The 72,089-nt window shown below is 33.5% G+C and overlaps 3 protein-coding genes and 1 non-coding gene across 4 annotated transcripts; 2 read left to right on the top strand and 2 right to left on the bottom strand.

The window, feature by feature from the left end:
- Positions 1–16,009: 16,009 nt before the first annotated feature.
- On the bottom strand, positions 16,010–17,538 carry LOC121212328 (uncharacterized). The gene is made up of 3 exons (XM_041084793.1): positions 17,452–17,538; positions 16,803–17,163; positions 16,010–16,620 (listed from the first exon to the last, which is right to left on the bottom strand). The coding sequence occupies exons 1-3, from the start codon at positions 17,536–17,538 to the stop codon at positions 16,010–16,012; spliced, it is 1,059 nt and encodes a 352-aa protein (XP_040940727.1).
- Positions 17,539–22,412: 4,874 nt separating this feature from the next.
- LOC121212861 (small nucleolar RNA R71) lies at positions 22,413–22,518 on the top strand. The gene has a single exon (XR_005908233.1). It is a non-coding gene; the product is annotated as a small nucleolar RNA R71 (small nucleolar RNA).
- A 16,119-nt stretch (positions 22,519–38,637) lies between these two features.
- LOC107893541 (metacaspase-4) lies at positions 38,638–40,625 on the top strand. The gene is made up of 2 exons (XM_041085202.1): positions 38,638–39,124; positions 39,583–40,625. Exons 1-2 carry the CDS (start codon positions 38,653–38,655, stop codon positions 40,494–40,496), a joined length of 1,386 nt encoding a protein of 461 aa, XP_040941136.1. The 5' UTR covers positions 38,638–38,652; the 3' UTR covers positions 40,497–40,625.
- A 14-nt stretch (positions 40,626–40,639) lies between these two features.
- On the bottom strand, positions 40,640–64,250 carry LOC107893540 (protein FORGETTER 1). The gene is made up of 32 exons (XM_016818573.2): positions 63,546–64,250; positions 62,020–62,085; positions 61,723–61,896; positions 61,512–61,642; positions 61,297–61,373; positions 60,021–60,202; positions 59,785–59,862; positions 56,914–57,046; positions 54,068–54,128; positions 53,906–53,987; positions 52,135–52,263; positions 51,857–52,000; positions 51,654–51,753; positions 51,438–51,569; positions 50,966–51,036; positions 50,719–50,891; positions 50,477–50,570; positions 48,741–48,838; positions 48,520–48,655; positions 48,263–48,369; positions 47,389–47,484; positions 45,896–45,983; positions 45,695–45,815; positions 45,441–45,552; positions 45,238–45,361; positions 45,091–45,168; positions 44,878–44,996; positions 44,624–44,677; positions 44,431–44,533; positions 42,820–42,948; positions 41,981–42,092; positions 40,640–41,021 (listed from the first exon to the last, which is right to left on the bottom strand). The coding sequence occupies exons 1-32, from the start codon at positions 63,978–63,980 to the stop codon at positions 40,990–40,992; spliced, it is 3,771 nt and encodes a 1,256-aa protein (XP_016674062.2). The 5' UTR covers positions 63,981–64,250; the 3' UTR covers positions 40,640–40,989.
- Positions 64,251–72,089: the final 7,839 nt, after the last annotated feature.

The raw sequence follows: 72,089 nt of genomic DNA, 5'->3' as shown, positions 1-72,089 counted from the left end.
GCTCCATTGATGACTCTACCGGCCTCATATCGATTTGATGCTCTACTAGCCTCTCAGCTGGACCACTACAAGAGAAGCACTTTATTGGCTTCTTCTCGCTCTCATTAGCCATCTTGGCATTGTCTCTACTCATGATCACACCAAGCTTCATGGGCACTTCCACCGGCTTATCATTCTCCTTGATAGTCGAAAACACTAATTTCTTCGAGCACTTTCGCGCCATGTGTGGTCCTCGATGAAGGAAGTATTTTATCCTTCTCCCATTGTCCTTTGGGTTGTTGGGTCTCTGTTTCCCAATTTGTGGTTCCCCATTGCCACTGTCGCTACTACTATTGTTGCCACCATTGATATGTCCTTTATCTTCCTTATGGTCTCCCTCATATTGCCCTTATCATTGGGCTTAGAAGACTTGAACTTGTCTTTCCTTGGACCGAGCTCAACAAAGGAATTTGCCTTGGCCATGGCTATAGTAAGTTTGATGATACCTTACTGACGCAATTCATGTTTTGCCCAATGCTTCAACCCATCTTCAAACCAATAGAATGCTTATTTCTCATTCAAGTAAGAGATTTAGAACATTAGCTCACTGAACACGCGAACATACTCCCGAGTAGTGCCTTGTTGCGTAAGTCAAGGCAACTTAGCCCGAGCTTCCTTCTCGACATACTGTGGGTAAAACTACTTCTTCAACTCTCTTTGGAACTCTTCTCAAGTCCCAATCGCATTCGCACCATATTTCTCATCTATGGACCTATGACGTCACCACAAGAGAGCAACATCAGTAAAATAAACTAAAGCAGTATTTACCCCAATAACATCATCCTTGATGCTCATCGCTTGAAAGTATTGCCCCATTTCTCACAAAAAGTTGTCCAATTCCCTTGCGGACCTTGCACCCTTGAACTTCATTGGTTTAGGAAAATCCATTGCTTGTTGCTTCAGTCTCAAATTCAACATCCCATTACTCAAAGCAGCCTTGTAAATTGTGAGCTCCCTCTTAAGCTCCGCGATCTACTTCAAGGTCGATACTATAGCCTCAAGAGCATCCTCCCTCTTTGTTAGCTTAATCGCAGTGGGATTGAGTATCCCTTTCATTTTTTCCACATTGGTAGTGTTTTGAATTGGGTATTAAAAGAAAACTCACTTTCTTTTCCTTAACTTTTCCCTCGAATTGGGTAAATAAAAAGGTTAATATAACTTATAAATTTTTTTTGTTCACTTTAGTATTTGAACTTGACAACTAGGTCTATTTTAATATTTAAACTTGGAATTTATCGACATTTGATTATGTGACACTCTAAGAATATTTTTAATTTTTAGGTGAAGACGTGGTACAATCTTAGAGTATCATGTCATCAAACTTTTATATTTGCCAAGTTCAAAGACTGAAATAGACCTAATTATCAAATTTAAGTACCAAAGTGGACAAAAAAATATAGGTACCGAAATGCATCTAATTGTCAAGCTCAATAACTAAAAGTTGAATTAACCTTAAATAAAAATTAAGTAATTCAGGGGAAGGTAAGGATATTCAATTTTCTTTTCTTTACATTGTTTAAATAAAAGAAGTTATCCCAATAAAAGAAGAGATGTTAATTTCTTTTCTTTTCCTTGTTTTAATGTTAGCCTAAACAAGTTAATGGTTAAGCCTTCTTTTAATATGTTAATTTTTAGGCTTAATATAATATTTGGTGTCTCAACTTTATTATTATTATTTAATTTGATACCTAAATTTGACATATTTTTCTTAATTTGGTATCTAAGTTTTCTTTGGCCAAATTTAATACTGAAACTTGTCAACGTTATTCAAATTACTCCAATATACTAATAGTTACTTTTTATGGGGAAACAAAAATAATCTATGTATGACCGACATGTGACAAATGACATGGTTTTTTTTTTGCATGTTAAGTGTTCAATTACTTTTAGTTTAATTTAACATAATGAATTTCTTTTATTTGAGGCTTTAAAACTTTTGTATTCTTCTTCAATATTTATTCATTAAGTATAAATTCAAAGAACACTTTTTTAACATGGATTTCTTATGATATTGATGATATTTTTGTGGAATTGAGGGCTTTATGAAGCCAAGCCATGCTTTAAGCATACAGTCACTCTTGAAACATTTCTTCCATTAACAGTAAAAAAATCCTAATGAAAAATAAAAATTTAAACATATTGTTTAGTGAAATAGAAGAAACTCCAAATAAATGTAATCATTTCTATCATTAAATTCTATATCATTTGCCACATGTCAACATACATTAGCTATTTATGTCCCTCATAAAAAAACTAAAACTAATAATTTATTGGGGTAATTTATGTAACATTTGACAAGTTTAGGTATCAATTGGGCAAAAAAATTTAGACACCAAATTACAAAAAAAGTGTTAAGTTCGGAAATCGAATTGGACAAACAAAGGCTTAATACTAAATTAGAAAAAAATGAGAGTCAAATTCAAGTACAAAATATTATGTTAAACCTAAATTTTGTCGATTCTTCATAAAAAATTAATTTTTTTTATAATTTTAGGATTTTACTATGCAAATCAAAACTTAAATATATGCAATTTTTATTTTGGTATTATAATCTAAGCTTCGCATCTGAGTACTTTTTTTTTTCTAAAACAAAAAAGAAAAGTTCCTTAAATGTATATTGAATTATCCAAGACAAAATGCTGGTATTTATAAAAAAATTTGGTAATAGAAAAATGGTATTTATAATCAAGCATATTTAAGTGTTTAAATCATAATATCAAATTGGTATTTATTTTTCCTTTTTGGTTCGTGTAATTTCGCATACCAACAAAAATGTTTGCTTTTATTGCTGTAGTTTGGTCTAACATTTTTTGTGGGGAGTAAATATCAACATTTCATTAAAAGTTGACAACATCAGCTAAAAATGACTTGGTGGATAAGAGATGATAATCTTCAATCCAATAAAAATCATTAGTAACATTAAGACTAAATTTAACAAGATTGTGGGAACTCTTTTTGCCTTCTCGTCGAGTGTGTCTTATACTATGAAATATGGATACGGACACATAATACAAGTACGACACGATACAGATATGGCAACAGGGTAATTTTTAAAAAATGAGGATACAAATACTGTAGGATACGGCAATAAAAAAATATTTTTATTATTTATATATATTTTATGTTAAAATACTCAATGTAAATGAAAATATTGATATTTTTCATTAATATATAATCAATTCTTTTGCATTAAGCTCTCTTATTATTATATAAAATATGACAAAATATAGTAATACATTTTTCAAGTTCAGTACACAAAACATGTCATATCAAATCTAAATTTGAAGTTCAACCTATATCCTTAAGAAGGCTTGTACAAAACGAAGCAAAAAGAGAACAATTTTTTAGTTCAATTCCTAGCATTAGTATTTTCCATATCTTCTTCTTCATAGGCAAAAATTACCATCTCCATTTCCGGTTCATCAAGAGATAAGCTAGCAACTCCAAGAATTCCAACTCCAAGAATTCTAACTCCTTCAAATGAGTCAAATACATCACCTCCAATATCCCACATCTTGTTCTCTCATTCTTTATAATGAAGAGTTTTTCTTGAAAGTAACTGAAGATTAGTACGCACAAATACTAAATCTTCGGCACATGGAGGATTAATCTTATTTCTCCTTATGGAATGGATAAACAAATATGTACTCCAATTCCTTTCACAACAAGATGATGAAGAAGGTTGTCCAATAAGTTTCAAAGCTAAGTTTTGGAGCAAAGGTATTAAAGCCTCATGAACTAAACACCAAGACTTGGGATCCAAAAGCCATCTATCTTGTAGTGAATCAAATGAATCAAAAATATTTAGTGCTCCCAAAAATCTCGCAAACTCTTGGAAAACCATTTTCCTTTCTTCAGTAGAAGGAAAATATCTTTTTAAGCACTTATTCCTTTCCTCTAAGATTTCTACATCTTTATGTGGAGGAAGGCAATTTGGAACCTCATTAAGCCAATCACTACAATAATACCTATGTAAACAAATAAATTTAATTTTTTTAATTGATAATAAATAAAACAAGTATAAAAGCATAAAAACAAGCATAAATGGAATATATGTTATCTAAGTTTACCTTAGATTTAAAGAATGAGCCATACAATGAAGTGGTTTACTACTCTTAGTCCATCGATCAATAAGAGTATCATATACGACTTCATAAAAGATTGATTTCTCATCTCCTTTCTTCCTTTCATGCCTATAAATGCTTGTCTTCATTTTTTTGATCATTTCATCCCACATCTCATAAACCAAGTGAATAGTAGGTTTATTTGTATCTATAATTCAAAGCATATCATATATAGGTTCCGTAAAAGTAAGGATATAATCAACCTTATCCCACCAAAGGTCATCCAAAATTTTTTCCTTCACCAAATAGGCTTTGGAAATGTTATCTTCTCTTTAAGTAGACCATTCATCACTAATAACCATATTTTGGAGACCTCGTTTAATGAGCTTGAATCTTTTTAACATCACAATCATTAAGCTCTATAGTTGCAAGTTTGATCCTCTTAGCACCACAATTCACATTTCTATAGCAAATATATTTTTGAGATCCATTAAAAGCCAATGTGATTTTTTGATCGTCAACAATTTAGACTCCAAACATTTTTTAGATCTCTTTATTCTCTTTTTTTTTGTGTGTGTGTGTGTGTGTTTGGACTAAAGAAAAGAGTTGATTTTTGGTATCTGACTTTTGTCATATTGTTCCTCATACTTTTTGAGCATGTTTATAAGCCTTTCCTCATAATTCCTATTAGCATTTGTGGAGTTCAGAAACTTTTATCCCCTTATGATAGCCCTTATCACTACACGAGGACTTCAGTATCGCAACATCTCCAATAGACGGCGACGTCATGACAATGCGAAAAATTCTAATTTAAAGCAACTATGTAATTAGACTTTCACTAGAGTTACTTTTCTCAGTTAAACTCTGATTATACCAAAGATATTTTAGTATAACTAGAAATCTAATCTTAGCCTATAAATGGGGCCTTAGTAACTCTAGAATAAACTTCTTCATAACATTAGATTTTGAGAGAAGAATAGGAGAGAGTCTTGAAAGGGCTTTAAGGGAATTTTGTGTTTTTGCAAGGGAGCTTCATTTTCAAGGTTAGGTTTTGCTTTTGAATTTCTCTGTCTTGTATTCTTCATTTGTTTGCTTTTGATTTTCAATTATAACAAATGTAATAATGAAATAAGTGATATCAAGTTCAAGAATATAAACTGACGTAATGCAAGTCTAATGGAAGGTATAAAAGCCAATTGATCACTAGGGAAGGAAGATGTAGTATGAATAAGACTATAAAGTTAATTTTCAAAGAAAGTGAGTCACATGAGGCTTGAATTTTTTTTTTGTAAAGTAAGTAACTCAAGAATACTACTGATACAAAGCAAAATTTTAAGAGATAAGATTAATATATATTGTTAATCTAGTAAAAGAAAATCAAAAATTTGGACGAGATTGATAGTAAATTATAAGTCAAATGATAAGCGAGAGTTATTTGAAGTAGGCATTGTGAAAAAGTTAGAAATTTATAAAGATTAACCAGTTTTGAGATTTTGATAAAAAGAAGTATTGGTAAACCATAATAAGAAAGTGTACTATAAGGGAAATAAGAAGGAATAAGATGATAAAAATGTTTAGAGATAGAAAAGGTTTAAAGAAATTAATTTTTTTAAAAATAATGGTGATTAAATCAGGGAAATTAAATAAGCATAAAATTTTTCAAAGTACTCCGGAAACTAGTAATGAAATAGTGAACAACCAAATGATTTGGGGAAAGATTTTAAGATTGAATGGTAAATGAGTATAAGGAAGTAAGTTACAAAGTGGGAAAAGACAAAATGTGTATTCTGTAATTGGGATGGTATGATAAGATAAATCGAATGACAAATGAGTGTTGATAGTTGAGATGAAAGGATGAATAAACATTGTATGTTTAAGAATAGATTAAGTAAAAGAGAATAACAAGTGAATTGGAAGTAAATAATGAAAATTATATTTCAGTAATGCTCATGATAAAGGAGGAAATAAATAAATTTTAAGTAAAACTAGAATGGTGAAGTTGAAATTTTCATAAGTTAGTGATATTAATATAATTACTTAAAAGAAAGTGTATAAAAACGATATTGAATTGATGATTCCATTATTTAATTTGAACATGAAGAGAGAAATAGAGAATGTGAAACCAAGAAATATAATAATTGTAAAAAGATTGAAATGAGGTGAAAGAAAAAGGAGAATGGATCTAGAATTGACTTTGAGTTTTTAAGGTAGTTAATGTGAACTCGACAATGATAAGTTAAAATAGAACATACATTGAGAGATTCATTGTAGCTTAATTGACATGCGTTTGGGAAACAATATAATTTATCAAGAACTAAAGCCCTACATAAAGTAGAGAATAAAATGACATAGTAAAATATGTTCCCAAGTGTTATATGTGTCAATAAGTGAAAAAAAAATGAAACACTAGGTTTCTTCAGAATCGTTATGATGGAGTAGGATTGACATGAGAAATAGGAGAGAGAGAGAGAGAGAGAGAGAGAGAGAGAGAGAGAGAGAGAGAGAGAGAGAGAGAGAGAGAGAGAAGAGGTGAAAATTAATTAGAGATTGATTCACTTTTAGATAGACAAAAATATTTTATGTAGGTTTTAAGAGAAAAGATATTACATATAGTATGAGAGAAAAAGTATTTTTGAAAGTACTTTCTTGGAAAAAGATTTTTACTTGGAAGTAAAAGAATTAAGAACTAAGCAAGTTCATTTAGTGAAAGTGATATGGAGACATCATACTCTGGAAGAAACAACATATGAAGGTGAGAAAATAATGAAGCGAGAATATTTACAACTATTCGGTGCCAGGTAAATTTTGAGGACGAAATTTTATTTAACGGGGGAGAATGTAACATCCCTGACATCCCTTAAGAAATGAATAGTGTCAGTTCAGGTTGACACATATTTGAAATTTTCAAAGAAGACAGAAATAGAAATATTAATATTAGTGGAGAAGATAATTAGATATTATAGGAAATTAAAAAGGCATTAGAATTTAGAGAAATTAAATTAAAGAATAGACTAAATTGTAGAAGTGTGAGAAGTGTTGGGCTATAGTGTAAAAACTAGAAATAGGAGATGATTAGATTAAATGGATGAGAAAAAGAGCAAGGTCTTGGAGTGTAATTTATCCATGAAAGTACAAAAAAGAATGGATGATATTGAAAGTGGATGGGCACCATTTGATGGTTATGATGATGATTATATTTTTTTTCTAATTAAATATTATTAAAAAAATGAAGAAAAGATGGGTAGATATTTGTTTATGGACATCTTTCCAACATCATTTCTACCATCTTCCATTCACGTCACCTTCACCACCATTTTAGCCAAAATTTTCCTTTATTTCATTTTAACCCTTTTCCTCCATTTAAAACCATCTCCAAGCTTTAAACTCTAAATTCCTCCATAATTTTTTTAGTGTAATTAAGATATCAACCCCATAGTGAAATTATCATATTGCAAAGTTAGCTAATAGTCATTGTGGAGGAGAAAGAAAAGTGAAGAAAAGTTAAGGACTTTGAGTAAATAAGGTAAGAATGATGAGTTCTCTTAAGGGATTTCATATTTATCTATTTGAAAGGCATGGAAATGATGTATGATTATTTTTATTGATGAGTAAATATTGTGTATGTGTATTATGTAATGAAGAGGAAGAAAGGAGAAGTGAACAACAATTGGGGATAAAGGTAAATTTGTATGGCAAAGGAGTTAAGAAATAAGGAAAAAGATTCATACAAGCATTTTGAGTAAGTACATTAAGAATTTTACTTTGCTTCAATTGAATTTCTAATTGAAAACTTGATTAATGGGTTTGGTAATATTTATATGATTTTTTTTGTATAAAAAATGATATTTTGAACTATGGAAATCATTTGAAAGTAAAAATATTCTCTTATAGTGAATTAAAAAATATGTGTAGAAATTTGAAGTATAAAGACTTAATTGAAAAGAGTACAAAATGTAAATAAGTGGCATAGATGTTAATATAAGGTATTCGGGTGAAATCTAAAATTTTGATAAGGTGAATGTCAAGTGAAATTTGATGAGTGTTGATTCTATTTAAATAAGGACTAAATTGTAAAATTAGTAAAATTTGAATTATTTCATTGTTGAGAAATAATTATATGAAGTATGTAAGTGAGATATATGATGATGATGAAATAGCATATTGAGTGAAAATAAGTGATAGTTGATCATTTATAAATAAAAGGACTAGATCGTAAAAGGAATAAAGTTAGAATTATTTAAAAATTATTGAGTGAATATAGTGAAATTGTGTGTGCTAAATGCCCATGTAGACAATATGAGAACTAGTAGGATATAAACGGCATGCCATTAGGAAAGTGAATAAGCGCGTAAGTGTTCGTGGCACTTCGATGCAAGTGAAAGTGACACTATAGTGCCAGTGATAGTGACACTTTGGTGCAAGTGAAAAATGCACTACGATACAGGTGTTAGTGGCACTTCGGTGCAAAGTGACATCCACATGTCTGTGCAAAGAATAGCGGCACTTCAGTGCCTCTTAACGATATTTCTGTATATCCTATTGTGTTTTATTAATTCTACAATCAAGCAATAATAATATGAGGTACATGAATTTAATGTGGCATAGGTAAGTACATTGAAACTTGTATATAGTGATTAAATGAAATGATAGTAGTATATATTTATATATATTTGTTTATATATATGATTGTGTAAGAAGTTAATCTTAATTGCATGGTATAATTTTTTATACGCTTACCAAGCTCTTGTATGATTTTTGATAAGCTTACTAAACTCTCGTGAGCTTGACGCATTTTGTTTAAACACATAGATTGAAACTAGACTTGAAGAGTTGGGTCAGAGGTCGGTGTCGGCTCATCTCATCACATCCTCAGTTTCAAAAGGAAGTATGCTTTTAGCATATTTTTATTTATTATGGCATGTACTTAGACATGTTAGATGTGAAGGTAAATGTTTGATGGACCTAAATGTTGAGTTTTTATACTTTCGCAATCTTGTGTACTTAATCAAATTTAGGTAAAGTTGTAATATAGTTTAGTAAAATGAAATACTTTGGAACTATTCCAAGGATCGTACCTAATGGAGGATGGAATAAACTATGAAAACATTTTTATAATAATAAGTCTAAGTAGTAGTAATCAATTCCTATGTCACAATAAATCATAAAATTGGTTGATGAGATAAAAATAAATAAATAAGAAAAGTAAACAAATAAATTAAAACAATAAACCTATCGATTAACTTTAGGGTTTGTAACTAACTTCAAATTAGGGTTTTAGGGTGGATTAGCTATCGATTAACCAATTATAACCTCCCAGCCTCTAATTAACTAATCGATTGTTTGAGACTTACTTATCTCTCGAGCCCACTTTCTCAACAAAGATAAATTATGATTTACCCGGTTTGACTTATCTCCCAACCTCGTCTAGCCTATGATAAATTCCTAGGGTTGTCAAACCTTGTGGTTTAAGTACAAGTAATTCATACATACTAACCCCTGTTGGGAAAACCTAAACCATCCATTAATCACATCCCCATCCACTCGTTAATATCTCCTAAGGCATTTAGCCACTCATGTTATTCATAATCTCAATCTTAATTGAATGAATCATGTGAAGAACACGACCGATTTGAATGAGCAATGAGATTTAAATAAATCGTGGATTAAATATCGAATGAGAAACGGAGTAGCAAATCAATTGATTGGAATAAAGCATTAAATCGAATGCGAAACAAATTATAAACTGGAATATTTAAATTAAATAAATAAACTCTTGAATCAAAACTGATTTCAAGAGGAAAATAAAAGAGCATTAAAAAGCCGAAAAGAAAATAATCTAAATCTACTTCTAAACCACTAGGGTTTTTGAAAGGTTCTAAGACGACTTAGTTACATCAAACCCCTAATATCTTATTATAGAAGTGTTGGCAACCCAAATTAGGTCTTTGGTATGTCCTAGGCCTTCATATAAGTTTGATTGTGCAGATGAAAATAGCCCCGAATAACTTGGGCAGGACATCGACCTATCTCGCGTCACACCCCTTGCATATCGCGACACGACACCCAACTTCTACCTTGCGTAGTTTGTTTTGTGGTTTGACGTCCTTGAAAGCTTGTGCATCACTCGTCCTTTACTTCCACATCAATTGATCCTTTATATCTTCATCCTGCACAGTCAATTAAACATATCAGCACAAACTAAGGCCCGTGTCGGCCTATTAGGTCACAACACTTACAAAATGTGTTAAAGAACACTAATTTTATTAATATTTAATCCTACGACCTAATACTGAAAACGAAATATAAAATCCTAAGTTTCCTAGAAAACAAGCTTCTTAAGTGCGAAATTGACTCGAATTAACTACTACATTTGACGGCAAATCAAATACCCCCACACTTAAGTCTTTGTTTTTCCTCAAGCAAACTAACCAAAACAAAATAAAAAACCCAAAAATAAAATAAAACAATAAAAAAGAAATAAACATACAAAGAAAAGAAAATGTACTTGAGCTAGCTTAATACACGAGATTGGATTGGAGCATCGATACTAGGAAGATTTGCCTAAATATGAAACTCTAGCTAGAAATTTAAATAATTCAAAGTTATTTACACCTAAACATATTAATTCAATAAATTACAATGTAAATAAGTCAAAGAAAATAAAATATAGAGCTCCATCAGAATTTATATACAAATATAATACTTATTTTTGCAGAGTATAGTTAGTTCGAATATTTTTTTCCTTCTCGGTTGAATTTTTTATCCTTTGAACTCTAATGCAGTAATATTTCCCCAATAACCCCTTATGATTTTTTTAATTGTGCCAATACGTTTGAGATTTTTCTCAGGCACTTTTTATATGGGTTATACTAGTTATACTGCACCATTTCAATAACCATGGATTTTACCGAGTATTTGCTTTTTAATTTGAACATCCTATACTTCTACAAATATATTACATATTCGTATTTACTTTTATCACTTGATATATTTAATATTCTTTTTCCTATTTACAGTCTAATAAACTGAACTAATTAGTCTAAATATAAACAACCTAAATTATTTAATTTCAGGTTAAATTTACAATTTAAAGACACAACCTAGGGATATGCTCCTAACCAATCACTCGTAATTCTACAAGCTCAAGCATAAACATGCAAAGAAAAATTTAAAATTTAAAACTACTAAAACAAAGAAAACAAAATAATTAAAAAGAAAAATTTTAAAACTTTCCTAAGTCACCCCACACTTTATTCAGTACGTTGTCCTTAATGTGCAATAATAATGTAAAGGAAAGAGGCTACCCAATTGGCATGATATGTGCAACTCAATTGATGAGATACTCCTCATTTTGATTTTGGCTCGTAATGGTGGTGCCTTCAAAAATTTTGGAAGTAGTTGGCATCAGGATTACTTGGTGCCTAATTGGATTGTTGTTGTTTTTGTAGTGTTGTTTCCAAATGAAAGCAAAATAACGAGCAACCCAAATGTTAAAAGTGATAAATATCAAGTTTAGAACACGATACCTCAGATAGTTTTCGATGAACCTCGACTCTCGATCGATGTGGAATGTAACAAAATAAAAGATGAAAACTGAAATTAAAAGAAAGGAAGAACACTTACAAATGTGGATCGGAGGTTGGGAATGCGAAAAATCGATGCTTGAATACAGGGAGGACGTGCGACAGCTCCAAGAGAGTGTTTTCTCTTCTTTTTTTGTTTTAGATATGTGTTTCTATGCCTAGAATCGATGGATTTTGTAACACCCTAAACCCGACCTAGACGTTATGGCTGAATCTGGCGATACCACATGAGAGTGTTTTTGAAAACACATTGACCTTTAATCCATTCCAATTACTATCTTTTACTTAGTTCGGGAAACTAGGATTAATTGATTTGCTTTAAAGCATTTCTTTTACGCGGAAGCTTTTGATAAAATTCGTCTTTGGAAAACCATTCGTATTTAAGGCTGCCATCATTTAATTAAAACTGGATTTAGACTAAAATCCCATAAACAGTTTAAAAATCCAAATAAAGTCCAACAGTCCATAAAGTCCCCATATTACATCAAAACAACCTAGAAAAAAATAATTAGGAAATAAATACCGAAACGAAGTTTAAAACAGTCTAATTATGTGTAGCCACCATTGAGTTCTCCACTGCACCGTCCCGTCAAGTCTGGGGATTACCTACACAGATAAACAGAAAAGGGTGAGTTTTTGCAAACTCAGTGTGTAATCCTCACAGAAAATATACACAATAGGTGTCAAGAGTAAACAGTCTGGGCCGAAGCCCTTTTTAGAATCAGTTAGGGCCTAGCCCATCAGATACAGAATCAAATACCACTTAGGGCCTTAGTCCATGTTAGATATAGTATGTAGACAGAATATCAGAATCCTACCCACCAGCCTTTACACACCATCTCCGTCTAGCCCTACACACCATATGGGGATATAATCAACCCACCCATCCCTACACATTGTACTGTACCGAATTGCGGCACATGATCAGAATAATGCAGCTGAGCTGCCAGATAACAGGCTTAAAGCCTTTCAGACACTTCTTCCAAAATATCATCAACCCAACCCCGATGCAATGCAACATACAATACATGACATGCAATTCTACCATTAGTAGATCATACATACAAATTGGTCTACATGCCAAGAGCATATATATATCATATAGCCAGATCACGTAATTGGGGGTCAAGTATCTCTTATCAATCCTACAGTAGGTCCCAGTTGACTTGGGTGACCCGAGTAACCTTTTAGAGTATTTCAGAAATAATGGGCTCACATGCCCATGTGGCCTGCCTGTGTGGGCCCACACGACCCAAATTGGCCTTGGCTATATGATCACACGGCCTGACCCAGAATTCCACACACCCGTGTGGTTCATCCGTGTGGGCCCGCACGCCCGTGCGGCCCACACGGCTTAATTAGTAGAGCCCGTGTCTTACACACGGCCTCGTCAGCCTTCACATGGTCGTGTCATGTGCCCATGTCACGTGCGCATAGCCTAGTTCATCGATCACACGCACGTGTGCTGCCACACGGCTTACCACACGGGCGGCCACACACCCGTGTGGCATCGATAGATTCATTTTTTGGCTTTCTCCGATTCTCAATGTAATTGAGTACACACTTGGTTTCGAATTGGTGTAGAACATTTTCGATCCTCTAGAGACCTAAAATCAGTATACTTCATGCTTTAGGAAACCCAAAAACGAGTCTAAAATGATTACTTGCAAAAACGAAAAGTCGACTTACCGCTACAGAACAAACACTACTCTGAATCAAATCGATGAAATGTTAATACTGACCTCACGAGTGACTCCTAAACAGTAACCAAAAATCCCATTAAACACTTAACCAAAGTAACACACGAGTTACTGAACCGAAAACTTACCACACGCGCCTTAATAGTGAAAAAGAAAGATGTTTGCAAGCAATGAAGATTGTAAAGTCAAACAAAGAGGGAAAATAAAGGAATTTTGGCAGCACAAGGAGTAAAAGAGAGGGGAAGCGACAACAAAAAGATAGGATGTAGCCGAAATTACCAAAAAAAGAAGCAGTAAAACTGAAAACTGATAATCTCCTAGTGATTTTCTCCTTAATTCTCTCCACTACTGGATTTCTGATCCAACTCAAACTCTTCCCCGTAACCACCTAAAAATAAAGCCGACGCAGGGAATCAAACACAGAATCTCCAGCACACTTGACACTCTACTTAGCCACCAGACCAGCAGGCCCATTCTGATATGAAATTACACATAACTTAATATAAACCTTTTGTGCTAGCAGTTAAGACTTAATTCAGGAAAAAAACCAAAATTTGCTAATAACAAGGCTTAAACTTGGGACCTCGCACACACACCCAGAACATTTAACCACTGAAGCAGATACACACTTGTGTCTAATATTTACAGAAACAAAAATATAAAATTTGGGGCGTTACAACTCTACCCCTTAAATGAAACAAAAATATAAAATTTAACCACTGCAGTCTAACCTTGAACCCAAAACTTCATGAAACTTCTTCTAGAATCGAGATGTAAAACGTAGATCTCTATTAGAGATGATCGACACTGGTACCCTATGTAGTCTTACTATTTCTGATATGGAGAGCTTAGCCAATTTCTGCAAAGAGAAGTCTGTCCTGACCGGAATGAAGTGAGCAGACTTCGTCAATTGATCCACGATGACCCATATAGAATCCTTCTTAGTGGGTGTTAGAGGCAACCCACTAACGAAGTCCATCGTTACTCGCTCCCATTTCCACATCGGTATCTTAACTGGCTGTAGCAAACCTGAAGGTAACTGATGCTCAGCCTTAACCTTTTGACAAGTTAAACAGCGAGCCACGAAGTCGGTAACCTCTCGCTTTAACCCTGGCCACCAATATACGTCTTGCAGATCTCGGTATATTTTATTTTCGCCTGGATACATAGCATAGGGGCTATTATGCGCCTCCTTCAGAATCAACTGTCTCAAATCCTCATCCTTCGGTACACAAATCCGATAGCGGAAACACAATACCCCATCCTTATTAATTCCAAAATCTGAAGTAATACCACTCTCAACTTGACGAAACCTCAACTCAAGAGACTTATCCAGAATCTGTTTATTTCTAATCTGATCAATCCATGTCAATTTCACTTGAAGTTCTGCCAACAGACTCCTATTGTCGAAAAGACTCAGTCGAGTGAACATTGCTCTCAGATCGGTCATGGCCCTACGGCTTAACGTATCAGCCACCACATTGGCCTTACCGGGATGATAGTCGATGGTGCAGTCATAGTCCTTAAGCAACTCAACCCATCTACGCTGCCTAAGATTTAACTTCTTTTGGGTGAAGAGATATCTGAGGCTCTTATGATCAGTGTAAATAGTACACTTCTCACCATACAGATAGTGCCTCCAAATCTTTAGAGTGAAGACTATCGCTGCTAACTCCAGATCATGCATCGGATAGATAGCCTCATGAGTCTTGAGCTGTCGAGACGCATAAGCAACTACCTTTCCATCTTGCAGCAGAACACAACCCAGACCCACATGCGACGCATCACTGTAAACCACGAAGTCTTTACTGGGCTTAGGCAGTATCAGAACAGGAGCCTGATTTAAAACAGTCTTGAGCTTATCAAAGCTCTCTTGCTGTGCATCAGTCCAAACGAAAGGAACTCCCTTACGCAGTAACTTAGTCATCAGAGCTGCGATCAAATAGAATCCTTCTACGTAACGTCGATAATATCCTGCCAGCCCCAGAAAAGCTGCGGATCTTAGACACGTTCTTCGGCTGTTTCCAACCCAATACAGCCTCAATCTTACGAGGATCAACTCCTATCCCCTAGCAGAAACTACATGTCCCAGAAATGTTACTTCCTAAAGCCAGAACTCACACTTGCTGAACTTCGCGTACAACTGTTTCTCACGAAGAATCTGTAGAACCACTCTGAGATACTTATTGTATTAATCTTCTGTCTTAGAATACACCAAATGGTCATCGATAAACACTACTACAAACTGATCCAGGTAGGGCTAAAATACTCGATTCATCAAATCCATGAATGCCGCGGGTGCATTAGTTAAACCAAAGGGCATAATTAGGAAGTCAAAATGTCCATATTGAGTCTTAAATGTTGTTTTATGCACGTTAGCCTTCTTTACTCTCAGTTGATGATACCCCGAACGCAAGTCAATCTTGGAGAACATAGAATCCCCTCTAAACTGGTTGAATAAATCATCAATACTCGGGAGATGGTACTTATTCTTAATTGTTAGCTTGTTCAGCTGCTGATAGTCGATACACATCTGCATTGTCCCATCTTTCTTCTTTACAAATAGAACATGTGCTCCCTACAGAGACACGCTGGGACAAATGAACCCATGGTCTAACAGCTCCTAAATCTGAGCCTTAAGTTCCGTCAGCTCTTTCAGTGCTATTTGGTAAGGGGTGATAGACACCGGAACTGTGTCAAGAAACAACTCAGTCCCAAACTCCACCTCACGGCTTGGAGGTAACCTAGGTAACTCCTCCGGAAACACATCTGAAAAATTTCTCACTGTTCTGATGTCCTTAACCGAAGAGTCCCTAGAATTAGAAATACTGACGTAGGCCAAGAATGCCTCACACCCTTTCTGAACCAACTTTTCCGCTACCAAAGCTGAGGTCACATTAGTCAAGTAGTCACAACATTCCCCAATCACAACTACTTTAATATCCTCCTCGGTTCTGAACACAACCTTTTTTGTCGCACAGTCGAGACTTATTCGGTGCCTTACCAACCAACCCATCCCAAATATCAAATAGAACTCCCCAAATTGAAGCTCCATCAGATTAGCCCAAAATACTGTCCCTTGAACCTCTAATGGAATGTCCCTGTACAATTTACTAACTTGAATGGATTGCCCTAAAGGACTCACCGTAGTCATCTCACTAGAAGTATCCTCGATCAAAATTCCTAAAGTTTCAGACACAGTGTTAGCTACATAGGAGTGCGTAGAGCCTATGTCTATCAGTGCAAGATAAGGTACATTAAAAATTAAGAACGTACTCGTGATGACCTCCGGAGCATCTCAGTCTTCACGAAAACGTGCAGCATAAACCAGAGTAGGCTACCTCACCTCAGTAGGTCTAGCAGCTCTACCTGGTGCTCTCTGTCCTCGGCCCATTCCTTTACCACCCTGGTCTGACCTCGGCCTCTAGGTGGCTGCTGAACTACCCTCAGCGGTTGTACAGTCCTAGTAATATGAGCTTGTACTTGCTCAGTTCTTAACGGACAATCCCGAACACGGTGCTCAGTCGACCCACATCTCAAACACGCCCCAGTAATCCTCCAACACTCGCCCAGATGGCGTCTACCACAGTGCCTACACAATGCCACCTCAGTAGGTACTGGCCCATCAGACTTGGCCTTTTTCTTAGGCCTAATCGTAGAACTCGAGGGCTCAAATTCCCTCTTATTCTTTCTTTTTTCTCGGTTTTGGCACTCAGCGCGCTTAACCTCTTCGGCGATCTTCGTCTTCTCAACTAGAACGGAGAAATCACGTTCCTTCTACGGAGCTATCAAAACTCGCAAACTGTCCCTGAGACCATCCTCAAACCCGAAACAATGTTCATACTCAGTCGCCACCATGCCTCACACATAACGTCTCAACCCCATGAACTCGACCTTATGCTCGGCCACTGAACGATCTCATTGGGTGAGATTAAGGAACTCATGCCTCCTGGCATCAATGTAGCTGGCCCCCACATACTTATCCTGGAACGTAGTCTTAAAATAATCCTAAGTCAATCAGTCGGGCTGAGTGCTCTCCTTAACCGTGAGCCACCACTATTATACCTTATCACGTAATAGAGAAACAACCTTCTTAAGCTTCTGTTCAGCAGTAAAATCCAGGTTGTCCATAATTCTCTCCATGGCCTCCATCCAGTACTCAGCCACGTTAGGGGCGATTCTAGAGATACCCCTAAATAATTTAACCCCATTGGACCGGATTCGTTCCGTAACTGACCCTCGGACCTCAGATCCAGTGTTGGGCCTAGCGACCCTCTCCAAAATTTGTAGCATGGCTTGGGACAGTGCGTCGTTCCCAGCCGCACGATCATAAAGCCTAGACCCAATCTCTGTCGCAGGTGATACTGATGTCTCGCTAGTTTTCAGATTTGGAGTAGTATCAGTTGCCAATGACTCAACTCGAGCCCCTCTACGGCCCCTACCACTACCTCTAGTACCCCGTCCATGAGTACCACGTGTGCTCATCGTAAATTTCAAAATTTATCTATATTAATAGTTTTACGTTTTAGTTACAGTTCCAATATTTATTAACTGATATTTTATGCAGTAAAATATCAGAATATTCAGAGTCGGTTATCGGGGGTAGTAGTCTCACTATAGTTTTCAGTCTACACTACCTAGAGTGTTTTCAGTGTAATATACTACCTGAAGTAGTTTCGGTTTATTCTAATCATATTCTCAAATAATTTTAAACAAAGTTTCAGAGAACTTATAGGAACGACGCCGAAGACTTGGTGTGCCACATACTTAGTTAAAAAATATTTCAAATTATTTACAATTAATTTATTTAAAACCAATTTTTAAAACCCAAATCCATAGTCGGGTTTTACAACCTGGCTCTGATACCACTAAATTTAACACCCTAAACGCAGCTTAAACGTTATGGCCGAATCTGGCGATGTCACATGAGAGTGTTTTGAAAACGCATTGACCTTTAAACCATTCCAATTATTATAGTTTACTCAGTTTGGGAAACTAAGACTAATTGATTTGCTTTAAAGCATTTCTTTTATGTGGAAGCTTTTGATAAAATTTGTCTTTGGAAAACCGTTCGTATTTAAGGCTACCATCATTTTGATTAAAACCAGATTTAGACTAAAATCCCATAAACAGTTTAAAAATCCAAATAAAGTCCAACAGTCCATAAAGTCCCCATATTACATCAAAATAACCTAAAAAAATAATAATTAGGAAATAAATACCGAAACAGAGTTTAAAACAGTCTAAATATGTGTGGCTACCGTCGAGTTTTTTGCTGCACCGTCTCGTCAAGTCTGAGAATTACCTATACAGATAAAATAGAGAAGGGTGAGTTTTCGCAAACTCAGTATGTAATCCCCACAGAAAATATACGCAATAGGTGTCAAGTGTAAATAATCTGGGCTGAAGCCCTTTTCAGAATCAGTTAGGGCCTAGCCCATCAGATACAGAATCAAATACCACTTTGGGCCTTAGTCATATCAGATATAGTATGCAGACAAAATATCAGAATCCTACCCACCAGCCTCTGCACACCATCTCCGTCTAACCCTACACACCATATGGGGATATAATCAACCCATCCATCCCTGCACACCGTACTGTACCAAATTGTAGCACATGATCAGAATAATGCAGCTAAGCTACCAGATAATAGGCTTAAAGCCTTTCAGACACTTCTTCCAAAATATCATCAACCCAACCCCGATGTAATGCAACATACAATACATGACATGCAAGTCTACTATTAACAGATCATACATACAAATCGGTCTACGTGCTAAGAGCATATATATATATCCTATAGCCAGATCACGTAATTGGGGGTCAAGCAACTCTTACCAACCTTACAATAGGTCACAGTCGACTTGGACGACCTGAGCAACCTTTCAGAGTATTTCAGAAATAATGGGCTCACACGTCCATGTGGCTTGCTTGTGTGGGCCCACACAACCCAAATTAGCCTTGGCCGTATGGATCACACGGTCTGACCCAAAATTTTACAAGCCCGTGTGGCCTACACGGCCCAATTGATTGAGTCTGTGTCTTGCACACGGCCTCGTTAGCCCTCACACGACCGTTTTATGCGCCCGTGTCATACGCGCACGGCCTAGTTCATCGATCACACGCCCATGTGCTGCTACATGGCTTACCACACGGGCGAATACACACTCATGTGACGTCGACAAATTTATTTTTTAGTTTTTGTTGATTCTCGTTTTCTGTGTAATTGACTACACACCTGGTTCCGAATTGCTACAGAACACTTTCGAGCATCTAGAGACCTAAAATCAGTATACTTCATGCTTTAGGAAACCCAAAAACGAGTGTAAAATGATTACTTGCAAAAATGAAAAGTCAGTTAACTACTACAGAACGAACACTAGTTCAAATCAAATCGACGAAACGCTAATACTAGCCTCACGAGTGACTCCTAAACAGTAATCAAAAACCCCATTAAACATTTTACCAGAGTAACACACGAGTTAGTGAGCTGAAAACTTATCACACGAGCCTTAACAGTAAAAAATCAGGACGTTTACAAGCAAGGAAGAATGTAAAGTAGAACAATGAGGGAAAACAAAGGAATTTCGGCAGTACAAAAAGTAAAAGGGAAGGGAAGCGACAGCAAAAAAAGAGGATGTAGCCGAAAGTGTAAAAAAAAGTAGTAAAACTGAAAATTGATAACCCCCTAGTGATTTTCTCCTTAGTTCTCTCCACTACTCAAATTTCTGATCCAACTCAAACTCTTCCCCATAACCACTTAAAAATAAAGCTGACACCGAGAATCGAACACAAAATCACCAACACACTGACACTCCACTTAGCTACTAGACTAGCAGGCCCATTCTAATATGAAATTACACATAACTTAATATAAACCTTTTGTACTACAGTTAAGACTTAATTCAGAAAAAAGCCAAAATTTGCCAACAATAAGGCTTGAACTTGGGACCTCTCACACATACCCAGAACACTTAACCACTGAAGCAAATACACACTTATGTCAAATATTTACAGAAAGAAAAATATAAATTTTAGGGTGTTACAGATTTAAATAGAACTTCGACGAGCTTTATTCCTACAATAGCTCTATTTTGGCTGAAAACACAGGCTATGTGTGGCGCAACATGAGGCCCTAAAATTACCTCATTTAGCTTTAAAGTGCTTGTGTCACGCCACAACTTGTGTGTAGTGCGACACGTCACTTTAACATTAGGTGCCTTTGCTTCGAAGAGCCTGTGTCATGCCATGGCCTATGCATGGCACAGCACGACATTGTGCCCAGCCTTTTGAGTTATGTCAATGTCCTCCGATCGTCTATTTTTGTCTGCGTTTAGTTTACTTTCATCCTGTTACTTCCAAAAATCTAAATTCTCCTAATTCGAACATGTAATTGCACTAATTATCTTAAAATCGAACTAAAAATGAAAAATTAATACTAATTTACGAAAATTTACAAGTTTTTTAAAGTTCAATGGTTAATACTATGTCGTGCTATCGAACGTGTCTGATAATTCTTTAACCTTCACCGTTGACTTCAAGCATTGTTCATGACCATCTCAACTCTTCCAATTGCTCCTTTGTCCACCGGAGTCTTGCTATTTGCCTCATTCTCTCGCATTATGTACACATGTATAACTCGAGAAGTGCCTTCGATAAAGGCCATTAGGGATTAGAACATAACATTCCTCCCTAACTAATCATTCACTTTGGGAATTGCAACCACATTTGAACACTTCTACCTCTTCATTGGTCTTTATAATTAATTTGTTTCATTCGAGACAATCACCAATTTAGAAGTGGCTATAAATGGCCTACCCAATAGAATGTAGGTTTCTCGATCTTCCTCATAGTCGAGGAATACAAAATTGACAGGGATTATAAATCCCCGTACCTTAACCAATATATCATTGAGTACATCTTTTGGGTGCACCAAGGATCCATCAATTAGTTTTAACACGACAGATATGTTTTTTTATCTCTCCGAATTCGAGTTTTCGATAAATTGACAAGGGTATTAAATTTATACTAGCCCCTAAATCGTAAAGGGCTTTGCTACAATGTTGATCCCCTATCTCTATTAAAATCATAAAGCTATTTTGATATTGTAATTTTGGGGGTATTTTTATTATGCTGGGAGTGGAGATTACCGGATTAGGTACTGGTTCGACTACATCCTTAATTTTCTCATGGTGCACAGCTTCTTTTTTTGTGGGCTCGTCGACATTTTTGGGACTCACTTCCTCTTTATGGATGGGCTTACTTGATGACTTCAATTCCTTTCCCAATCGCACTGCGATTGCCTTGACGTGCTCCTTCTCATTTCTCCGAAGGTTATTCTCCGTATTTCTAAGGAGACTTTGGGCATTTTTTTTGGAACATCTCTATTATCTGGCTCATTTGGTCATAGAGATTATCCATTCAAAATTCAAGTCATCAACATGTAGCTTGAACTTGTCAAATGTCTGTCTTCATTGTTTGCATCTCTATCTCTATTCTGACAAATCTTTGACCATGTGCAGTATGGTCATTCTCCGTAACTCTTTGTTTCACTGGTGGAGGTTGGTAAGGAGGATTTTTTTCGAGTTTGTGCTTGATTTGAACCTCCTTGGTTACCTCCCTACTTGAGGTTTGGATGATCCCTCCAACTGGGATTATAAGTATTTGAATAGGGATCCCGACTCCTATTATTTATGTAGCTGGCCGCCTCTGGCTGGTTTTTATAATGTGGGTCCACTCTTGTCAACTTGAAAGGTGTCTCCAAACAATTAAGCTTTTCAAGGATTCGTTGGAATCGATCATCGTCGTTTTCTTTGCTCACCACTTTCATCGTTGGAGGCTTAGATTTGTACATAAACCTCTTATTGGGCCATATGTACTAATTCATGGCCAAATCCTCAATAATTTTATAGGCTCGTTCGTAAGTATGGAACGTGAGAGATTCATTGAATCGTTTGTTTAAGTTAGATCTGATATGTCCGTCAACATTATTGTAGAATATTTGGATTTGGAGCCATGCTTGCAGTCCATGATGTGAGCACTTCTTTAGCATTGTCTTGAATAGTTCCTACGCCTCGTATAAGGATTCACCTTTAAATTGTTTAAAATTAGCAATTTCTCACCTCAATTGAATGGTTCAATTAATTGGGAAAAATTTGTAAAGAAAGTTTTCAGCAAGATCATTCCAAGTGGTAATGAAACCCGAATGGGAATAATCGAAGATACATGACATCATCGGATAGCCTGTTGTACTTGAAGGTGTCGCATAGTTGAAGGAACTGCTTCAAGTGCTAATTCGGGTCTTCAACCATGTTCCATTTGAACTGCAGCATATTTTGGATCATTTCAATATTATTTACATTAATTGTCAGCTGCTCTATGCTTCCTCGTACCCCAAAAAAATCTAGTGTCGGTAGGGCGTAATCGTGCAACATCTATTGAGCCAGTAGGGCTTCTTCCCAATTATTTCCTTGTTGCTTTCATGGCTCTTCGAATAATGGGTTTTCTTGAGGTAAATTAATTACTACGGGTGGATCGGTATTCATCGCTGGACGGTTGCACCTAAGTACTTGCTCCGAATCTGGGTATGGTTCAATTGGAGTGCTAAAGGTTCGAGTCATAAACGACCTAAAAAGAAAATAAAAATAAATAAAAAAATTAAAAATCGTATCTATAGGTCGTAACATTCCTACTTATCTTATTAATTTTAAAAATTTATTTTTAAAATTTATTGCTGAAAACTTTTCTGACAATAGCACAACAACTTGACCGCCTATAAACAAGTCATTTATAGTTAAAATATAACATAAAAAATATAAGAATTAAAAGCGGCTGTGTCCACAAGTTCACGAGTCAAATTGTAATATAGTTTAGCACAATGAAATACTTTAGAATTATTCCGAGGATCGTACCTAGGGGAGCATGGAATAAACTATGAAAACATTTTTACAATAATAAGTCTTAGTAGTAGTAATTAAATCCTAGATTATGATAAAAAATAAATAAAGAAAATAAATAAATATGAAAAATAAATAAATGAATTAAATTAATAAACCAACCAGGAAGATTAACTAATTTCAGATTAGGTTTTAGGGTGGATTAGCTACTGATTAACAAATTATTACCTCTCAGCCTCTCATTAAATAATCGATTGATTGATACTCGCTTATCTCCCGACTCCAATTTCTCAACCAGGATAATTACAATTTACTCTGTTCGCCTTAACTTCCAACCTCCTCTAACCTATGATAACTTTCTAGGGTTGTCAAACCTAGTGGTTTAAGCACGCGTAATTCATACCAATTAGCCCCTCTTGGGAAACCCTAAACCCTTCGTTAATCACATCCCCATCCATTCGTTAATCTCTCCTAAGGGATTTAGCCACTCATGTTATTCATAATCTCAATCTCAATTGAATGAATCATGTGAAGAACACGATAGATTCAGAAGAGAAAAGAGATTTAAATAATCGTGGATTGAATATCGAATAAGGAACAAAGTAGCAAATCGATTGTTTGGAATAAAGAATTAAATTGAATGTAAAGGAGAATATAAATTGGAATATTTTAATTAAATAAATAAACTTTTGAAATAAAACTGATTTCAAGAGGAAAACAAAAGAGTATTGAAAAGCCAAAAAGAAAATAATCTAAATCTAATCCTAAACTACTAGGGTTTTTCAGGGTTCTAAGACGACTTAGTTACATCAAACCCCTGATGTCTTATTTATAGAAGTGTTGGCAAACCAAATTAAGTTTTCGGCACATCCTAGGTTTTTGTATAAGTTTGATTGTGCGGATTAAAATAACCCCGAATTACTTGGGCAGGACATCGACCTGTGTCGCATCACACCCCTTGCATGGCGCGACACAACACCCAACTTCTTCCTTGCGTCGTTTGTTTTGTGCTTTGACGTTCCTAGAAGCTTGTGCATCACTCTTCCCTTACTTCCACGTCAGTTGGTCCTTTATATCTTTATCCTGCACACTCAATTAAACATATCAGCACAACCTAAGTCTTGTGTCGGCCTATTGGGTCACAACACTTACCAAATGTGTTAAAAATACTTATTTTATTAAATATTTAATCATATGACCTAATTATCTAATACAAAATAGAAAATCCTAAATTTCCTTGAAAACAAGCTCTTTAAGTGCAGAATTGACCCGAATTAACTGCTACATTTGACGACTAGTCAGTAATTAGGCAAATTTATTGTTAAAATTTTCAAAACATCAAGCCATGAAATGGTATCGATACTATGTCAAATGTACCGATACTTTGAGAAAGGTATTGGTACCTTGATAGGGGTATTGATACTTTGGATTTTTGGTAAATTTTTCTAAACTTCGAAGCAATATTTGGTATCGATACCAAGTAAGGGTATTGATACTTGGACCCGAGTATAGATACCTTACATAAAGGTATCGATACTTAAATCCTTATAGGGCTATTTTACATCATTTTGAACAAATAGAAATTTTTTAAGTGTTTGAAAATCGATTTTAATTCGAAGCAAGGTGTAAAATATACTTTAAGAGTGAATTGAGTTTAAAATTTGAATAAAGAAAATATAATCTCATTAGGGATCAGAGTTGAATTGGCAATGAATGTGACATCCCTGTTACTTCGTCCTGACGAACGAGTCAAGTAAGGGTGTTATGTGACGCCCCTAACCCGTATTCGTCGCTGGAATAGGATTACAGAACATTACCATAAAAACATAACTCAAATCATTCATTTCAAACGTTTCATAATCATTGCAAAAATCCAATCTATCATATGCATAAAATCCCTAATTCGAGCCCTTGTGGCCTTAGAAACACTTTAGGAACTATCCGGGACTAATTCGGAAACATTTAATACTTCTTGGAAAAGGATGGAAAAATTCACACTGCCGTGTGGACATTCGAAGTAGGGACAAACGGCTGTGTCCCAGCCCGTGTAACTCTTTGACTTGGTTCACATGGCCAAGCCACATGCCCGTGTGCCAGGCCGTGTAACTCTCGAAATGCAACCTGTAAAAACCTACAAGGGACACACACCCGTTTCTCAGGCTGTGTGGACAAGAAATAGGCCATTTTCAAGCCATTTCTCTCACCCAAAACATGTTCATACATACAAGCCATTTGCACCTATTTCAAGCATTCAAAAATGTACCTAAAACATGCATAATAAAACTAGATCAATATGGCATTTTTGTATACAACCAATATGCCAAAAAGGCACCTAAAACATAAATCTTAAAGTCAACCTAAACACATACATGTTTTGGCATAAATCAATATACACAGCCACAAATCATCATGCCAAGACATAGCACAATTGACCATATGTCAAACCTTAACAAAATATACCAAATTGATCATTAAAAACATACATATACTTGACCATACCAAAATGTCAAAATGTCATCACTTATAAAACCACATATATATACATGCCAATACATACCACTTTAGCAAAAAAACCATACATCAATTTGATCATATTAACTACAACCAACAAGATCTTATCAATAGTACCTTAAGTACCTTAAATCCAAGGTAACATTTCATGACATAATCATCAACCAAAATGAAATATACATGTCAAACTCATCAATTAAACATTAGACATAGTCCACCTATACATGCCATTATAACCATGACTAAAACATCAAAATCTACCGATAAATTTGATGGATAGTGTGATGGATCTCCGACTAGCTTCCAACCTGATCGAGTGTCCAATAATCTGTAAAGTAAAGGAAAATAACTACGTAAGTAATGAATGCTTAGTAAGCTCGTATAAACTTTAAGCATAATATTCCATTTCAATAATAACCTTTACAGACTAAACATAAATCTATGCCAACGCCATAAGATTCATAAATAAATATGATCATCAACTCACAAATGAATAAGTTCATTAATGTCACTTATATTTATCATTCATAACATGACGGATTTTATGGGACTTAATAGATAATCATCAACATTTCTATAAGATTATACACTTTTCAATTTACTTTCTTTTCATTCCTTTCCCCAACGCTTATCATAAGCTATGATATAGGTATATTCGTCCATAGCATACGTAAATTTCTCACATATAATACATCATTCAAACTCATTACTCCCTTTTCTTCAAATTTCATTTTAACTATGAATTTACCATTTCATTATACTTTCCTCGCCCGTTTTATATGAATAACACACAAGTTATAAACATAACATCAACCATGACTACAAGCTAGTGCATTTAAACATAGCTCTTTTAGAATCAACTACATAATTAACCATAGTATAAGAAATTACATACTTTGATTTATTCCACCTTTTCATGGACATTAGCATGTTACCAATTGAGCACTTATCGTTTCAATGTATTTCATTAAGATTAAACATGAAATAATTCAATCATAAACTTAGCACAAGCCTAAGCACTACCAACAACAAATGTTAGCATAATTGAATATAATTCATGTTTTCCATGATCTAATTGGATTTATCATCCTTAATAACATATCATGTTTTCCATGTATCACCATTTCAATAAGTTTCATACATACATGTCTTGGTTCATATTGAACACTTACCATTTCATTTGCATAACACAAAATACATAAACATAACATTTACCATAGTCACAAGCTAGTGATTAAACATATAATATCATCACATGATAAGATATGGTACATAAACATAGCATTACCGGAGCTCACATAGGTGTGCTAAACGATGGTCGAAACCATCCATTTTCTTTAATGAATGGTCAAAACCATCCCTTTTCATATTTTTTGAACATTGTAAAGACAATTGAAACACCGATACATGTTTCATATTGTGCCATAGTCCAACTATGGTCTTACATGTGCATTGCCATGGTCTTATGCTCATAGTGCCATAACCCAGTTATGGTCTTATCATTAGAATGCCATCGTCCAACTATGGTCTTATATATATATATACTCTGCCATGGTCCAACCATGGTCTTACATTTGAAAAACTGCCATAGCCTTACTATGGTCTTACGTAAGCATTGCCTTAGTCCAACCATGGTATTGTTCGTTTCCTTCAAGCTAACAAATTTGATTCACAAATAATAATTTATTGAAAAATTAATTAATTGAACTAACCAAATTACGAACTTACCTAGCTAAATTGCAGAAATGACAAAGTTTAGGGGCATTTTGGTAATTTTTCATTTTCTTCAATTTTCCACTCGATCTTGATCTAAATTAATAATATTATTCAATATATTAATTTAGACAATAAAATAATAATTTATACAATTTAGTCATTTTTGACATTTTTACAAAATTACCCCTAACATTTTACTTTTATTCAATTTAGTCCCTGAGCCTAAAACATGCAAATTAACCATTTTTAATGCAATTCACATCAGCTAAATTTTCATGGTACACAAAACAGCCCAAATTTTCAATAGTTCACACCAAATCCTTGTACTTTTACTATTTCAATAATTTAGTCCCTAATCGAATAATTCATCAAAACCACTTAACAAAATACTTTTAAATATCAACCAACATTTCAAATTCATAATTTAATAACTAAATTCACATAGATTCATCAATGGAAACCTTCAAAATCTTTAATAGTTTCAAAATTGAATGTGCGAGCTAGCTTGACCTAGTTGCAACGATCTCAAAAACATCAAAATTATTAAAAATGGGAAAGAATTACTTACCATACAAGAGGAAACCACCATGGCCAAAAGCCTCATCCTTATTCCATGGTGTTTTTGGTTGTTGAAGAAGAAACAAAAAAGATGATGATAATTTAGCCTTTTGTTTCTATTTCATTTTTAATTTAATTTATCAAATTACCATTTTAGCCTTGGTTAATAATTAAACAAATCACCAAATCCATGTCCATATATGTCCACTAACTCCTTAAATGGTTTAATTACCATTTAAGTCCCTTTTCCTTTATTCAATAAACCATTTAATCACTCAAATCAAATAGTGATAAATTTTTACATCTTTTACGATTTAGTCCTTTTTAATTAATTAACTATCGAAACATTAAAATTTTTCAACGAAAATTTATTATCACCTTAATGGCACTCTTTAAATATTTATAAAAATATTTACGGGTCGATTTATAGAAACGAGGTCCCGATACCTCATTTTCTAAAACCACTTGACTTTAGGGTCTTACCACTTGAACTTAATAAATCGCTTATATAACATAAATTATCAAATAAAAAATCTTTTTAAAACCATATTTGACTCGTAAATATTAAATAATAATATTTATGAAATTACTCGTAGAATTTGGTCCCCCCGAAACCATTATTCTCGACACCACTGAAAAATGGGCTATTACATGTTACATAACTAACCACCAAACTACTCGAGCAAATGCAGTCACAACCCAAACATTTTAAATTATAGAAATTATCCATAAAAAATATCCTTTTTAAAAATCAAAATCCAAGCCTTTATAACCAAGTAATTCAACTCAGCTTAGCCTTCAAGATTATGTCATTGTGGATGAATGCAATAAAAACCATTGTATTCTTATGAAATAGGGTGCCTAGTAATACAATCCCTAAAAGGAGTTGTAGAATGAAAGAAAATCTAGCGAACACACCTACATGTTTAGGGTTTCCAAGTAGAAGAAAGAATATAAAATCCAAATAATAGAAAATTAGATTATTGTAAGATAACTGAATATTCTATTAATGATCTAATGAAATCTAATGTACATAAGTTTTACATTCCAAATCATAGTCTGAGAATCATAATAATTGGTAATGTTAGATTCTCGAAGAATGATAAAGTTAGTGGGAGTGCTTCAAAATAAGTTGTAGATATACAAGAAATTAAAGTAGAATTTTCCACAACTATACATGTTCCTTTATCCATAACTACCTCAAATGTTGTTCCAACAATTAGTGAATGTTCTAATAATTATGAACAACATTTCAATCTTTAAACAAACCTAGAAGAAACTAACTCACAAAGTTTTAGTGAAAATGAACCACAAATAGTGCTATTAAGAATATCCCAAAGAGAGAAAAAAATATCATTCTAGATGATTGTGTGATGTTAGAATTTGTAAAAATCCAGATTCATTTTCATGAGTCGCAAATAATGATGAGACTAATAAATGGTTTGACTCCAAGAAAGATTAGATGAAACCTATGAAACAAAACAAAATGAAGGGTATTGTTGAATTACCAAAAGGTTCAAGATGAGTTGGATGCAAATGGGGTTTTAAAATCAAATGTGACTCAAATGGCAATACAAAATGATACAAAGCTAGACTTATTGTAAAATGTTACTGTAACAACCCGATTTCCAATGGTTTTGGAAATGGAAATTTCAGAACCTCATTTTCATAGTTGGAGTTCATAAATATTAAATATGAATATTTACGAGATTAATATAGGAATATATTAAAGTTTGGTTCAATAATTTTGTCGAATTCATAGTTAATTAAGTTATATAGAATAAATTGTAAAAGTTTATTGCTTTATATTTTTAAATAGCTAAGGGTTCAAAGTAGTAATTAAACCATTTTATTATATCCAATAGTGGAAAATTAAGTTTTCATCCACTAATTTTAGTTAAACATGATTAAGGATTAATTAATTAAAATTAAATTAAATTAATTAATGTTAATTAACTTATAATTAAAGTATAAAAGATAAAATAAAGAAAACAAATATGACATTTTTCATTCATCTTCTAATTTTTTCGTGGGAAGAAGAAACAAAACCCTTAAAGCTTCCAAACTTTCGGTCCTTCAATTGGTATGTTTAGTAAGTCCTTTGTTTGTAATATTTATGTTTTTGAGGTCATAAAAGCTTGATTTAGCTAGTCCGTGTATCAATTTTTGAAACTTAAGTCCTTAAGTTTTTGAAAGTTGTCATTGTTGATTTCTTGAAGATATTAGTGTTAAATTGATTTTAAGCTTAGGTGTGAAAAATGATTAGATTGTAATGTTTAATTGTTTATTTTTTAACATAAGGAGTAAAGTGTATAAATTGTGAAGTTGATATGAAATTTCTATAATAATAGATAATAGAGGGTCGTAGAAGGATGTGATTGAGATCAATTTGAAAATCAAAGCTCAAATCGAAAGATATTGTAATTTCAATTTTAAGGACTAAATTGAATAAATTGTAAAATTTTAATAGCATTCAAAAAATAAAATTAAATTGGTTCATGTATAGTATGGGATGATGTAATTTTTTTTATATTAATAAATTGAATTGAATAATTGTATAGATCGAGAATTGAACCAAATCGGAGATAATCGAGGAAAAAGAAAAATTGTCAATTAGTCCTTAAAGACTCGTTGGTTGCCGTTTTGCCAGGTAAGTTCATATGGAACTTGCTACCTTATTTTTTTTTATGAATGAATTATATTCGTTAGAATTAAGTAGAATTAGGGAATTTGGCACAATTGTTTATATTGGACTAAATTGTAAATTCGTGAAAATATTGGTTGTATAAAAATAATAGGAGTTGTTAATAGGATTATTTAATGGTTATGCCTTGTAAATGAAATATAAAATATGTACAAAACTCATTTTTTATATTTATATAGAAATAGTTCTTGAGTAGACTTAGTAATAAGTTAGGATACGTACAACATGTCATTAGGATTATATGAGTGACAAATCAGGGATTTACATGTTAACACGAGATTTAGCATTCGCTGTAGAATTTTGAATTATGTGTATCATAGGTTTAGCCTGGACAGGAACCACAATTATAATGCCAGCTTGTCTGAGCAATTCAATTATAATGTCAGCTTGTGTGAGCAATTCAATTATAATGTTAGCTTGTTTAAGCAATCTGATTATAATGTCAGCTTGTGTGAGCAATTCAATTATAATGCCAACTTGTGTAGGCAACTATAAAAGTACTATCAGCTTGTGTAACATTAGATTCCCATGTATCCGAGTCCATTTTGCTACAGTAATATCGGACAATGTTCAATTGATTAAAAATGAAATTTAAATCATGAATTAAAAATGAAATAGTATTGAAGATACTTGACATATAATTTGTTATTTGATTATGTTTTAAATGTTAATAGTATTACGATTTGAGAACGCAACTAATGTATTTGATTTGTGGTGATGTTACATGTATAAATTTGTACTCAAGTGCCAAGGAAAGTTAATTTGGTAGCTAATAAAATAATTTGTTTATGCGTAAATGATCAAGGTAAGCTTTATTTTCCATATGAGTTTACTAAGTATCTTATATCCTTGCCTAGTTGTTTTTCCCCTTCCCTTGTAAATTTTCACTTGGCAGAATGTGTTAAGCGAATCACCTTGAAACTCACATTATCCTATTTTGAATCAGTAGCTTATGATTATTTTAAGGTTGAAATTGTGGCATGTATATAGGTGTTTTGTAAATGTTAGCTTTGAATGTTGATAATAGTTGAAACTTATCTAATGCATGATTTTGGCAATGTTAATGCCTTGCTGAAATGGTATGATTTAGAAAATGGTTTGAGATGTGTATGTGGAAATTGAATTGGCGTATTTGGAAATGAATTGGTATTGACAGGTTGGTATTTGGATGATTGATATATATATATATATATGAACTAGTTGTTGGTTTGCATATGGTTTAAAATGCATGAATTGGCATTTGTGATGCCTAGTGAATGAATGTACTTTGATTAAGATGTTAAGACATGTATGACATATAAATTAGCATGTTTTGGAATGGTTTGGTATAGGTAAATGTTAGATGTTTGGATAGTTGATTGAAATGTATGCCATAAATGAAATACCTAAGCTTGATTGGTGAGTTTGAATTGAATATTTTGTAAGGAAGTTAAGTTGAATGTTTAAGCTTATTTGGTATGGTTTTGAGTATGTTTTAGACCTATTGCATTTGGTATTTGATGGATGTAATGTTAGGTATGGCTGGAAACATCAAAATAAGTATCAAATGGTTTATCTTTACCAAAAATAGAGTCCTCGTCTCGACAACCATTCTTCCTTATTGCAACGTCGGTCGACAATAAGCGGTATTACGACGTTGAATGACTTGACGTCATGACATGACAAACTATTTGGCAACGTGGAAATGATGAAATCACAACGACAACCCTAAACTTTTGAAAACTTTGGAATTTGGTTCTATTTCGTGCTTGGGTTAATAAAAGAGATTCATAAGCTCGATTAAGACTTGGTTTTGATTGTTTAACCATAAATGGATATGATTGACATTATATTACATATGCATGTGAATATTTTAATGTATTTTGACTATAGTTTCTATAAAAACGAATGTAACATCTTATAGTTCGGACTCTACGGTTGGGTCAAGTGAGGGGTGTTACAATTGCACTCAAAAGGATGGCATTGATTATAAAGAGACTTTCTCATCCATCTATGAGAAAGAACCTTCAAGAATTATTATGGTGTTGGTGGATTATTGTGATTTAGAGTCACATCAAATAGATTTGAAAAACTCTCTGAAAGGAGATCTTATAGAAGAAGTTTATATTGACCAATCTGAACTTTTTCAATGGAAGGAAAATGTCATAAGTTATGTAAATTAAAACATCAATATATAAACTTAAACAAGCTTCACGACAACGCTACATCAAATTTAATGATACCATAAAGTCTTTTGATTTTCAAGAAAATCTCTTTGATCAATGTATAAATTAAAAGATTGGTAAGAACAAGTTCATTTTTTAGTTCTATCTGTTGACAATATTTTGCTTGTTACAAATGATTTTAGTGTGAGACAAAAAAACTTTTTTCTCGAATTACTTTCAAATGAAGATATGAGAAAGGCTTCATATGAAACAAAAGTTGAAATATTTTGTGATAAATCATAAGGATTGTTAGGATTGTCTCAAAAAATATATATGTTGAAAGAGTTCTAGATTGATTTAATATGCATGGTTGTTCAACATGAATTGTTCCTGAAAAAAAAAGGAACAAATTTAGTCTTAAACAGCATTCAAAGAATGATATGAAACATAAAGGTATGGAATCAAGTTCTCATGCTTTTATTGTAAGCAGTTTGATGTATGTCCAGACATGCAGAAGATTGGGTATTAGCTTTGCAGTTGGGATGCTTGACAAATATTAAAGTGATCCTAGAATTGACCATTGAAAGGGTGCAAAGAAATTTTCATAGTACCTAAAAGGAATAAATAATTGCATGCTCATGTATAATAGATCTAATCAGTTGGAAGTGTTTGAAGATTAAGAGTAAGATTTTGTTGGGTGTATTAGTAGTAGAAAATCTACTTATGGATATTTATCTTTTACTTGCTAAAAGAGACATGTTATGGAAAAGTGCTAAATAGTCTATTATTGCCTCATCTACAATGGAATTAGAGTTTGTAACATGTTTGACGTCATTATTCATGGACTATGGTTACAAAACTTAATTTGAGGACTTGAAATAGTCGACTCCATTACCAAATTGCTAAAATTTATTGTGATAATTTTGTATCAATATTTTTATCCAAGAATGAAAAATATTCTAAAGGTGCAAAATATATAGAATTAAAATATTTTTCTATTAATGAGGACTTTTAGAAAGAAATTATTTATACTGGGTACGTTAGAATTGATCTTATGATTGCAGATCCATTAACTAATGGTTTACAATCAAAGACATTCAAAGAACATGTACATAGAATAAGTCTTGGTTATTTTATAGTAATGTGACAAGATAAAATATCACAACTATGCATAATTTTTTTTTGTCAGGGGTATAGGGGAAGAGGATGTTGAGGTTTGGACCCTCAATCAGGTGTCATGGGCCAAAGTGTAAAAACTGTGACCATGGCACAAGATGCGCCCCATTGAGGTCTATCCATTAGATAGGGATCATTTACCCTACGAAAATTGGCCTGATTCCAAGAATTGTTAGAGAAGCCTGTCAGATTGAAGCCTAGTTGGCCGGATAATGAAGATATGACAACATAGGCTATTTTTAGTAAATATGGGAATCATATCTTATAGATTTGATTTAATATGATGTAGTCTTGTAAATTCATGATTTAAGGGGTAAGCTAATCTTGTCCGTCGATGTAATTTGATCTTGACCATCAATTTTGGGGGAGCTTAACTATAAATAGAGAGCTTCCCCCTCATTTGTATCTCATTCATTGCAAGTTGAATTCTTAATAGTAATAGAATTCTTTAAGCATTTACTCAAACACTTTGTGTGCATTCTTTCTTTGGCTTTCTATTGTTCTTTTGAAGCTTCTTTTGGCATAATTTCTTCCACTATACAAATTGGTACCTTAGAGGAATTCTAAAGGAATCCTCACTTTTAGGAGTAAAGGTTGACTTAGACGAGTTTGGAGTGAACAGATCACCTAAGGCCACACGAATTACAAGACGAAAGATCTAGCACCGTGATAAGTGGTACCCGAGCTATTGGTTTGAAGGCACTGTTGGGATGTTGAAAGAAGTTGTTGGTCAGAATGAGCCAATGCAGACTCGTGGGAAGGCCAAAAAAGTAAGTCATTCAAAGGACATGCTGACAACTTTGGAAAATCGAGTGGTAATCTCGAGGAGCTCGTAGGGAACATGAATGAGATGCTTGAGTTGGTCGAGGGATGCACAAAAGGGTTTGACTCAATAGAAGAGCAACTCAGAGAATTTATGTTGGATTATCTCGGTGCCAATGTAGAAAAGATGAATGGATTAGTCAATACCATTGCGGAAAAGCTGGCAGAGAGGGATGATACTCTCAAGGATATAGTACTAGCCATGAAGAAGGAAATTGAAGAGCTTAAGGGGGAGCTTACGATTTACAAAGCTGCTTTGAGTAATGGGATGTTGTTTTCAAGGCCGAAGTAACAAGCAATGGATGTTCCCAAACCGGAGAAGTTCAAAGGTGTAAGGTCCACAAGGGATATGGATAACTTCTTGTGGGAAATGAAGCAATACTTTTGGGCGATGGGCATAGAGGATGATGCCATTAAGGTAAACACTGCTTCAATATATTTTATTGATGTGGCTCTCTTATGGTGGCGTCGCAGGTCCATGGATGAGAAACGTGGTGGGAACACAATTAGGACTTAGGAGAAGTTCCAAAGAGAGTTGAAGAAGCAGTTTTACCCACAATATGTCGAGAATGAAGCTTGGGCTAAGTTGCATCGTCTCACGCAACAAAGCACTGTTCGGGAATATGTTTAAGCATTTAGCGAGTTGATGCTTCAAATCTCTGACTTGAGTGAGAAAGAAGCGTTCTATTGGTTTGAGGATGGGTTAAAGCCGTGGGCAAAGCATGAGTTGCGTAGGCAAGGAATCACTAAACTTATTGTAGCCATGGCCGAAGCAAAGTCTTTTGTTGAGCTTGGTCTAAGGAAAGACAAGTTCAAGTCATCTAAGTCCAATGGAAAATGAAATGGTGAGAGAAACCATAAGGAAGATGGAAAGGGACATAGCGATGATAGCAACAGTACTAATAGCACAAGTGGCAATAGGAAACCACGAGATGCGATGTGGGGATCCAAAACCCAAGGGATAATGGGAAGAGGATAAAATGCTTCCTTTGCCAAGAACCACATATGGCATGAAAATTTTCGAAGAAATTGATGATTTTGGCTATCGAAAAGAAAGATGAGCCGAAAGAGGTGAAGCATGTTGAGAAAAAGACATCGAGGGTCAATTCGATAGTGCTCTTTCGTAAGAACAGGGATGGTGAAGAAGGGTTGATGTGCTATTTCATAAGAATAGGGATGGTGAAGAAGGGTTGATATTTGTGGACATCAACATTGCGAGTTAGAAGCAGAGTGCTCTTGTTGATACGGGAGCATTGGACTTCTTCATATCAGAAAAGGCTTCGAAGAAACTTGGTTTATCAATTAGGAAATCAAGTAAGAAGATCAAAACAGTAAGTTCTGAGGAGGCCCCAACTGTGGGAGTAGTTCAAAATGTGGAACTACAAATCCGCGAATGGAAAGGCAAGGAAGAATTTAAGGTGATCCACTTAAATGATTACGATTATATGCTTGGCTTAAATTTCCTTAACATGATTCAGGTAGTTCTATATCCATGGGCCAATCAAATTCATATTGTCAGCAGTCCGTTACCAAAAATTATTATGCCGGTGCATCGAGATATGAAGGTTGGGACCAAGGTATTGTCATCAGTCCAACTAGTCAAAAATGTTTCGTTTGAGAGAAACATTAACTCGATAGAACGGAATGCTATGAAAGCCTCTTCGAAAAAATTAGTGGAGCATGAGACCAATATGAGGCCTGTGAAGTCGACTGTGGAGCCACTACCTTTAGGAAATGTGGGTTGTCTATTGGACTTCGAGGGGAAAGAAGCAATGTAAAAGCAGTCGAAACGAGTAAATGCTGCAAGTAATGTACATTGTGAACACTCTAATAGTGTTTTGAATTTTGACTTGTTGGCTTGGCAAAGTTGTAGGGGCCCTTTCAAAGTTCTTAAGTAAGGAGGCCGAGGGACTATGGGCAGTACGAAGCCAAGATGCGAGAATCAAAAGGATTCCAATAGGAACAAGTCAAAATTGGGGCAAGTTAAAATGAAGACTTCTTACCAACGAAATGTACCAACGAGTGCAACGGTTCAAGTTAAGAAGCGACGGAAGCTGAGGCAAAGGTTCCGAAGGAAGGGACAACCCGACTGCAAGACAAGACCAGAAGAAGCCAAGGCAACGAGAGAGTTCCAAGGTGAATCAAGTTAGTGTCATTTGGAAGTCGCAACAAGGGCGTTGCGAGAATGGTTGGGGGAGAATGTCACGGGCCAAAGTGTAAAGCCCGTGACCATGGCATAAGATGCTCCCCATGGAGGTCTATCGATTAGACGGGGATCATTTAGCCCACAAGAACTAGCCCGACTCCAAGAACTGTTGGAGAAGCTTGTCAGATTGAAGCCTGGTTGACCGGATAATAAAGATATGACAACATAGGCTATTTTTAGTAAATATGGGAACCATATCTTATAGATTTGATTTGATATGATGTAATCTTGTAAATCTATAAAATCAATAGATAGGTTAATCTCGTTCGTCGATGTAATTTGATCTTGACCGTTGATTTTGGGGGAGCTCAACTATAAATAAAGAGCTTCCCCCTCATTTGTATCTCATCCATTGTAAGTTGAATTCTTAAGAGTATTAGAATTCTTTAAGCATTTACTCAATCATCATATCTCGCGTTTGCAAATTCACTATAATAAATGATGGATATTATATTTTGTTATGTGCACTTAATGGTTGTTAGTGGCAAAGCTAGGGGGACTAGTAGGGCCTCAGTTCCCCCTAAAATGGAAAATTTTCCATTTAAACTCCTTTATAATTTATAAAATTTTAAATTAATAATAGTAAAAATACACTTTAACCCTCCAAAAATTATAAAAATTTAGTTTGATCCTTTAAAAATTATAAATATATAGACTATTAAAAGAGTGAAATTATATTTATACTATCGTAAAAATATACAATTTAATTTTGACCCCAAAATGATTTTCTAGCTTCGCACCTAATGTTTTTGATATTAAAATTCAATTAAGTCTAAAATAAAGTATCCCAAGGTAATTTAATTATGTCCATTTATTCAGTTACTTAATAAATATATCAAATTAAAAGTTGAATCATATATAAATTAATAAAAAAATATTAGAAAGAAATCAATGTGGAATTTAGTTCCCCATTAGGTAACTTAATAAATACTAGAACTATATTTACGCGTAGACATATCCATGGTTTGGGTCGGGCCTAACAAAATTTTAGACTTAATTGATATGCCTGAGCTGGGCTCAACCAGAACAATGGGCCTAAATTTTTGCCCAAGCCCAACCTAGATAAAAATGCTAAAACCCAAACTTAGTTTGGCCCCGCCATATTAAAATTTTTTGATTTTATTTTTTATATAATTTTTTAAAATATAATACATCAAATATACTAAAAATATTAAAATAAATGTTCCCCAATAAATTGAAAGTAAATTTAAAAAAGTCTTTATACATAAATAACACTAAGATAGATGTAACTTAACAAGTAAACACTTCTAAAATAGTAGTAGAATTGACAATAAAATAAAAGTTATATAATACTCAAATAATAATAATAAAATAACAGTAACATAATAATGAAATTGTAGTAAAACAGTGAAAAAATAACAAAATTTCTTTTTTATAAATTAGAGCCAGATTTTTTTACCTGGATCCATTTCTCAAGTCTATTTTTTTTCTAGACCCTCACTTTTCGGGCCTCTAGGCCCATGAAAACTCTAATTACGCATTACAAAGGCATACAAAAAATGATGATAAATGATAAATAACAGCAATACATTAATATTTGCCAACCAAGAGTCAATCATCTCCCTCTACAAAAGACAAAAGCTATTTTCTGAAATCTTCCATCTTTTGATCAAAGCAAAAACAACCAGAATTCAATGGGGGAAGAAAGCTGTGTTGATTGGAATCAACTATCCAGGTACAAAGGCTGAACTGAAAGGCTGCATAAACGATGTGAAGAGAATGTACAAATGCCTTACAGAACGCTATGGATTCTCTGAAGAAGACATCACGGTATTGATAGACACCGATAATTCTTATGATCAACCCACAGGGAAGAACATCAGAAGGGCTTTGAATGATCTTGTGAGATCGGCTGAGCCTGGGGATTTTCTGTTTGTGCACTACAGTGGCCATGGGACTAGGCTTCCTGCTGAGACTGGGGACGATGATGATACTGGCTACGATGAGTGCATCGTCCCCTGCGATATGAATCTCATCACTGGTTTTCCTCTCTCTCTCTCTCTCTTTTCACTATGCATGCCATAGGTTATAGATCCGTATTTCTCATCATCAGATTTAGTTTTGTTCTAGTTTACGGTGTCCTTGTTAGACTCAGGCATTCCAGTTCTTCTGTTACTGATACTTTTGGAAATGAAAATAGAAGAAAAGAAAGAGTAATATGTATGATCCATACTTTTTGCGGTTTTGACTGAATTTGTGGATACGATCATGGGCTTGACTCTGGTTAACAACCACGCACTCCTCATACTCCATTGTATTGCTAAAGAAACATAAATGCTTTGGATTATAGGGTCTGAGTTCTGGAATTCTGTGTTTTCTGACTTATTGGTTTGTAAAACCTGCTTTGATCGATCTAGATAGATAATTATTCCCATGGTTTGTCTATGGTGTGGTTAATGAGTTGATAAAAGGTCAATGGTGGTGTTTGATTGTGAACAGATGATGATTTCAGAGAGTTGGTGGATAAAGTCCCAAAAGGTAGCCGCATTTCAATCGTATCAGATTCATGCCACAGTGGGGGATTGATTGATGAGGCCAAAGAGCAAATAGGTGATAGCTCTAAGCCCCAAGATTCAGAATCAGAATCAGGTTCAGGTGGGTTTAGGAGCTTCTTGCACCACACTGTACAAGATGCATTTGAATCTCGTGGAATTCATGTTCCTTCTAGATTACGCCACCGCGACCACCACCATGATAAGGAAGAGGTGGATGACAGGGGAGTGAATGAAGACTATGATGACAGTGGCTACGTCAAAAGCAGATCTCTGCCCCTCTCAACTCTAATTGAAATGCTCAAGCAGAAAACTGGCAAAGATGATATTGATGTTGGGAAGCTAAGGCCAACCCTTTTTGATATGTTCGGCGAAGATGCAAGCCCCAAAGTGAAGAAGTTTATGAACATCATTATGACCAAACTGCAGGGGAGTGGTGATGACGGTGAAGGGGGTGGTTTCATGGGGAAGGTTGGGAATCTGGCACTACAGTTTCTTAAACAAAAGCTGGATGATGACGAAGGATACGGGAAACCGGCACTTGAGACTGAAGTGAGTAGCAAGCAAGAGGCTTATGCAGGAGCTGGTAAGCACTCTCTTCCTGACAGTGGAATTCTTATCAGCGGCTGCCAGACCGACCAAACTTCAGCGGATGCCAGCCCATCAGGGAATGCAAGCAAAGCTTATGGAGCACTTAGCAATGCTATTCAAACCATAATTGCCGACTCAGATGGCTCAATTACTAATAAAGAGCTTGTTCTGAAGGCCAGGCAGATGCTCAAAAAACAGGGCTTCACTCAGCAACCCGGCCTTTATTGCTGCGACCATCATGTCAGAGCTCCATTTGTCTGCGAATACTAATCTTTTATCTGCAAGCTTCAGAAACAAATAAAGTCTATGATTTGGTCAGAGAATTGTTGTTGATGAGATTGTACTGCTTGTCTCACTTTCGATTTATCCATATATTTACAGTTTGTGTGCTTCTGGACATTGAATGGATTTTGAACAAAAATGATTTATCTATTGCAGCTATAACTTGAACAAACATTTAGTTACAAGTTAGCTCTCAAGTTATTTCAGGTTTTGCTACAATGAATACACAACCTAGGGAGCTATTCGGTCTGTTTTCCCTTGGCGAAAATATTGATATACAAAATTATAGCAAAAAAATAATCAGTATGAATAAGGCTGCACGATTCCAAATAATGGTGCTTCTTCCACTATAAAGCTTAGCATAGGATTCCTCTTTGTCCCTTTGACTAAATTTCCTTTTATGCTTCAAAAACCTGTCACAAAACTCAACAAAAGCCGTCTCAAAACTCACACTTAGGAGAAGAATGGCCGCTACTTGCTTTTAATCTTCAATATCTTGAACCCACGTCAAATCTGCATCCAAAGAGTTACAGAGATCTCAGTATGATATATATATATGCATGTCATTTAAAAGATTTGAAGATTTGTCAACTCAATTCACTTTCTTCTAGGAAGAACATAGAACTAAGAGCTTTCAACAGTGAAATAAAAGAATAATAAGCCCAAATAAAATCAACACAATCACAAGAATTATATAATATATCAGATTCAGTATGCATGCATCAAGCATGTGCCCGGAAATAGAACTGGTGGATTAGGAGGATCATGGCCCCCATGGCTTTTACAAGTTTATTGCTTAACCACCAAGGTTTTCTTCATTTTTCTTATTAGCCCTTTACTCATGTTTATCAGAAGTAAGGTCAACAGACAAGAACTGCAGGAATAAATGTTCCCACTCAAATATGAAGAATCGATGCAATTTACAAAATCACAAAGATTAAACAACATCCTCGACTTTGTCCTTTTGCATGCCCGTCTCCATGCATGTTCTGAATGCAGAGATAAAGCAAAGGGCACCAGGATTATGATGCCCCCAGGTTTTTCGAGTCTGCAAGTTAGCTTTAATTTTCTTATTAACTCTTGTTTCACAGCCCCAACAGCTTTATAAAAAAATTCAATTTGCATTTAAGCTCTTCAATGTCTACTGGAAGAAACCCCTTGCAACCAAAACATATTATTCATATCAATTCTCACTTTTAACATTTACTTCTCTAGTTGCCTGCATGATCATTTCTTTGCATAGTACTAGACCATCAAATACAATACAATGGTTTCTAAGCAAATAATTTTAAACTAAGTTAATTGTTTTTAGAAGTAGAAAATTTAATTCTTAATGAGAAACCATCCCCCTTAACTCCAAATGTTGACACTAGCCCTTTCTGCATGAGTGAAGGTGTACTTTATAAAAGAGTGTTTGTACTGCAAGCAAATGCTCACAAGTGTATGACAAAGGTGAATGATTGAGAAAGAACCTTGGAGTACAGTTTCAACTGCTGCATTCGGAACAAGAAGACCAACAATTCGCCAGTTATCTGCAGTGGTTTCTAGCCGTACAACACGAAGTCGCCTATGGCTGAGACGGGCCTGAAAAGATAACAATAAGTTCTAGTTCTTGGAAAGTAATTAACAGAATAAAATCACAAAATTGAACATCTGAAAACTTGAGTCTTCCACAAGATCTTAAAAATTTTACTATTTTAAATAAGGCATATAATTTAAACAAAAGAAAATCTCTAGTTATCAAACTAAACCGTGAAGCAAAATTAGTTAGACAAAAGAGAATGCAAATCTCAATTCTCAAACAAGTATATGGATGGCCAGATAACTGACAATACTCAAGACATATATCAAATAAATATCGAAAATCCTCAATCCTAACACTAAATTTCTTGAGTGCTCTTTCCTAAATTACAACAATATAATATCCCCAAACGACATTGCCTCCTACAACTGATTGATTCTAAAACTATGACATTCTTTATGAGCTCTATCTTTTGAACTGTGGGCAGCAGATTTTGCAGATAAAAGTACACATGGCTTGCCCCACACAACAAATAGCTGCACGAAATGATTTCTAGGAATGAACAAAGAAAGAAAAAGCAAAATTGTAATTTTGGTAAATGGAAGTTATTCAACGACTGATTTACTAAAATACAAATACTGCATCTATCTTAAAAGATACCAAATTCATGTATTTATTATTCAAAATGTTTTCAGAACAAAGGACACAAAATTCAGATTGGAAAAGAAAATTCTTCATTATGCAACTTCCAAGGAATTATTACTAAGAGCAGACCACACATAAAGTTACCTGCTTAGAAAGGGCTTTCTCAATTGTGCCCCAAACCGGAAGAATGAGGCCACCCAAAACATTAACTTCCTGGATTCTTCTGCCGACTGTACAGAAATTGCCAAGCTTACAATTGGGGCCATGCATGCACTGCACACAAATGAAACAACAATCCATGGGAAGGTCATGTTGTCAGCAAATTTGGGTTTAGCAAAATAACTAAAAAAAAAAATACAGACCTGTTGATAAAGATGAACCAATTTTACAATGGCGAGAAACCTTTTACACTAAATTATTTTGATTAATCAGACTACAGTGAATTTATAATATAAAAGTCATGTCAACTGGTCTTTAAAATGTTATCAATTGAAAAACTATTATTTTCATTATTCAGAAAAACTTGGTTGTTCTTTTTTCATGTTCTGAGTCTAAAAAACCAATTTTACAACAATTGAGAAACCTTTTACGCTATATTATTTCATCAAACGGGTTATGCTGAATTTATACCAGTCATATTTGAAAGATGGTCAATTGATTTTTTTTTTTTTGTTATTTATGAAAAATTAGACGTTTTGCATCATATCAAAATAAATTATTTTAAGACACTGAAGTTTGATATTTTCTAAATACCCGTAAGCTATAAACCAACTTAGGTGCTTATACCCTAACCATCCTAGCTAAAATCCTTAGGCTGATTATTATTGAAATAGATTATCAAGTGCCATTAACTGAAGATTTTCCTAATCACTGCATCTCTAGAGAACCAAGGAATTTTCTTTATATAATAGATTTTATCCAAGAAAAGAAGGATATTGATATTAGGTATTCTAAGAGAAAGATTTCAGTACTTTGGATACAACAGAGACCAATAAATATAATCACTTCAACATTCCAAAAAAGAGACCATCTAGGAAGCTTTGACATGAACCCGCAACACAGGTAAAAGGATATGACATGATATTTCTATAATTTTGGACTTTGCGATGAAGAAGTAGAAACAAAGAATCTTTTTTATATTTATTTTATAATTAATATAATATAAACATTGATATCAATTTCTTCACAGAACTTTCTAATTATTAAAATTCTTTTCCCCAAATTCTGTAGTGTAAAAAATCGGAGGTAAAACGTCCAATCCAAATAAAGCCAAAATTATCTCAATCCATATTCAGAAGCCTTCAAAGCATGTGATCTAAAACGTGCCGGTGCTTATAAATCTTTATATCAGCCAGAGAATAAATTTAAAAAGTTAAAACATAAAAGGAAAAAGTTTCAAAGAGGAACTTCTATGAAGTCGAAACTGATTTAATATGTTTTTGAGTTTAAATTATTGATTTTAATGATGGAATGTTCGGTTTGCACTCATTGCGGTTCCTCCCATTTTTGCCCAAAATTGTAGATTCCACATTTGGAAGACCAAATGTGGAACCTCCAGCCTTATCCCTTCCACGCTGGAGATCAATGACCTATTTTTTGCAGGATCCATGCATATCGTGTAAGTACTCTGCTGTGTCAGGCACAAAATCTGACACCGGTATGATGAGGTAAATGGCAAATCAATGCTTCATAGCAGACCATTTAATAGCAATTGTTTCTTTTTCTAATTTTAATTATAATGGCATTTAAACATACCTGTTTGGATGAAACTTCATATTCATCTTCCCACCCGCGACGAGCTTTCTCTAGCAATGAGATTCTTCTGTATTTGTTCTTCAGTTCTGCCAAAGTCATTTCCCTGGAAAGTTGAAGTCAAAGTGGTTAAGTATTCAGATTCTAATACAAGTTCAATCTGAGACTCGGTTACAATTTAGCTTTAAAGTAATACCTTACTGACTCTCCAACAGCTGGACGGACTATCTTAAACATTCCAGAAGCGGAACTGAAATAGATTTTAGTGCGAAAAAGTTATTTGTAACTGAAGTGGAAAGTTCAATCAATGTTTACAACAAAATATAGTTAAAACAACTGTAATAATTATACTATTTTAAAGACCTGCACATAATTCCTATGACTTGTGTTATTAATAATTCTAACTCCTTAAGCTACACGATCAAGTCTTGCAAGAAGGAAAACGAATACCTCTCAAATGCTAGAACAAAATGACGTCTTCCTAACCATTCTCTTTTAGACTCATAGAATCCATCATTGGCTGAACCAAGTCCATCCTTCTTCTTCTCATCAAGCATGGTACTTGCAGACTACCACACAATTAAATCACAGAGCAATGGGCATTAAACTTGTTCGAATAAAACAAACCAGTCACAAAGTCAAGTGCATAAAAGAAAGAAATACCTCCCATGTGATTCCACGATCCAATGTGAAAGTAAACAGCACAGTTGATGCCCCAGACATTTGATCAACGTGGACAGTCTGTCGGAAGGGAATAGTTAGCTTAATCTAATTACACAAAGTAAGTCGCTAAATCTGTCAAGAATTAACCTTTGGGTTTCCTTGTAATTCAATTATGTTTGCTTTCATGTCAACAATTCCAGAATCAAGATTTCCTTCAATTCTTGCATTCTGAATCAGGACATCCAAGATACTGATGAACAACTCGAATAGCCTGCATTTCAATTGCATGTAGTCAGCATACTAAATGCAACCTAACAACAACCAAGAATGTGTTTTAGCCAACAAGATACCTATTCTGAATATCAGGTGGCAGTCCTAATAGACGATTTAGGAAACGACCAACATCATGCATGTCTGAATCAACTATTCGGCCAGAGAATTTTCCGTTATCCTTCCCATTACCTATAGCAAATAAATGGTAATAAAACAAATAAATAGGCCATTAGAAGTCAATGATTAATGGTCTATTTTCTAGAGGTCAACAGAAAATGACATAAATGACTAAAAAATGTTTTACTCATTTGAATTGCAATAAGATTGTTACCAAGAACCGTATCCCTAACAATTCCAACAGAAACAAGGGCAGCTTTTGCCTTTGTGATAAAATCTTGAATTGTTTCTGGTTTTTCTGATGAACATCCAGGAGGCACAACAGGCAGATTATCCTGGAAACCACAACTAAAGTTATTCCCCCCCATCATTTTTCTTTGTACATGTAGTACTACTGAAAAAACATTACAAGAACCTGCTCCATAATCCCTCTATACATCACCATCAATGCCTTTTTACCATAAGAACTATCATAGTTGTAAGCACTCAATGATGGACCCGCCCTGCAAATTATCAGTCACATTATAAGAAAAAAAATCAAAGAAACCGTAATTATAAAAGTTAACCAGCCATTCATATAGATGTTTAAGTTATAGAATGATTAAGGAGTCTAATAGCATAAATTTGAGCAGAAAGAACTTTAAAAAAATTCAAGTTGATAAACCACCAAAAATGAAAACTTCTGATGGTTTAATATTTCCAATGTGTTTGGTAACTTATTTTTAAAACAACTTAAATGTAAATTTTCAATGAGAATGTGTTTAAAATCTTTAGCTAAAATGCTATAAAATAAATTCAATCATGCTTATTAGGGAAACTTGTCATCTAATTACATTAATCTTTGCGTTCTTTCCTTTTTTTTTTAAACTTCTTTTTACATTCTACATTTGATTTATATAAAAGATCAACAAAGGAAAATATTTATTTTCAGTAGAATACCAAACAATTTTTTAATAACGTTTTTTTTTCTTTTCTCCAAAACTAAAGATTAAATACTTGATTCTATTTTATCAAACACCACTAAAGTTAAATTCCTCCTGAAAATTTAAACACAGTCGAATTTCCAAAAGTTCCTTGATTATGTGAAATGCGATTTGAATACTGAAGTGAATGAACTTAGCATGTCAATTTATTCAAATATTAGTTTTTAACTGATGTATGGGGGAAGCCAAACCAGTGACCATATATGTCCATGGCTTAACCCTAGGTTTGGATAAATAATTATAAAGGAAAGGAAAAGAAAAGAGGATTAAAGAAAGGATATTATGCATGTTTATTTTGTTTGGATAGCTAAAATTACTGAAGTAAAGTAATATTTACAATCTTTGTTTGGTTCAACTATGGAAAGTAAAGGAAATGATTGATTCTAATGTTTTTTTTTCCCAATTATGTCCTTTTGTAAAATAACTTACGTAAAAAATTGATGATAAAAAATTATAAAGGAAAGGAAAAGAAAGGAGGATTAAAGAAAGGATATTATGCATGTTTATTTTGTTTGGATAGCTAAAATTACTGAAGTAAAGTAATATTTACAATCTTTGTTTGGTTCAACTATGGAAAGTAAAGGAAATGATTGATTCTAATGTTTTTTTTCCCAATTATGTCCTTTTGTAAAATAACTTACGTCAAAAATTGATATGATAAAAAAGTAATTTACATCTTAAAAGTAACCTCACTTTTCTTTCCCTAACTTTCCCCCCCAATCTGGGGTAGTTAAAAACTAAGTAACCCAAGGGAAAGCAAGGGAAATGCAACTCCCTTGCTATAATAGAAGAAACTATCCACACAAAGCTAAGGATGCTACTTTCCTTTCCTTTCCCTATTTTTAATGCAATCCAAACATAGTGTAAGTTCTTTAGATGAAAAATGTCTCTGAGAACATATTTGCAAAAACAAAATTGAACTAACCTGCGATCTCCCTGTGTCAAGGCTCCAAGAGATTCTAACCTCTTGGCAACGATCGATGCAAACCGCCGTTCTCCACCAAGATTGGTAAAAAGTAGCCTGCAAAGCAAATCTAGTCAAATAATAAATTGCCAAAACATACATGTATAGTCCCCATTATGAACTTTGCAACCAACTGCATTTTTGTACTAACATATGCCTTTTGACTAGTCAAGTTTGACAGCACTTTTAATATTTGTGTTATTCAATGCATGAGAAAAGAAATAGTGCCATCAAAGAATAATCCAACAGATCAATTCAACTCCTACTGATTTCCTGTAGGCATACAAAAATTCCACTCATATAACTTCACTAAATTGCAGACTAAACAAGACCAACTATAGTCAATGAAATCCTACCCAGCAATATGAACGTAGGTAAACTACCATTTTCACAATATATTTGAGATCATAAATTTACATTACCTGTGATCCACATTCTAATATAAACATTTTCCCTTCCAACCCTCAATTCCTTGTTTTTAACTCCTTAATACATATCATGCAAGCCCTTGTATTTATGCATTCATTAAACCTTCTAAAGCCACTCTGTCCATCTTCCCAACCATGACCCTTAAAATAATCCATGACCATTCATCTTTTAAACATCTACATTCCAATCATGCTAAAAATCCAATTTCTTGACATCATTTCACATGCCACCATAATGATGTGATTCTAGAATGCACAGAAAAGCCATTAAGAAAAGATAATACCGAGAGCAACCTCTGATTTACAAATTAAAAGATGAAAAAGGTGACATACAATGCGAAATTCAAGACAAACAAGTTGATGCTATAATAGCCTACTTTTCACATTCAACAGATCAATAAGCCCACCTGTATTCAGGTGCAGAAGCTTGATTGGAGCGATGAGTTCTTCCAAACTGTTGAATTGCTCGGTCAGCACTCCAAGGAAGTTCCAATGTTAAATGAACCCTTCTTTTCTGCAGAAATATATCACTTAGCGGCAATGGGAAAGGAGACTAAACCACATGTTACATGACATTTCTTAAAGTTCACTCTATAGTTCATCTCTCAGAAATGAAGTGCATTACAGTATGAAAAACTGGTAAGATTATTTTTACAAGCAATACCTGATTCAGTGCTCTTCTATCTGCCTGCAATGATACACCAGCTGATCCAGCTTCAGATATGATGGCAACCAACTTTTTACCATCCATAAAGAGCTGCTTCTCATGCATATTGACCATTTCCATTGTCACTTCCTTCCTAAAAATAGGTTGGAGGAAAGACACCTTAGGTAACCTTCAGTATAAGGTCAACAAAAGCTGAGAGAAATAATTACTAAACTCACGTGTTCCGTGCCTGGTAAGTCACACCTTTCCCACTTGAAGCCCTTACAAGCATGCCGCGCCTCCCTGTCATTTCCGCAACCTTATCAGGACCTCCAAGCTGCAAACTCATTGAATACATAGTTAAAAAGGACAAAAATATAAGGAAAACATAGATACAATAGTTTATTGATGACAAATTATCACCAATGAACAGATATCATGGACCCAAAGCAGACAACCAGAATAAGCAATAACATGCAAAAGCGATAACTGAGACTAAAACTTCTCTCCTGCTTCCTTGTTTAATTTCTTTTATTTTCAAGTGCGAATGATTCACCACAGGCAAAGCTTGCTGGAGAAGGATCTTCCCTCCCTCATCTATTATTTGGAGCAAAGGGATTTAGTTAATGCCATAGTTTGGTTCAAAACACAGAGAACATAGATGGGTCAATCAGTTTACTGTTCATTTGACCTTTTTCTTAAAGAAATGAATTTCTCTTAAAGATATGAGTCAAATGAGTAGAAATTAAGAATGCATTGGAACATAAAAAAAATGAACATGCACGTTGTGTCAGCATAGTAGTAGAAATTAATATGATATTATAGTTGACAAATTACAGCGCATTCATCTAGTCTTCTCTCAACAGGATGTTTTGGTCAGAACCCTAACTGACAAATCATCCAAATTCAAATGAATTTCCACCATTTCTTTTTTTAGGAAAAAAATTTCCCCTATGAAAATAATAGGGGAAGAAGGAGACTAATCTCTAACAAATTTAAAAGGTCTGCAATAAGACTCCTATGTACATTGCATTGAAGAGACCAAAATCAAACAAAACTTCAGAAATTTGGCAAAACTAGCACTTCTCGGCCATATATTCCTCAGCCTTTAGTCAATTTTCTTTGGAAGGTAACAAAATGTATCACAATACTTTAAGTTGCAATATCAAAATATTTAAACAGGTTGTTCAGGAAATAACTACACAGGTTGTTCAGGAGATAACTACAAATAAACAGCATTCATTCACTAAATCCGTCGGAAAGAAAAACAAGTATGCAATCTTAATGTCTAGCATTATCCGCTGACCTGCATGGCTGTTACATGAACCTTCAATAATTTCTAGATAGGAAATTACTTTATAGAAAGAGACTCTTGAACTTGTAATCACTCATAACTGTTCTCTATTGGGGTCCATAGAAACTAGCAATTTGCAGGTCTAGGTAACTTGACTTTTTGAGTAAATGCCACTCCAGCATTGTACCAAAGAGACATGATAAATGTTACACTGCAGTAAAAGTCCCTTATCAAATTAACCATTTTCCATGAACAAAAACATATCATGAAAGTTACAGAATGCACTGTAGTGGAAGTCCCTAATCAAATTAACCATCCTCCAAGATTTAGAACATATCGTGAAATTTTACGAGCATCTAAAGGTCACAACAATTTATGTAACATGGGTAAAGGCTGACTCAGGTAAAAAATTGTTTCAGAAAGCCTCCAGAACATTAAACTAACTGATTAAGCAGAACAAAACCATTTTTTGAAAAGAGAAAGTAGAGGTAGAAGATAAAGCCCACAGAAAATTTCAAAGTATTTTGCAAGCAAAGCAGGCTATGCCTTGGCCTTGATCTCACATAGTCAATGACAAGCAAAAGAATTCAAAAGGCAAAAGATCACCCAAAACATACAAATTATTAGCAATCTTAAACACCATTGTAGACTTTTGAGAAGAGAACAAGAACTATGGCCAACCTGATCAATAATGTCATCCAAGGGATTGTTTGGAAGATCCAAAGAGCGAATTATATCCAAAATTTTTGATTTGCGCTGCAAAGCTTGTTCATACCTGAGCCAAAGTTTATAGGAAATTTGTTAATTCATCTCCAAGTAAAATGAAAACAACACAATAACCCTCATCCACACTACTTTGAGAATATCATGAGGAGAATGGAAGAACGTATTTACGAAAGAAACAACATGCGAACTACAAAAACCTCTTTAAAAGTTCCTCTATATATGCACGCCTTGCTTGCATGTATTCATCTGTTTTCTCCTTGCAGGAATAACATGACCACTTCTCAGGGACTAAATCTGTAATAGGTGGAACTAAACAAGCAGGATGCACAAGTTTCCCACAACAGGAACATTGGAGCAATTTCTTCCTCTCCTGGATTAATGATAGCATAGCAGATGTAAAGAATTGTAGATAGTCAATGCATAATCAAGAAAAAAACAAATTACCTCTTCACTACTGCATATCTCACAAATCTGAAACTCATCATCAGATTCAGTAGACTCATGCCCAGAATCAGCTGCATTGATGAAGCAGAGACTTAGCTATGAAAACACCTAATTAGCAGTTTTTTTATATCATTGAGTACAAAAATTAGAATATAAGCAATGAATAGAGTAACAATTTCAGCTCTAATCACCATGCAAGAAAAGAAATCAAAATTACAAATCACATTATAATTTCAAAAAAGGTGCGTCCAAATTATGCTATAAAAAAAATAAATGACCTGTACTGTGAGTGTAACTAGAAATGGAATTGAAACTAATTATTAAAAACAGGTATAAAAGGAAATATAAATATAAATGGGTAAATCCTCTTCTTCACTTTTTCTTCTCTCCTTCAGACTAGCAGAGGTGTTTGTCATTTAAGACATAAGCAGATTCAATACAATTGAGCTTATCCTGGTGTAGAAAAACTTACTATCAGATTCTTCATCACTTTCACCATCACTAGCAGGTTTCCATTTTGCAACTTTCCTAACTCTTCCTTTTAGTGAGACACCAGGCGTTGCAGAGTGCCGCTTTCGTTGAAGTTCCTTTACACTTTCATCTCCTAATAGAAGATCAGCAAATTACCAATAATCCAATCAGCACCGAGTGTGAAACAAGCCAGCCTAGAAACACAGATGCATCAAACCTTGGAGAGGTTCGGGCTTTTCAGGTAATGGATAGTTTTCGTCCACAAATTTCAGCAACAATTCTCGGGGTCCCGAAACAAAATCATCAAGTTCAAGACCCTATTTCATGAAAAAGAAAAGATGAATAATTAAAGAGTGCTTAACAAAAAGAAAAACAAATAAAAACATACATCACTAGATAGAAAGTAAGCAGAAGACATACATATTTGGTCACGGCTTCCTCAGTCCGTGCCTCCCCAGTACTCTGAAGGCCTATAACCACACACTTATCTTCTTTTAGTGCTTGCTTAGCAAGCCTCACCGTAGCAGGCACCTTAGCTGACATACACATGTGTCTAAAAAAGCGCTACAACACCAAATAGGGAACAGTTGCAACTATATGAAAAAATATACATATATGATAGGTTGCGATTGACAAAGAATACAGAAATGAGAAAACACTTAGCTTGCCATGCACAAAAACCCAGAAAATTCTCATACCTGATGGCTTGACCAATACATTCTCCATAATTGACTGGGGTTAGGCTTCTCATTACTATGAAAAGCACTTGCTGACAGCAATTCAACTCGAAGCTCTGCCCAAAGCTCTGCTGCTTTTTTATACATTGCCTAGGGAAAAAATATATGATCAGAAACTAAGAAGACCATCAGTCATCTTTTTGCCCAAGTGAGCAAGGCGAGGAAGAATTTGAATGCTGTCAGCCCATTCCCACCCACTTGTTGTCAGATGATAAAAGAAAATTAAAGATAAAAAATCTAGTAGCAAATAGGTGGGAGATTATAATTGATAACAGTAGCAGCTTTACGAAAAACATTTCACAACAATACTAGCTCAAAAAGCACCGAAAGAGAAGAAAGCAGAAAATATTCAGAACAACATATAAAATGAGAACCACAGTTCTGATGTTGCTCATAAACACCATTAGTCCTTTTCCATCAATATTCATGATGTGCCCTTCTGTGAATCTTTTCAAAGAACAAAATTATGACATTGGATTTTCAAAACTACATCGAGCAAGTTGAATCAAGTACAATAATGTTTTTCAAAAAGAAAATTTTGACAAGGTACAACATATTTTAAGAGGGGAAAAACTAAAAGAAGGATCATACATAGAATTGTATATATAGTGAATATCCGGAGAAAATTAGATAAATGAAAAGAGAGAATTACTAACAGGCACCTAAAGTCCAGATAAATAAACCAACAAGGCAATCCTTTGTACTGAGTATAAATGAAATTCAAAGCACTTACATAATTCCATATCTATGAAGAAACTCCAAAGCAACAAAATATATGAAACTGATAAAAAGAATCCATGAATTATCATCAAACAATTCAATATTAAGCTGAGAGTTTAGAAACAAATGAAGGATAAGATTGAAAGACCACGCACGACACTTAATCCTCTTGAGCAGCATCATGGATGAGTCAGGGTAAGTTTTACCTTCAAAGGTTAGAAGTAACATAACTGAGAACGGAGAGATAGGTTTGCAAGAAAAGAATCCAGTTTAAAGAAAGATTATGACTGGAAAGGAACCGGATTTTTTTCTTTTTTTCTTTTTTATATATTCTACATATGTTCAACTTGGAAGGAAAATATCAAAAAGCTGTTCTTTATGCACACTCTTTGAGTGAATCTAACATCCTAGGTGGCCATCTTGCAGAAATGGATGTTAACAGAGTTGAAATTCTTTCAGTGTGGATCTATCTGGTTTTCTTGTGGGGCCTTTTGCTTCAATTCTTTTAATTTTATATCTATATGTCATTTTATGTCTTGTATTGTCAACCTCTTCACGGCTTTCATTTGGATTAATAAACATATTTTGCCCACTAGTTAATTGTTTTAAGAAACTCTACTATACGATGAGTGGTTTGTAGCCAAAAGGGCATAATGCTCCATGCATGCAGTTGACTACTTTGGTCATAGGAACTCCATGCCACATTCTAACTTATAGCAAAACATTCACATAAGTACCATATAATAAGTACTAATGGTTGAAAACAAATGCTGTTATTATTTGTCCTTGATTGCAAAAATGTCAAAAGCAGAGCCCAATCTGAGAAATTTGTAGAGACTAAATGCACATTATAGCTTATCACAGAGATTCGCAGAAAATTTCAATGTAATATACACTATAGTCATATATAACAGGATATTGATTTAACTATATCTGGCATACTCATTTGGAAAGAGATGGTATAATTCAAAAAACAATTTCATTAGGAAGCAAATGAAATAAACTTACATACCTCCATTTCAGCTTCTAATGGTGCTTCAATAACCTCAAACTCTACTCCCTTATAACTCAGGGTGCGACATACATACATTCCCCTGAAATTTGGAAGAAGATTGTGTAAGAAACAAAGAATTTATCCAGTAACTACTTTACAGAGACATTCTAACCATTTTACCTTGCTTTCATGTCCATTGCAACAAGTTCCAATGCCCCAACACCTCCTTTCTCTAAAGCAACTGTGAAAATATTCATTTTACAGAAAGTTTCAGCCAAAATTCTAACTACTGGGAAACAATTTAAGAAGTACATAACCAAAAGAGACTAGATCTCAAGCAGGCACATATGATGTGAAAAGTCATAAACTGAGATTGGAGAAAACTAGATATTTACAATTATTAAGGAATACATACTCAGTATTGACTTGTGATTTGATTGCAGCTTATTAATAACAATGCCAAAAACTTATTTCTACAAATAAATAAGCTAGTATTTTCATAGTATAGGCTTCTTTGAAGGTTACATGGAGCAAAAATGACTTTAAATTGCAGAAGGCAATTTTTTTCTTCTTTCATAAATAAATTGAGATAAGCGAAAAAAAAAAAGGTGCATAAAATAATCTCAATTTTAGAACGCAAAACAGAAATAATATACACAGTCATTAATGCAATCATTAAAAGAATTTGATAATTAAGGATAAAAACATAAAATTTCAATTTGACAGGGAATTCAGAAATAGGGAAAAAAAACGTGTGATGGTACATATTCAAAATAATACTTGTGAACCCAACAGAGGAAAAGAGAAAGGGCAGAGATTGGAAATCCAATTAATCATATGCAAAAACAAGGACAAAAGTGAAATACATAGAGAGTCGGAAAAATTTATCAATATTGTTGCACCATGCTAATAGAATTGTAGTAAAGCAACTAGCATAACAAAGTTTTTTTTCATTATTTTGTCTAATTGCAATGTTAGATATGGTATTTATTAAGTGATTTCTAGTGCTTAAAATTCAATGTTCAGCAATGTTACATGGACTCTTGACTTTAACATCATGTATAATGTACCTGTGGCAAAGACTCTTGAGCACTTCAATATCATACAGCTGTGACATTGATCAACAAAATTAAGGGTGAAACCAGAAACCCCCCTCTCAAGAACCCTAAAAAACACTAACCACCTGGTTGGCTCTAAATATTCACTTTTCCCTCCTGACTTTTTTTTTATATTCACAAAAATGCCCCCTTCTCACAAACCCACTGAAGAAAAAAAAACCAAAGTCATAATATTAAGAATGAAAGTGACAAACAATAATTTAGAAACATCAACTTAGTCTAAATATGTTCATGATATCTTTTGCCATATATTTTACACTTTCATCTTCCATTCAAAGTCACACCTATCCACTTCAGCAATTTATATCTGACCTTGCATTGCATTTTTTAAACTTTCCCAGGGAAAATAAAATACTAGATAGCAATTCTAGAATAATGAATTCAAGTAAAAAACAAATCCGATTATAGAAACAAAAAATCTAAAACCTGAAAAAGATAACTAGGGAAAATGAGAGATATTGCTGTAGATTTAGCACTTAGTAGGAGACACTTAAAAGGGATTTTTAAAAAATTATGGAGAGAGAGAGAGAAGCTAATGTGTACTGAAAGAATGAAAAGAGAAAACCGGGAATTTGAAAAAAGAATATAGCTAAATAAAATTAATAAAATGTCAATCTTAAGAACAAGAATTCAATGGTGCACAAATTCACATTTTCCAACAACAAACATGCTTTTAAAAAAAACTTTAATTTGCACTAAAAACAAATTTCAATGCAGTAATAAGCAAAATTTTTCAAAATATTAATGAATTAGCTTTCTGGCTGTAAATAAAGAAAACCCCTTCTTAACAAGTATAAATGGAATAAAACATCTGTACTTTTTCTTGTTTCATATCTTTGTTTTCAGCAGCAAAGAAAGAATCAGCTAAATACATTCATAACCAATTTCTATCTATGGACTACAAATGAAAAACCGAGATGAATGAACAGCATTAGAAAAAAATAACATTTTAGACAACAAAACCACCTATAAAAGTAAGGATTTGAAGACCACCATTCATACAAAATTCTAAGAGCCAATTATACAACATCTAAAAGTTTCTAACCAATATAAGACAATTTTCACCGCCGGACAATCCTGTAAATGGTCGATGAATCATCATGATTCCTCACACAGAAAATAATGCCAAAGCTACATGCAAGGTCCCATCAAGAACCATAGTCATTCCATATGCCAAGCTAAAGTCGTTATTATTACTTGAAATACCTTTGATCAAATTTCTTGATGTATCTACTGCACTCAGAAATCAATTTGCAATTATGAAAGACAAACTAAAATCAATTCAGACATAATAAAAAAACACAGGGATAATTGATTCAAATATAAAGAATCAATTTACCAAGTCCAAAGACACAGTAGCACAAGTATTATCAGGCATTTGCATAGCTCAGTTAAAATCCATAATTTCTCTTGCTAAATGATGCTACTTGATATTGCATATTATCATTGGCAGGTGGTGAGTAGAGTTTCCAACCGAAAGTATTGATGTGCTAAGGTTCAGTAGTTTAATATTTGACATGCCCTCGAGGTTTAAAATCAACAGATTCACTTAAAATGTAAAGAATCATGAATATCTACTTCGAATTTTTTTTTTTGGGGGGGGGTTATAAGTATTTTGAAAACTACAGATGAAATATCATGAAAACAGAATAAGAGATAAATTAATTCCCAGTCAACAGATAACCTAAATGTAACGTGAGCAAAAAACAATCTAGTTATCACTGTACTTTCTTCCTCACCATAACCCTTAATTTTATTCTTTTTTTCCCCTTGCTGACAAACCATAACCTTTATTAATTGTACTAATTTTCTTGGTTGTACAAAATATTTGACTGGAATATGACAAGGTATAAAAAAAATGGAATATGGAACGAAAAAAACTGTCACTAGAGGGCATAAAGATTAAACCTAAAAAACTCTGGAAATCAGGAAAACTTGTTCCAGCTCCCCAAAGACCAAGCCTGATCATATACCCCATATTGCGTGGTTCAGATGCCCCAGTTGCAGAGCAATAAATAACCCGTGCTTCAGGAAGTCGAGCCTGTAATTTTAGCAAATGCAAAGCACCAGTTAAGGAATTTCTAGGAAGACAATTTTCCATTATTGGAAGCTCATGCATATGCGTATGGTCCAGCATGAGGGTATATGAACACTTTTTCCAAGGCAATCATATTAGTTAGAAAGTATTATCTTTAAGACTTCTTCATGGCTAATTATAGAGCCAGATGTTAAATATTTTAGGAGCTAGAGATATCCTACATAACAAGATTTCAAAAGCTTTAGCTAATATGGAATTCCACATCACAATCATATTCCAACGATATTCACAACTTCCTTTCTAGTTGTTTATTCCTCATAATGATCATCCAATATTAAACTAATTGCTCTTAGTTAAAAAAATTAAGCATCCAACATAACTACTTGGATAAATGTAAAGAATCTAAACTTGAAAATAAAGCTATACAACACATCTTAATTAGATACCACCACTTACCACATCCCTCTTTGTGCAAACCCAATATGAACTAAAACAAACAGGCCTACCATGTCGCCAACGATTATGGGCTTCAATCTTACAAGCAACTAATAATATAAACAAAAATTCAATACCATGTTAACCTAAAACTAACCTTTGATAATGCAAACTAGAGACATAATGTAAGTATAAGGTCACAACTAACTCTAAACTTAATCAAGACAAGACACACCACTAAGCAACAAGCGTCACTTTTCAATTCCCTCCCCATATTTTACATATTTTCTTTTTCTATGTTTAAAATAGTGGAATTACAATCCAAAAATTTGTTTCTCCTACCCAATCAAAAAATACAAAATATTATAATATAGTCAGGCATAACTTTGAATATTTCTAGAAGCCTATCCATTAGTAGTATTAAATAAATATGCCAAAAGCAACCTGTATATTTTTCTTTATGACACTCCATTCTAAAAATATGGAGCACAATTTTCTCTTGTAGTTGTTTTTATAGGAATTTCAATACCAACGATCGCCTCCAAGCTTACCTATGAGCTTTTTGGCTAAGCTTTCCAAACATAAGAGGATAACAAAGGAAAGAAAGCATTGGTCGAGAAAAGCATGTCAGTTGAGGGATTAAGTTACCTACCGTTATTTTATATTTTACGGGTTTGACTATACAAGTATAATATTTTCATATTATTACACTACTTTAGATTATGTAGGCTATTGTATATTGATCAGTATTTTACTTATTTTCCAAGCATTAAGATTTTAAGGTTATATTAGGTATTTTGTGTTTTAGAAGGGTTTGGGGTTTAATAAAAATAATTATGTTATTTTAAGTAGATAGCTTTCGGATGATGGATATTTGAGACTTTGGGATGAGATCATCATTTTCTCCATCTATTGATTCCTTCTAGTTTTCTCCCCACATTTCATCTATTCACCTAAACTGCTATCCATCTACAATTTTCACTTCAAACTTCTATGTTATTGCTTTCTCCTTGTTCTAAATTAAAGAACGGAAGATGCCATGATTTTCCTTCCAAAATGCTCAGGTTTTTCCGTACTCTAGGTCAAGTGTTCTTCAGAATGACAATGGAAAAACATTGTTTAGAGATTTGTTACCTAGAACTTTATTTTAAAATTTACAGGCTCAATTATATTCATTAAATATATTGAGGCTATTCTAGATCATTTGCACCACGTTTTGAATAAGTATTATAATTTTAACACAGATGTTAATACATCAGTTTAAGATAACCCACTTTTGGTTTCAAAAAAATTAATACACCTCTTAATACTGAATATCATCAATTGATTTCAAAAAAGTGTCTATCTGTATTTTTTTTTCAATATATAAAATTTTATATCTTGCTTTTGGTAATTACAGAATATGAGATAATTTTTTTATTATACAAAAGTTGACACAGACATTGTTTTATTTATTATTGATTCCACTGTTTTATGGGATATTTTTTTATTAATAAATAGTAATTCAGGTCGCAGGTCAATTCGAGATCAAATTTATCTTATCTAAGTCTAATCCAAGCTAGTTAGGGTCTATCGAACTTAGTGATAGCCCCACCCTTGGATAGATCTAATTAAAGTTGATGATAGTGTTATAAATTTTGCTAAGTTTGATTTATTGAGCTTTTTTATTAAAGGAAAATATTATATTTCATAGGATAATTATTTGTCCAACACCTTAACCGAACAAAGTAAAATGAGCATATACATAGTTTTCAATTTATCTACCAATTATTAGACTATTTATTCCTTTATGTTATTAGAACTCATTTTAATACATGTGTATTAAATAACATCTTACATACGTTATTACAAAAGCAACCAAACAAGACACTGATGTCATCTTACAGTACTTATTATTCTACTTTCACCAAGTATTATGGGCTTTAGGTTATATTTAGTGCTTTGCATGTATCAAGCATTTAGATTTAGTTTTAGATAGTTTAGTTTCAATTAGCTTTTGAATGATGAATATTTGAGATGTTGAGAATCATGATTTTCTCCCAGAACTGATTCTTTTGGGTTTTCTCACCAACTCTTATGCTTCTCCCCTCATTTCCTATATTTACCCTAATTGTTTTTGTCTATCTCTGATTACCTCTAAATTTTAATTTGTCATCTCTTTCTTCTACTTGTTCTAAGTAAGAAATGTTCCTCGAGCCTACTTAAATTCTACTAACATGTGAACGAACCATAATAAAAAATCAATAATAATCTACAATGAAAGGAGTAGTAAACAACACCCCCCCCCCCAAAAAAAAAGCACTAACCTGAATTTCTAGAACTGCTTCACCTGTACGAGTTGGCTGACTTCCAGCTTCTGGCACCAAGTTTTTGGCTTTGTGGCACTACAATGAAGCCATTGACCCTTAGCAATAAAAATAGAAAAATATATTGAAACCGCAGAACACTATCTCATGATGAAATCGACAAAAGAAAAAATTATAGAAGAAACTACCGAAGCAACAAGGGAGATTTCATAACAGTTCCAAAGGAAATAGTGTACCTCATCAAATATGATAAGTCCATCAAATCCTGATCCACACCACTGCACAAGCTGCTGCAGACGAGAACGACCTTTCTCAGAAGATGCAATGAGACTACTATATGTCAAAAATACAACTCCCTGATTGATCCCAACAGACTTCGAATCAAGCTTTGAATAAGGTAACTTGTTCAAAGCATGAACTGCATAAAGAAACAAATATTTACACCTCACATAAGGCAAATCCAACCCGTGTAACCACACCGCTAAACTTTTTCTTTTTTATTCAACAACCAAAATTTGAACCAAAACATTGATTTAGGTAGATATTGCTGAATATATTGTGCACACACAGTACTATCGCTCTTTCCTGATATAAGAATGACATAGCCTCTCCTAATGATGAATGTGCTAACAAACTCAATTCATGCAGCCCTAAGTTACAAACTACCTAATGCAATTTAACCAAAAGAACTTTCAACCAGTAAGCAGACAGCCAGAAGGAGGAATACTCATAAACAGATGCTTGATGAAAGAAGGAAAACTTGATTTATAAAAGATAAAAAAACAACCCTCTGAGACTACAATAATTTCATATACCTATGCTGATAGGTTGAGAAAGAAACAGAGTTGGGCTAAGTACCCCACATAGGGTTAAATCTCAGAACTTATCATTTACATCTATAGCATTGATCTTGAGTAAGGATAAGCTATAATGAATCATAAGTAGTAAACTTTTGATGAAAAATAGAAAAACAAAAAAGCAGATAATTTTAGTTTCATGAGTCCTACATAATCACTTTTGTGTAGCTACGCACATGTTCTAGATCCTCCACCAGTTAAACCACAACATTAAAATAACTTGATCATTAAAATGGCGTTTTTGTAAAATATATACCCTTTTACAACTCATTTGCTAGGATCATGATTACCCCCATTTATCGTAAGTTTTGCAAATCAAAATGATAAATAAGACGTTATTAGAATAAAGCTACAAAAAAAAAAAAAGAAAAAAGATATTTTACTGAAGCAGCAAGCATACACACAAGAGTATAACAATATAACAAAAAAAAAAACTAGGTAAATATTCAAAATTCCAAAGGAAACAAATATACAGATAACAGAAAGAAAGCATTTCTATCTGTTCAACCCATTCATTAAATCCCTTCACTCCATATTTATGTCATAAGCAGGAGTGCAACAATTTAATGGGCACTCAAACCTGTTAAAGGATATATTCAAGAGAGCAATTGTAACATATATTAGCTTCTAATATTTCTACACTTTAGGTATTTACCTTCAATGCACGCTGCCCCAACATCATCCAAGTCTCTTCTTGCATCAAACTTCAAGTCAGAACCAACAGAAATCCATCTGTATAAGATCATCATAGTGAAGACAAGGAAGAAATGTGTTGTGGAACATGAGATAAATTACAATACAACCAGAATGCAGTAAAAACTATAGTGGAAGCAGTCAGCATGTCTACACATGTTGCAAACTAAAACTTACATAGCTTTCCTCCTTGCATGATGCCAATTCTCCCATATTAACCCTGCAATTGTTCGACCTTTACCAACACCAGCTCCATCTCCAACAAAGAATCCTGCCCTAGAACCACTTGGTAGGTGCTGCAGGTGTCTCTGTCAAGGATATCAAAAACGAGGTTACAACGGAAGAATATATTTACAATTGTTAACCATATTTCTGTCATAGAAGAGACCTGACAAGCATAGACCAATGTCTCAATCTGCAAGCATGACAAGGCCTTTGAATTTTCCAAGTCATCCTTGATTCTTAGATCATAAGTAGGCTCGGGTGGCTGCACTGCAGATAAGGAAGATGTCTCCACAATAGGATCTGGATGAGGAGGGCCAATAGATAGTTTTGGAGGACGCTGCCACATCAAATTCATATGAGTTAACAATTCCAAAGGCTTCAAATGAGAAGTCACGAAAAAAAGAAAGAAATGGAAAGATGGTAAAAGAAAACTTGTGTAGTCCTCTATAATGAATCTCACATAGTCAGTAAAAGTTTCTCCCACTGGCCCACCTTCATCTTCTTCTCTCTCCACTTCAATTGCTACCTGAAAAGTTTTAAAATCATATAGAAAATAGAAGCACGGGAATAAGGACAGGGATATCCTCATAAGTGCAGCACATACTGAAAGAAGAACCACTAGAAAGGGAATGTACTAACGTTTCCGTTTAGTCTGAAGGAAAGGGGTGGTAAAAGTGGTTGGTATATCCATATCTAAAAACTAAAGGAAATTTTTTGGGCATGGATGCACCAATCCCACAATGAAGACCAACTAAAAGATGGTATCTTGGCACTTAAAAAGGCATAGTAATTCATTATGGTATCCAATTCCTTCAAAACTGTTCCCTTCAATCAGTTAATTTTTCCTGAAATATTTCAGAGTTCTTCTTCTCTCATGAAGGAGCTTTCTTCCTAGGTTACACTTTCTATAATATTATTTTGTCTTACTAAATACAGATGCCCTCAATATGCTCAGTAGGCAAATTTGTTGCACTTGCAATCTTATGGAAGCAATAAACACAAAAGAGTGAGTAACATCATCTATTCTTATCTTCAGTGACTCCCAAGATACACCTACATGCTACAAGTAGAATGTCAATACCATTATTTCTAGCATGCATTTGGTTGACATGAAACAGCTCAAGCTTATAAATTGACATCAATGCAATGATTAGAACCTAAAAGAACTATGTACAACAATTTGTTCAAGACACGTCACCTGTATATGGAAAGAATTTTTGGTTTTTATATTTCAGGCAATGAGTATACATTGTCACTGAATATCCTAAGATTACAAGACTGTGGTCCTAATGGAAAACATTTATTTAATTGTCTAAACTAAAAATTCAGCCAATGAAATGGCTTACAATCAAGGGGCGTGTTTCATGCAAACTTCAATAACTAGGTCATGTTTTCACATGTCTAATTACAATTAACATCACTTGTAGCAAAAGTATCAGCATAGTTATTGTTAGCTGGCAAACTTACAATAGCATGAAAAAATAACACGGTAAAGTTAGAATTGGACAACATATATAACTGTAAGCACATAACCACGCACAGAGAGACAAAAAGAATAGCAGTGGAAAAAACAATTCAAACAACTAAACTAACAAACACTATTAGTACAGTCATATTACGGTTCTGTCTTTTTTCTGTTTGATTTTGCTTCCTAGAAATATTTCTAAAAAGCACACGCAAATACTAAAAAGAAAAATCACAAAGAAATTAAAAACAAAGAAATGACTAACTTGCTATACTATAAAATAATTGCTCTAAATAAAAGTACGATCATTTAGTTCAAAACAGAATATAACAATTTACATTTTTAAATATTCAAAAGTGACATTCATTTTGCATTGAAAAACAGTTTCTGATTTCTATTTCCAGAAGCTAAAAGCAAGAAGCAAAAGTAGCAATCAAACTCAACCTAGCTTAAACGATTCAATAAGCAACAGTGAACAATCATATTAAGACAACTTTTTGAAATGAAAAAAAAAAAAAAACCTCGTTGACTTCCTCAGGAGGAAGAGGTGGACGGGGCTGCGGAGGGGGAAAGAGTTGTTTCATCTTGTTCAAATCGACAGCCAAATCGACTCCACACTGAGGGCAAGAAAACCTAGCCAGGCCATAAGGGACATTGAGGATAGCCTTGCAATTAGCGCAGGGTAGTTGGATCTTGGTCGGATCGATTCCATGTGCGGGCACCGATGACTGGTTAGGCGGTGGATTATTAATGCGAGCCCTAGTCATGAGCTCCGGCGGCAGCATTTGGGGCAGCTGGCAAGTGGGACAAACGAATTCAGTGACGCCAGGGCCCACAGAGAGGATCATTCGACATCCGGCGCAGCGCACTTGGACACCAGGTGCGGCTGGCCCAGCGGCGGGGGCTGGGGGTGGTTGTTGAGCGAGAGGCAGAGGAGGGATTGACGGTTGGGGCATGATCAAAAAGGTGTTTGAAAATTGTTGATGGAAGGATTGAGTAATTGAGAGTTTGGGTTTTTCTGAGAGAGAAAATTGAAATTAGGGCGCCAACAGCCAACAGCAGCCGAAGAGCCCAGCCACTTTACTCTAAACAACGAACCCGACTAGGGATTGGAGTTTTTGGGAATTTTATTCTGTTTTTAAATAACTACTTCTTTTTATTTAATTTCACTTAAAATGTTCTACTTCAAAGCCTCCCTTCCTCGTCTCGTCTCTTCGTTTGCCTATTGCTCGCCTTGCCTTCCAACTTTATTTGTTATATATACCAAACATGGTCATGGCGCACATGCACTTTGTTCAATGCGTGCTGGGGAGAAGTCGGTAAAGCCAATTAAGAATTAGTTAGTTTTGCTGTTAAAAAGGTTTTTTAAGATGTACTTGAATTTGTTTAAGGTATTTCATAGATTTTATGCATTTAACTTTTAGATATTATATTTTTAATTCTTATAATTAGTGTAAAATATTTTTTATTTGAATTGTTAAATATAATTAAAATATATTAATTTATCTAACTATTCAAATATTATAATTAAAATATTCAAATCATAATTAAATTATTTTAACATATTCAATATCTATAGTATTATTTAAATCACTGACTAACTTTGTGTCATTGGTCAATCGTTCATTAATTTTGTAAAAGAAATTACTAAAATAACTTTTCGTATATAAATTAGTTATATTATCACAATGGTACTTTTGCCTTTTTATACTTTTAATTAAACAAAAAAAATCACATATGATAATATCTAAACACATATCACCAACTTCATTAAATCTTCTTTTTACCGCTTCGGTCAAAACTTTATTTTGATATTTTTTAATTTGATTACATAAATTATTTTACCCATATTGTTTGTATATATTGAGAATGTTATTTATTGAGTTAATATCATAAATAAACTCAATACCAACTCAAGAAAAATAGCAATACCACAATAAACAATTGGAGTGTAGTTGATATTCTTAATATGATGTATTTAACTATTTAAATTTCCTTTTTACTCACAATTTAAATTATTATTTATTTTAATTCAACACATATTGCATATATGTTATTATTAGTTTCAGATCTTACTTTTTGTTATTTATTATATGCTATTTTTAAACACATATGTGTTTTATTACGAGATTTTCAACGCGTATACATGTCATAGAATTTCTAGTACAATATAATTTTACTTCATGTAATTAAAGTAAAGTAAAATTATTCAAAATGACTAATTAACATATATAAATTATTTTTTAAACTCAAATATAGTGCTAATAAAAAATTTATAACCGTTATTAAAGCATTTGAAATTGATCATAACAATATAATAATATATATTATAAATTAAACTTTAACAATTTAAATTTTTTTCTTTAACAACCAATAAATTGATCATAACAATTTGTAGATAATATATAATTAATAAAAATATAATATATTAGATTATATCATAAAATATATTATTTATAAAAATTTTATATAAGAAATATAAAAATACTTGTTAGATAATTAATTAAATTTTATTGTTTACAATAAAAGTAATTTTTTTCTTTTCTAATGAAAACATGATAATTTAAATATAAAATCATTTAATATAACAATTGAATTTTTTATTTATTATATAAAATCATTTAATAGAACTCTTTTAATAGAATCGGGTTTCTTTTTGATAAGTCAAAACAAATTTTGTTTACTAACTAATTTTTTTAACCAATTATTTGAGTAAAAATTAAAACTTATATTTATAATTATGATAAATCTTATAAATAATAAAAAATTTACTTAAAATGACAAAGTTAGTATATTAACATAATGAACAACAGAGGTTATATTGGATAGTTCAAAAATTTCTCCACAAATCGTGATTTTATATTATATTAATTTTTAATATTTCGTGTGTTATAGGTGAGTATCGCATTTTTTATTTATTTATTAAAATATTTTTATTTCATATAATTAACATATGTAACCATTATTAAAAATGAAAAATTCAATAATATTAACAATAAAATAATTTCAAATAATAATTAAGTAATTTTACAATATTAAAAATATATATCTATGTGATGTTTAAAAGATGGAGATACTGCAGATAGAGGTGATTATAGGCTGGGCCGGACCATAACAAAATTTCAAGTCTGTTTGATAGGCTTGGGCTTGGATCGAAAAATGGGGTTAAAATTTTGTCTAAGCTCGATCTAAATAAAAAAGTTAAAACCTGAGCCCGGCCTGGCTTACCTATGTTGATTTTTTTATATCATTTTATATATATATAAATAAATTTAAAAAATATAATCCACCAAATAGACTAAAAACATAAAAATAAATGTTTCCCAACAAAATTTTTCAAATTTTCAAACTTTCAAAAATAATAGCAAAATAGTGGAAAAATAATAGCAAAACAGTAATAGTTTTTTTTTCAAATTTGGGCCGAGCCCGAGCAAAAAAAGGCTTACTCAATGCTCGATCTATTTTTTAAACCGGCCTTTTTTGTCTAAACTTATTTTTTGAGCTTATATTTTTGTCCAAACCCTCTTGCTTTTTCAGACAGGCCTTCAGGCCGAGCATGATCAAATCTAACAGCAAATAAATATTTTTTTATTATTTCATCTTTATTTTTTGATCACTACAAAATCAATGTAAATAAATTAATGATATTATCAATGTATTAAATAACAATTTTATTTTCAGTTATAAAATAAATTATCCATGTGTGCTTTTCTTACTGTAACACCTCTTTATACTCTGCATTTTTCGTGTATACATCATTTTTGTGTTTTTGTGATTTTGTCATCTAATAAGAGAATTACTTTAGTTTAAATAAAAAATAATTTAAAACAATAAGATACTACTTACTGACTAAATTGAATAATTTACATTATAATGAAAATGAAACTTTTTTTTAGTTTGAATAAAGGTAAGTGTACAATTTTATCTTGAAAATTTACATAAATATCCTAAAAGTTAAATTTCAAAAAATAAAAAGTATTTTAAGAATAGATATTAGAATTGATATTAAAATTTGATTTAACTCGTACGTGTATAATGATAATATATAAAAATAATAATGACTTTAATGTATTAAAATTGTCAAGTTAACTATTAATTTTTATATGTAATTTTAAAACACTAATTTTTTTTTTGAATATTAAAACTATTTTTAACATGTTATATTTTATTCTTTTTTAATTTCAACCCAAATAAAAATGACATTAATTAAAAAATAAATTCAAATGGTATAAAATATAATTAAATTAATTTGTTCAAAATCAACTTATCTAATTGGGATTGTCACATTTTGTTGTCATATTTGTTGTCAGAGTAACTAATATCAAATTACATTCGATTTAAAACCATTAAAGATTCAAATATATAACACATGTATAAAACGGTACATAATCGTTTTCGGGTCTCATATAAGCTTACGAAAGCTCTTTTGCTAACCCCGGATCAAAATAGGACCAAACTGTAAATATTTCAAAAGTTTGGGTTGACGTCGCGACATTGGGGGTTACTCGTCGCGACGCAACTCTCTGACTTAGGCTCGTCATGACTTCAAGTACACATCTTTGCGATGTGAATCCTGAGTTGCTCCTCTTCGCGACGTTGAGGTTTCGTCGTTGTGACGTGACATATTGTTTCCACAAAAATCAACCTGGTACAAGTTTGGGTGATGTGGAATCATACACACTATTTCCATACAGCCAATTTAACAACATACCAATTGCAACCAAGCCAAAATACATAATAGCCCGTTTTTAATGGTATCGAAAATGGTGGTTTTGAAACTCCATTTTTCGATGATCGAGTTAGTAAATTGTTTATTAATATTTATTAGTCTATTATATAGTTATATTAAATTTTGGTCTGGTAATTTTGTTGATTGAATAGTTAATTGTGGTACAAGGATTAAATTGTAAAAACCAAAAAAGCCAATCGCTATTGATTTTTATTAGTTAGAAGGGTTTAAAGGGTAAATGTTTAATGATTTAAAAGGAAATTATGCCATAATCTATTATAGTGGATGGTTAGTATATGGTTTTAAATGAAAAATTATGTTAATTATAATATTACATTATAATTAAAAATTGTTAAAACATAAAAACAACTAAGTGGCCACCATCTTCATCTTTTTCTTTTCTTCCCTACCGTCCCCTACATTGAATGAAACCAGTGTTGAAGCTTAAGATTTGACCAAGCTTTTGTTCTTGCATGTAAGTCTAATTTAAGTCCATTTTTCGTAAATTTTATGTTTTTGATATCTTTGTAACTTAATATAGCTAGCCTAGGGACTATTTCGTAAAACTGTTAAAGTTTTGAAATGTTTCCATGGATGATTTTTGAAGCTTTTGGTGTTAAATGGTTTGATTGAAAGCTTAAATGTGATACAAGACTAATTTGTAAAGTAAATTTTGTTAGATTTGAGAATAAGGACGAGAATGTAAATATGTCAAATTTGATATATGATTTCTATAATTATTTTTTCTAGAGGGTTATAGAAGGATGTAATTGAAAACAAATTAAAAACAAAGCTTAAATGTGAAAGATATGATAGTTTCGGTTTTAGGGACTAAATTAAATAAAATGTAAAATTTTAGGGAAATTGTAAAAATTAAAATTTAGTTGTCATATACATTGAATAAGATGATTTAGGTAATTGATACTGGTAATTTGAAATAAATTATTGTATAGATCAAAAATTGAATCGACCGATAGATAATTGAGGAAAAGAGAAAATTAAAAATTAGTCCCTGACGCTTCTGCTATTGTTGTTTGTACCTAGTAAGTTCATGGGATATATTTTTACACCTAAATGTGATTTTTGTTCTTGAATTAAATATTTTATGTTTATTTAGTATACTTTGGGGTTATATGCAATTGGTACAGAAGTGATAAATGATTGAATTGTAAAGAATAGTTCTATTATGTGTATTAATCCCGGATGAACATAGGATAGGATATATTGGCATACCAATAGGTTTATTTGCATGCTTGTACATTATTTGTACTACAGTGCCTACTGCTCTGCACTTCGGTACTTACTGATTTGCACTTCGGTGCCTACTGTTAAAGCACTTCGGTGCCTACTGGTGTGGTTTAGTTATCCGCATATTCTTATATGTTATTATAGTTCATCGGGCTAATGGTTTTTAGAAGGAAATGTATTGACCAAATCAGTTTAGTGACTGGAAATGAATGTGTTCATATAGTTATATGTGTTTATATGTTTGACTGAGCAAATGGCATATTTCATTTGATAGTTCTAATGAAACGATATTAAATTGAATGGTATGAATGAATTGATGGATTATATGACTATTTATGAAATACTCACCTGATGGTTGTGATATGTTGTGACAGGAAACTTAGTTAAACTTGTTACTTTGATAGATATAATTATGAAATAGGTAAGTTACTGTTTGAACATTTATGAGCTTGCTAAGCATATATAATGCTTACCCTGTTATGTTTTCCTGTCTTGTAGTTGTCTTTTACAGAATGTGAAGATTGGATCAACTCGGAGCTCACACTATCCAGTTTTAGTCTCAGTAAACTTTTAATTGTTCAACTCGGTTATGTGGCATGTAAATAGGATTTGAATTGTATATTTATGTTTTTGTTGGAAGCTAAATTTTGAATGACAAATTTTGAATATGGTTGACCAAACTTATATGTGGATATTGTTATGGTAATTTAGTATGGAATATGGTGGAACCATATGAGTTAATGGTATGTTTTAATGTTCCATGAGATTTTCAAATAGGTGATGTTTTGGTAAAATATAAGGCATAGTAATTTGGATGATATAAGCAAGATACAAGGAATTGTTTTGGTGCCAAACATATATATTGTTACTTATAGAAATATGGTCAATTATAGGAGGTTATAATTTGGTGTTTTGATTGCATATAGGGCATATGTATTTGGTTATAATATAAAATGGCATAAGATAGATTTTATCATTTGAGTTTATTCATGTTGTGTGATGGTGCCATTGAGGCACATTGGTTAGATGTTAAGGATATTGATTTGTGATATGCTTTGGTATGATATTGCATATTTTAAACAGGTCCAAAAGTTGTTAGTTGTATATGCATGGCTTATTTGATAGATTGGTTTGGGTAGCTTGCATTAAAAGGCATATTTTTGCATACATAGGCTAACACATGACTGTGTGTCACACACGGGTAAGTGACACAACCGTGTGCTCATTGGTAATTAGAAGGCCTTTGTATCAGACGATTTCTAATTGTTACACATGCTGGCCTATGATAAATAGTTGGAGTTATGATTGTTTGATTGATTAAATGTGTGAAGATTGAGATACTAAGGGATGACCTAAGGCATGGTTTGGTAAATACCTGAGCCAAAAAGCTCACCCTATTTATCAATCCTTAGTACTTATTTTAAGCCAAAAAAACTCTTTTTGACTAACCTTCATGTAAAACCCGAGCCAAAAGCATTAATTTGTACTTACCCTTTTTCTTTGGTCCCAAATTGCACGAACATAGATGCCTAGCCATATGTATTGAGGGTTAAGTAGATACATTATGGTGGATTTTGTAAAAATAGAGTGAAATAGGAAGAAGTAGTGTGATATAGTGATTATAGGTTAGCTAATATATGTAAAATAAAAGAAAAACTCAGAAAGAAAACAAGAAAAGCGAGTAGAAAATGTACATGAAAAAAATCAAAAGCATTATGAGTGAGATGTGTAAAAACGAAAATTTTAACAAACTCACGAAAATAGAAACCTCAGCCAATAGTACACAAATACTCGTGAGCTAACTGTAGTTGATGTATTATGTTGTGACTTCCTATGCGGAGAACTAATGAAGGTGAGAGAAGGAGAAATAAGGTGGTAAGAGGGCAAGGGTTACTAAGGGGGAATAATAGGGAACAATATGATGGCCTAAACTATTTCATGCTTGAAACCATTTTGATGTTTCCTGTTCTTGAATTCCATACATGTCCTAAGCCTAAGAACATTACAAGCCAAAAAATCCCATGTTACATAGGTAAACTTATTTATGAATTGATATAATATTAAGTAATTGCATTAACGGCTGTTTGTATTTTGCCAGGATAATCAAATTACCTAAACGATTTGTTGATGGATGCATATATTTGAAAACCTTAATGCCTATATACTTTGTGATACATTAAACTTAGGTATTTGATATTGAAACTGGTAAGTCGTTTATATATCATGCCAGGATTATGTGTAAATATGAAAATGCCTAGTTATGTACTTCAAAATTGATCTTTATACCATATTTGCTCAAGGGTCGTCTTTTACTTTTTGTTTTTATTTTACCTTGCTTTAGGACAACCAATATGTAACGTCCCCCTACCCGAGACCGTTGCCGGAGTCAAGCAGGAGACATTACAAAACTTATCTTAGCACTTAAACAGTTTTCGTAGTAAACTATCCATCTGCGTCACGGTCGCTAAAAAAATCATATCTCGAGTTACGAAACTTAAAATCCAATTCCGTAAATTTTCCCTGAAACAGGAGAGACTTTTTCTAATAAACTGTACTAATTGGCCTGACCAAAAATTCTAGAAAAAAATTAGTAAGTAGATACCGTAACTTTCGGTTCATTACAATTCTCTCCCCCTTAATAAATTTCGTCCTCGAAATTTACCTGAAAAGAGATGGGGGTATTGAGATCTCATCGTTTCTTCTGGTTCCCATGTAGCTTCTTCAACACTGTGACTTCGCCATAGCACTTTTACTAAAGGAATACGTTTATTACGTAATTCTTTTACCTCTCGTGCTAGTATCTCAACTGGTTCTTCTTCATACGATAAGTCAGGTCGAATCTCTACATTCTCGGTAGTAATAACATGTGAAGGATCTGATCGATATCTTCTTAGCATAGAAACATAGAAGACATCGTGCATTTTCTGTAGTTCAGGAGGTAAGGCCAATCGATACGCTACTGGTCCAATTCTCTCAATAACTTCGTAAGGCCCAATAAAACGAGGACTTAATTTTCCTTTTTGACCAAATCTTAGAATTTTCTTCCAAGGTGAAACCTTTAAAAATACTTTATCCCCGACTGAGTATT

This window comes from Gossypium hirsutum, chromosome A13 (assembly GCF_007990345.1).
Source record: "Gossypium hirsutum isolate 1008001.06 chromosome A13, Gossypium_hirsutum_v2.1, whole genome shotgun sequence".
In the NCBI taxonomy this organism is placed as follows: Eukaryota; Viridiplantae; Streptophyta; class Magnoliopsida; order Malvales; family Malvaceae; genus Gossypium; species Gossypium hirsutum.
The sequence above is the reverse complement of the archived record's forward strand: the minus strand, read 5'-3'. Positions and strand labels throughout refer to the sequence as shown.

Coding starts and splice junctions, on each gene's coding strand:
- LOC121212328 (XM_041084793.1), bottom strand. CDS start 17,538: ATGGAGGCCATGGAGAGAATTATGGACAACCTGGATTTTACTGCTGAA. Junction 17,164..17,451: donor TTTCTCTATTACGTGATAAG/GTATAATAGTGG, acceptor ATAGCTCCGTAG/AAGGAACGTGATTTCTCCGT. Junction 16,621..16,802: donor GCAGCCACCTAGAGGCCGAG/GTCAGACCAGGG, acceptor TTGCACTGATAG/ACATAGGCTCTACGCACTCC.
- LOC107893541 (XM_041085202.1), top strand. CDS start 38,653: ATGATAAATAACAGCAATACATTAATATTTGCCAACCAAGAGTCAATC. Junction 39,125..39,582: donor CGATATGAATCTCATCACTG/GTTTTCCTCTCT, acceptor GATTGTGAACAG/ATGATGATTTCAGAGAGTTG.
- LOC107893540 (XM_016818573.2), bottom strand. CDS start 63,980: ATGCCCCAACCGTCAATCCCTCCTCTGCCTCTCGCTCAACAACCACCC. Junction 53,988..54,067: donor GCAATGGACATGAAAGCAAG/GTAAAATGGTTA, acceptor TCCAAATTTCAG/GGGAATGTATGTATGTCGCA. Junction 44,534..44,623: donor GCTGTTGGAGAGTCAGTAAG/GTATTACTTTAA, acceptor TCAACTTTCCAG/GGAAATGACTTTGGCAGAAC.